Source organism: Candoia aspera, chromosome 3 (genome assembly GCF_035149785.1).
Source record: "Candoia aspera isolate rCanAsp1 chromosome 3, rCanAsp1.hap2, whole genome shotgun sequence".
In the NCBI taxonomy this organism is placed as follows: domain Eukaryota; kingdom Metazoa; phylum Chordata; class Lepidosauria; order Squamata; family Boidae; genus Candoia; species Candoia aspera.
Genome location: NC_086155.1, coordinates 24,108,260 through 24,169,207, shown reverse-complemented (window position 1 = coordinate 24,169,207; position 60,948 = coordinate 24,108,260). Strand labels below are relative to the sequence as shown.

The following is a 60,948-nucleotide window of genomic DNA, read 5'->3' as shown; positions in this document are numbered from 1 at the left end:
TGGCAAAGATTGATTTTCTTTGTTCCAACCCTTAAATATTAGATTTTGAATTATTCCCAAAGCAAAGAATCCATTTTAAAAATGTCTGCCTCCAGTTTCCTCCTGAACTGAACCATATATTGGAAATATAACCTAAATGTGACCCCAAATATGGGAAGGCACTTTGCTACATAAGTACAGTTGTTAAATATCCATAGAGAGTACAGTAATGGCAAACATACTTAAACTGTAATTTAAAAGTCATACCGAAGAAATCAGGGAAAGGATTATAGCAGCTTTTAAAGTTTAGTGACCTTCCCCCTCTCCAAAACCAAAATAAAAACGAAATCCTGGTACCATCACTTTGGAGTCTCTATGATATAAGTTAGATATACTTTGGATCCAATATAGCTAATGCTGGTTGCTTTTCAGCTTGCTTTCTAAGAGACCAACATCTTCAGCTAGTTCTGTGACTTTTGCCTGGCAATCCAACAAGTTATTCTTGAGCACAGTTATTTCTTCAGAGTGTGTAGCTAAAGTTTTGTTCATATGATTCATATAACCCCACATATTTCCTGTACTGTTTTCCAATTCACTTCGGATGTGCTCCAGACTTCCTGTTACTGTGCCCAGTCTGCCACACATATCTTCCATTTGGGCCACACGGTCATCGAATTGGAGCACTTCTTTCTGCAGGTCAAGAGCCAAACTTTTGCAATTGCTCAAGTCGCTGATGATCCTGGATCTCAGCCTTTCAAGGTCTCCCTTTAGGTTCAAGACACGCTTGTTACTGAAGAGAAGCTGGGAATCTTGATCAGTCATCTTCTGTTGAAGCGAATGGACCTCATCTTCTATCTTGCGCTCACGATCATCCAAGGATGAATTGACATGCAGTACTGTGTCAGAGTACTGGGAAACAGAATCCTTCAGCCCAGTTAGAGATTTAGTCATGGTGTTCAAATTGATCTTTAATAATGTGATCTCACCTTGCAAGGACCCAGCTGTTTCCTCCTCAATCCGTCTCTGTATCTCCAGGATAGTAACATTGAGTTTTTGCAGCAGATCTGAATTGCTGTCCATCCTTAGTAGTAAATCCTGGTTCTTGTTTTGACAATCTTCTATCTCTGTACGAAAGATTTCTACATCTTTGGATGCTGAGGTGCAACCCAGCAAGCAAGTGCTCTCCAAGGTAGTTAGTCGGCTCTGTAGTACTTCCATCTTCTCATCTGTTTCCCTTGTTATAGTAGCAAGTTCTCCTTCCAAGAGGGGCATTGCAGCTCCATCTAGTCCCAGTGCAGAACTGACATTATTCACATCTCCAACAATAGTTATGAGCCTCTCCTCCAAGGTTCTCATTTTGTTTTCAAAAAGAGCTTTTGTGCCATCTAGCTCTGATCCCATGAAACTTCTCATGCTGTCCTCTACATTAGAACAACTTCCTATTTCCCTCTCTGTGAAATTCAGCCTAGCCTCAAGGTCCACAAAGCGTCCTTCAAAGAGACCACCCAAAGTGTCAGGGGACAATTCATTATCTACCCTAGAGTGCAAATTCTTCTGAGATTCAGAAATGCTATGCAGGCCCTTTTCCAAGATATCCATCCGTTTGGCGAGGTAGTTCAAGTTGCTACAGCAGTTTTCTACAACCGTCAGTCCTTGGATCTGTGTTTCCAGTTGAGAAATGTCTTTCTTTATCTCCAGTTCTTTGCCATCCAAGATCTGTTGAAGACGGAGATTGGCAGTTTTCTCTTCCTCACACTGCTGTTTTACTTCCTTGATCTGGTAATCACATGTACTCTGAATATTTATCAGTTTTTTCTCAAAGCCATCCAAAAGCTCCACCCTCAGGTTGCTAAGCCTGCTGTCTATGTATTCTTCTAACATATCAATCGAGGTGAGCGGTGAAGGCCGAGCTGATTCCAATAAGTGTTTGATCTGCCCGTCATGGTCTAGGACCATGCCATGAACTTCTTCTAGTAGGTTAGTCTTGGTTTTCAGTGAATCACTCATCTCAGTCACTTTGCTTAGGATCTCACCCACAGGCGGATAAGGGGAGAGCTCAGCTTTTTCTGCAGCATCCACAGTTCCATCAGGAATGATTCCAAATCCCATGGTTGAATCAGGAACACTTGGGCTATTCATCAGGGATCCAATCATTTTACTAGTATCTTCCTGAATGGCAAGCCGCAAGTGATGCCCCAAGCCACTCACCATATTGTATAGGGTGTCATAAGACTGTGAGAGATGTCTGACTTCCTCTTCTAGGTGGTCCAGTCTGTCTCCAAACAAATTAGGCATTTTTCGACCTAGGACCAGGATACAAACAGAAAAAACATCACTACTCTTTTGTAAGTATACTTAGATGGTAATTTTCTGGATTCAGGCCATGCTATCCACCAGGGGACCAAAAGCCATTGCAAATTGTGCCTTCTCAAAGAATTAGGCCTGTGTGTGTAATGGTATGTGGGAATGGCCTTGGGAGACAAGTGGAAGAGCCACAGACTAGACAATGGCCAGACAAGTGGCAGCTGAGTCTGCAGAAGGAACGTGGGCAGGGCAAACATCTCAGAAGGGACCCTCCCCAGTTTCTTGGACTGTAAAGATGAGGGGGAGGAAGTAACTTTATCTACAATAAAGTTAGAGCTAGTACTTCTGGGTGTGCTTTTTCTCTGGACTACCTTGCAAGGCTGACAGTATGAAATGATTTTGATTTGCTTCTACAACACACATCATATCACTGCATAGTCTCAACTGGCATTTGCAATAGCCCAAATAGGCGGCTGTGCATATGCAATGTCCTTCTAACTTTCAGTGGTGCCAAAGGAGGTTAAAACAAACAGAGTAATGCAAAATGCCCACTTCACTTTTAGAAGTAAGAGGGTACTGCTGGTTCACAAACAGCTTTGGGGCTTCCTTTGCTCAAGTCTTTGTCAAAATCAGTCATCCAGTTGCAGATCTGCACAGCATCCTGGGAAGGGAAAGACCAGTCAGCCCACTGGTATCCAGAGCAAAAGCAGCCAAAATGAGGGTCTTTCAGTTGCTCTATAAAGAATGTGTTGCCTGACTCCCAGTAGTCTATTGAGACTATTTAGAGGTGAGTGAATTTCAATTTCTTTCATTTTTCCATTTTAATTTTGATTTAATCCGTATCTTTTTCTGTTTGAGATTTTTTCAAAAAATCACACCAAAGCTTGATGTTACATTGATGTTACATTTGAAGTTACATTCACATTTCTTCTAGTAAACACATTTTGTAGCCCCATATATGCATCCCCCCCCTCCACCCCATTCAGCATTTTTGTATATATTACACTTATTTATCTACTGTAAAACCTTTCTGGACTCAAGAATTGCATTGCTGAATATGGTGAAGTCTGCATTTTGAAGAAGAATTGCATTTCAGTTTGGCTCAAAAGTTGTACTCAGTGTTCCTCAATGGTTCCTCATGAAACTGGAAAGGGGTATCAAGTGGAATATCACAAAAATTAGAACTGGATTCTCCAAACAGATTCAAAGAAATTGGTGAAGATGATTAGGGGACCTAATAAGCCCTATAAAGAAATGTTCCCTCCTGTTCCACTGTTCCCAACATGGAATAATGTATGTAAGTTACAAGAATGCAAATTCTAATATTATAAAAAAAACTCCCTAGTCGTAAAAACCATTCAAGAGGAGCAATTACTCAGAGAGTTTACCTCCCATTAATTGGATGTGTTAGAGGTGGAGATTAGAGTCATTTGTCTGGAATGATTTCATTGGTATTCCTACAGAGGGTTAGACAGAGGTGCCTAAATGATCCCTTCCCATTTTATGATTCTATTCTAAAGCTCAGTTGACACTTCCTGTATAAGAAGTAGTTGCTTGGTCTGAATTTAAGTGGATATTGGGTAGCTTCATTGTGCAGAACTATTAACCTGCCATCAGACAGCCACTATAAGAAGCAGCTGCTGAAAGATTTATGAACATCTGTTCTTAAAAAAAATCAAGATAAAAATATGTCCTGCTTGTTCTAAGAAGTAGGATAGAAACAGTATTGACGCCTTTGAACTTTGGTGTTGGAGAAGACTCCTGAGAATACCATGGACAGCCAAGAAAACAAACTGACGGATTATTGAACAAATCAACCCAAAGTTCTCATTCAAGGCGCAAATGACCAGGCTTAAATTATCCTACTTTGGACACATTATGTGAAGAACCAGCTCTCTGGAAAAGAAGAGATCCTACTTCTAATGCTGGGAAAGGTGGAAGAAAAGAGAAGAAGACAACAACCAGCAGCAAGGTGGAGGGACTCAGTTACAGTGGCAATGAGTGCAGCATTGGGAGACTTGAAAGAACAGGTTAGGGATAGATTGTCATGGAGAAACTCTATGTGGTTACTAGGAGTCGAAAATGACTTGATGGCACATAATCACTCAATGATTCTAAGAAACTAATTCTAGGTTTACATTACTTTTTTGTCTTATTAAAAACAGAGCTATGCAGGCACAATAATTTGTTTAGACTAACAGTAAGTTCCTGCCATTGCTGGACTTGTGTTGTATATTAAAAGACTTCCAAGTCTCTGACCTGATCGGCATGCTGCACTAGTTGTGTATAACTTTAGTAAAACTGGATACACTGCTTTGCACAGCTAGTGCAAAGGGAACAAGGAGCACTGGCAGTGTCATAAAGACCTTTTTTATGATCTTTAGTGTGACAAATTAAGACTTGGACCCTCACCATAATTATTTTTCTTTGGTACTGGAAATGATTCCACGGGGATTTTGGGATGAGGAGCTCTAGGACCTGGAAACATCTTCTGAGTTGGAGGCATCTTGGGGCTGGGATGCTGAGACAGAAGTCCTGGTTGGTTAGTGGGATTATCATGATGACATCCTTCTCCCATGAGGCCCGGGCAGCATTTCCATGCTATTTCAGTTACTGTCTTGTATCCAATCTTGTACCTGGGTCTGAAGAATGTACGATACCTAATTGCCAGGAGTAAAGAAAGATAGAGCAAAATTAAAGGTTGAAAATCTGGATATTAAGCATCATAGAAACCTAAGTGGAAAAGGTGATGGATTATGGAATCACATACAATCGCAGATTGAATTAAGATAATATGGTGTGTTAGACTTCAAAGGCAATGAATTCACATACTCAACATCTGCCCAGTGTTAGGAATAGTTTTAAGGTCCATACTGATGTCTTGGAACACTCAAACTTCTGACAGAAATGATGAGACAACAGGAATATCAGTCCCACCTATAATTGTTAAGTAGAAGGTAGGAAAATCATTATAAACCATTCCTTTCTACTATAACTTCAAAATGTCTTTTAACACTAGAGGGCAGCAACTTCCATACATAGAGAGTGCAACCATTACAATCCTTGTCTGCTTGGGTTGTAATGCAGGATCTCAAATCATTGTGTCATGATTGTTTAACTGTAGCCCATATTATATCAGAATTTACAAAAAAAATCCCAGTATTTAATCTCCAGTTAAATGATCAGATGATTATATAGTTGATAGGAGCTATTTGTGCCATTAAGTCTAGCTCCCTGCTGAGTGCAGAAATCCAAATTAAAGCTCCTCTAACTGGTGGCTATCCAGCCTTTACTTGAACACAGTCAGTGAAGTGGAGCCCACCGTCTTTCTGAATAATTGATTCAGCTTTTGAACTGCTCTTACTCCGGAGTTTTTCCCAAACTTCAAACAGAATGAAGTTATGAAATGAACTTTATGGTGAGGATATCCATGATCCACATTACCTAATGAGTACAATATTTAATCAGATTGCACAGATAAAAGCTTCCAAATTACCTGACATGACTTCAGACAACATCATATTTTCCTGTAGAGACAACTCATGCATTCACCTGCCAGCCCTTGAGTGATAGATCGTTGAGCACTACGACCTCAGGAGCATAGCAAAATCCAAACCTTTTGCTCAGAACTTCTGATGTAGGCAGTGAGACTTTAATAGAAATGCTTACAATTGCTACATTGGTGAGTTATATTAATGTATAAACGTGTCCTTGGAGATGCCCAAATCTTGATATTCATCCATGGATATTGATATATAATGAGATCGATTCTTGCAATCCTCCAAACTGGCTGTAATAATATGTACTGAGACCAACTGTAGAAAGTTCTGGTGTGGTATAGACATGTGAGTTGAACACTAAAGATAAAGTCACAAAGTGTTAGAGTTATGCGATTGTGTCAGCAGATGCCTACAACCATAGTTCTCAATGCACAGCTTGATTATGCCATCCCCCTTGTTGTCACATATACATATTTCATGCTATTAACCTAATATTCTGCATGTCTGCCAGGCTAAAGATAATCCTCAAGCAAATGCTATGGATTAATTTGGATGTAGCCCTGATTTGAGGCACAGCACGTCATTCTGTTTTGTAACTGAAAGTATCCAGTTGCTGTATGAAATATCCAATGGTGTCATGGGTTGGCTCACCCTATTATATCTCATTGTCAATTTTGTCATAAGACTCACTGAGCAGGCATCCTCTAATCGATGGGCTGTGTTGTACTAAATATAACAAGGTTCCTGTACGCATGTACCTCTGCCGAACAACTGTTTTTGGCAATTCTTCTGTTATTTTCTGGCACAGAGGATCCTGGAAAAATCCTCAGCTTCTGGCAGCCTCTGTTTGGGATTCTGCCCTAAGTCTGTGTGCTGTTGAAGAACTTGCCATAAGCTTCTGTTTGCCTTTTATTTTGTCGAACGATATGTGGAAGATCTAAGAATGTAGTTCCTTGGAGGGATTTGCTCCCCAAAGACGTCTCTGGGTTGCTGCGACGAACAACTCTGGTGCACAAAAAATAGCCTGGAAGCGTTGGAGAGGGTAGACAAAGCTGCTGCATTGAACCACTGCCAACAGCTTGGCTGGCACATGAGCCATTGCTTTGGCTTCCCGCAGACAACTGGGCCACTGCCCGACTCTTTCTCTTGGCCAAAGGTCAGAGTTGTAAAAAGAGCAAATCTTTTCACAGACCAAAGGAGGAAAGCAGCTGGCATCAGATCTCTTCTAACAGGCTACACGGCCCTTACGGCTGCTTCCAGTTAGAAGTGAGACTCTTCTTTTCAAGAAAAGAAAAAAACCTCAAAGTGCAAAGAAACCTCCACTTCACATGTTAATACCAGGAAGTATTTATGGCAGCTGGATAAACAGTTACCAGTGGCCCAGCATGTTGAAAAAAAGCTCCATCTATTTCTTAGTTTTCCAAGCCATGTAGAAAGTGTGGCAGGATTGTTTTGGCTCAAAAAAACATTCCCTTTTTCTAGTTTTATTCTTACTCTGAAAGACAGAACATGTAAGACTGCTACTTCCTTATTAAGCCATCAGACCATTAACTGAGAAGACAACATTGCTCAGTCAAAGTATACAGCCAAAATGTCTGCATTCATCCAATGGCAGAATCAGGGGAGTCCTTGGAGGGGCTCAAAAAAAAGTCAAAAGGACAGCTGTGACCTCACGATTAAGGCCACCATCTTGACTTTTTGACCCCCTTTCCCCTGCAGAGGCTGCTGAGCATAGCCATATTTAGGCTAGCCGTCTACCCTACTTTAAAGAGGTTAATCCTTGGTTTGAAGGGATACCCTGACGAAGTTTAGGGTTTATTTTTGATTTCAAGTTAAATTCCATCCAAGTACCAAGTCCAAATGCATTTATTATTGTTATTATTATTGTTGTTGCTATTTTCTTAACAGCTTTTACAGAAAGAAATGAAAAAATTACAAAATGCAAAAAACCCCCCATGAAAAACTATAAAACAAAACACACAAAAGATTAGAAAAGGGGGGAACTATTGATATCTATCACATATTAATCAAATGTTAAACCAATTTCTAAGTCTACCTTAGGAAAAGTAATAATTAATGATTTTCTAACATTACAAACTATCATAAAATCTTTACCACAGAAAATGTATTGTCATTTTTTTGGATTAGTAGGTAAAATGCCTTTTCAAAAAAGGATCAGTCACACATTTCTTGAATCCAATCCTTAATATCAGGAATATTACTACTTTTTCAATTTCATCAAAAGAATCAACCACTATATACTTCATCAAAAGAATAAACCACTATAGGTACAAAATTTTGTCCAATAAAATTAGGTGGTAACTTAACAACAAACTGGTAATGATAATATTAAAAAACCTCAAACATATACCTACTTAAAGGAGTACCCTATGATAGTGTCCATACACCTATAATAATTGTTGCATACAATTGTTTTTTTGTGTGTAGTAGGACTGACACACCAGTTGGATTTACTCATACTTAAAGCTATGATTCTGGGCATAGTTACTTGGAATAAATCCTTTATATCTTACTTCCAAAGAAACTTTTCCAGAGCCAAGCAAACATGCTGAGGAAGTCATTAGTGAGGCTTCTGACAATAGTAAAGTGTGCAAAGTTGGGTCAGACTCTCATCAAGTGATCACAAAATTCAGGTTGAGATCAGAAGCTAGTTATTTCTCTAAGAACAATGCCAGAAAGAAATGCACTCATCATAGTTTGGGACATGCTGTGCCTGAATATGTTAAAGGTAGCATGATGTATAAGGAAGTTGTGATCAAGCCAGAGGTTATCTTGATTATAAGACCCATTAACAGAGCTAGTGAGTCACTTGTTTTAATCTTCTCACTCAAATCAGTAAGATTTAGAACTGTTTTTTCCTTTTGTTCACAAGCCCTTGCTCCTGAAAAAGTGAGGAACTATTTCATCTGAACTTTTATATCACCTCAAGAATCCAGTGGATAGAGGAACAATTTATAAAGATGTCAAATAAATTAATGAACAATTTGTCACTGCTGCAATAAAAAATATTTAAAACTAGTCAATTACCTAACTTTCCAATACTACCTAACAATTGCCTTGTGGAAAACCCTCTTCTACTCCAGGGCTTTGCCCTAGTTGATAGCCAATTCCAGACCGGTGTGACTATACACTGGCTATTCTTGAAAGCAGTCTTTTTTTTTTCCTGGATCCAGTGTGGCTTATTTGAATCTAGAACAAAGCTACTGTTTCATGCAACACTGCAGCAATAGAGAGTTTGTAGGTAGTCAGTTTTTCCATTGGTCAGAATTCTTGGCTCTCCCCACTTTCTGGCTCTTGAACTCAATCACCCTATCCTCTCCCCACTCCACACCTCACCACAGAGCTTCAACTTATTTCATTTCTTCTTTTGTGTGGCATAGGAGCAAGACTGTGACAGCTCAGAGGCCAGGGTAGCGACTAAATGTACAGTATCTCTTGCACTCTCCTCTTAGTCAGCTGGAGCAAACATTCATGGTGCCTCATGATGGTTACTGCATATCCTCAGTAGTTTGAGGTTGGCTGAAGCGATGACAATCACAGGTTGTTTTCAAAGTACTTTGTAGGGAAAAGACTTGGAAGTATAAACAGTAGTATGGAAGAAGTGTTTAAACAGTACTTATACATTCTTTCAAAGAAGCTAGCAGAAGATCAAAATAGAGCTGATATCCATGGCCAGGAAACCAATATATCCTAAAACAGTGTATTAATTGGCAATTTTCAACTAACCAAGCCACAGTACCATAAGTGAAAATCAATCATGGTTCATTTTTGTGGGAATGTTAAATGTCACGTTAAGATACCATATATCAGTAAATTTTCAAATTTCTCCAGCCTATCAAATTCATACATCTGCCTGATTTTTCAGCCCAGTTTTTGTACCACTGAATTTAGCAACAAACTTTGGTGGCACAATTTCCAGCTATCTGGGGGCACTACGGGTGGAAATGAAAAGCCTCTCATCTCTATTTTAAACAAAAGGGCGTACAAAATCACACCTCTGCAAATCAGCCATTCTGCTACCAGATTTCAGCAGCATGATCACAGGATGCTGGGTGACCCCATGTGACTTAAATCGGCCTCATATATAGTCCACATAGTGACTTTATAGGCAAGACACTCTTGATTGTGGATAACAGAATTAGATTAGAAATTTAAGGAATCACCATCTGTATACAAATAGGCAGAATGCAGAAATCCTACTGACCCGATAAAAAAAAAAATTAAACACATATTTTCTCTGGCATAGAAATGTGTTTAGCTTTGCCTGGATTTTGTCCAGACTTTGTTAATCTTCATTCATTATTCCCAGTGTACTTTCTGCATAGCCTTGGCACAATCTCCGTCTTTCCCAGAATTACATTGCAGAACTCCTTGATGCTTTCTAGTATGTTAAACTACAGCTCCCATCAGCCCCATGTGGTCTAACACATCTGGAGAGAGTCAGCTTAGAAAAAGCTGTTCTTCTATAATAATTGAACTTACTATAACTGAAATAATGGCCTACATTTAATCTCTCTTCCCTTTCCAGACCTTTTTTCCTGTTATCCCCTCTTTATAAACTGTAAGCTCTTTCTGGCTAAATCTTCTCTCTGTTTCTGAAAATTTTATATGGACAATATATAGCATGATCATCATGTATCTTTGCATCATTTCTATGCCCAAATCACGAAAAATACAGAAAGCTTATAAAAGCATTTGCTTCCCTGGCACATAATGAAAGTGAAGCTACCTCCAAAAATGTTAGGCTGGCTGCAGATCTTCTTATGCAAGCTGACCAAAGAGAGCTGCTGTTGAACCCACCTCGAATAGCATCACATGAAAGGTCCTGGTGCAAGTATCTATGGAATGGGGCTGACTGCTATTTTCCTTTCACTCATGGTTCTTTGGATCCAGTCCATAACACAAGAAAGATTTATGCTATATTTGGGTCAACTTCCAAGAAATACATGGTCATGCTGAGCAGTTTTTGGAGTCTTGGCTAGTGTGAGCCTTCGTTGGAAGCAAGCAGGCGTTAAATCCATTCCAATTTTTAAATACAAGCGCACTTCTGTCACTTAAAAATATGATGTGGGAATGCAAAAAAGGCATGGGAAACTGATGCTTATATTGCCCTAAAGTAAGCATCACATACACACAAGCAGAAAGTGTTATCTGTTTCTCTCTCTTCAGTGGCTTTCAAGCAGAAGACTCCAGTTATTCACACCAAACCAGTACTAGGATAACACCTTTACTGGGACCACCCAAAAGTTACAAAAGGTGAGCTGTTACAAAAAGAAGGTAAATATAAACACTTCAGGTGGTATAAAATATATTTCATTCAGGGCAGGATGCTGTTGTTAACTATTGTAAGATTGTTATTGTTAAACTATTATATTTGATATTTTCCAAGTCACACAAAATATAGAGAAAGCCTTGTTGTACTGTATATGAAAATTTGCAAGTACCTAGAGCCAAAAAATGACAGTGGGCAGCACAGAGGTATTCAAATCAATAAATCAGGCACCAGTAAATTAGTATAAAATCCACATTTAAGCCCTAAGCAAAAGCAGTGGTTAAATGATTTAAGGTACCATACTTGCTTGATATGATTTAAAATTCTATTCCTGAGGCCACCCAGCCCAAATAACTTTTTTTTTCTTAAGTTTAATTTGCTGGATATTGCTTATGTATTGTTCAAGAAATAATGATACTTTTGTTAAACTAGGAATTTTAAATAGTTGATGTAGTTTACATCAGTGTTTTTCAAATTCGGCAACTTTAAGATGTGTGGACTTAAAGATTTGTTGCCCAGAATTCTCCAGCCAGCATGCTGGCTGGGGAATTCTGGGAGTTGAAGTCCACACATCTTAAAGTTGCTGAGGCTGGGAAACACTGGTTTACATGAAGGTCCTTGCATCATCATCATCATCATCATCATCATCATCATCATCTCCCACATTCATTCTGAGAGCTCAAAGCAGCTCTCATGGGGATCTCCCTCCATTTTACCCCCTGTGGAATCTTTTGGGCTGAGAGAGAGACAGACTGGTCATCCATGGCTAAGGGTGGGCTCAAACCTGTGTCTCCTTGGTCCTCACCCAACATCCAACACCTTAGCCAGCTTAACCACATTGTTCAGAAGACTAATAAGAAAATGAAAGTAGAGGAATCAGGACTTTTGCTATTATCTGTGATAATCAATATACAGGAGTGGCTTTTCTCAAGTTAAAAGATGTTGAGAGATCTCTACATCTTTATCCCTGGCTATACTTACAAGACTTTCCCGGGACACTTGGGTCCCCAGCTGCACTTGTGATATTCTGCTTTCACATAGCTCTCCACACCATCCTGAAGAGTGCACGTGACATTCCTCTGCACCACATATGCACAATAGCTCCTGCATTGGAAGCAAAGTTAGATTTGGTTAAACATCTGACAACCAGATTTGATCTCCCAGCCCCTTCCAAACCTCCAGCCCAGACTTTGCAATTGTCCAGCATTTGCCAGTTGGGCAATCAGCTAAAGGGTTCTCCTTTCAGTTTTTCATTAGCACAGAATAATCAAGTAGCTGAGGCCACCAACCAGGAAGTTTCAGGAAGATACGATCTGATTTGGAGGGACTCAACTATGAAAGTAGAAACTAGGAACTTAAGTGCTGTGTGGGTGACCCAGAAATAATTGAAAGCTCAAACTCTGCATTCCTTAAGTAGAAATATCCTGATACATTGAACGCTTCTTTAGCTGGATGCCATTTTTTTCTATCAATACCTGTATAGGAAAAAGTGCTCAGAGTTAATACTTTGAATTAATAACAAATGAAAAAACTGTTAAGAGAATCATTTCAGTTGGAGCTTATTCAGCAGACAGCCCAACAGATGTCAGTATGTAAAAGCCACCTCTCTTCTAAAGCTGCATCTTAGCAACTGCATCCCCACTATGTATGCCACTTGGTGACCAGGATGTTTATCCCTCCCCTTTCCCCAACAATGTTGCACCTACAGAAGAAAAAGCACCTCTTCTAGAAAGGCATAAATTGATGGCTAAGTTTTAAAATTAATTTATGAACCGTTTTTCTATACCACAAGTCTCCTGGCACTTTGCAGCATGAGACCAATGAATGCAACAATAATAAATAATGAAAAACAGATTAACTAATAATGCCTATAGACATTCACTCCCAGGGGTAACAATTACAATTCAAAGACTCTTGGAACCAATCCTGCTTTTACAACTTTTCTAATTGCCATCACACATACATGCAGGTCACAAAAATTCATTTACTCTAGTTCTATTCAAATTATTCTAATATGAACAATGTGAGCTGGGGTGTGAGATAGGGGTTTATTTGCAAGCACTGCCTCTTCTTTGTACCTTCATGTGCCAAGAAGTTCAGAATAGTTACTCCACTGTGAATAGTTACTCCACTGTGAACATAGCTATTATCCTTGATGTATCTTAGTAGATGGCAGTGTTTGTCTGACATTCTCTGGGTTTAGAGGCTAGGCAGGGTCAGGTCTGGTTAATACTTGGAGGGGAGAACTCTATGGAATACTGGGACTATAGAATAAAGTGAAAAGTTGAAAAACATTCCTGAAAAAGGCAATGGCAAACCATTTCTATACTGTTACCAAGAAACTGCATGGATGTGTTTATGAAGTTACTAGATTCCTTTGAAGTCAAGAGTTGAGATTGAAAGAAAAAACCCATAACTTACATACCTATTATTACCTTTGATGCATTTAAAGTGACTATAAGGGACAGGATGCAAAACCTATTGATTTCCTTTCACTCCAGAAGAAGTGTGTGGGGGTGCCTTCGAGCCAGTTTTTGACTCCTGGGGACTGCCTGGACAAGTCCCTGCAGTTTTCTTGGCAAGGTTTTTCAGAAGTGGTGTGCCATTGCCTCCTTCTTAGGGCTGAGAGAGAATGACTGGCCCAAGGTCACCCAGCTGGCTTAGTGTCTATGGTAGGACTAGAACTTATACTCTCCTGGTTTCTAGCCTGGTGCTTTAACCACTACACAAACTGGCTCTCCCAAAAGAAATAAATACATCCATTTTGTTATCTTTTTTTCTGGTATCACTCTGAATCTGCCCATTTTATCCACCGCATGGCAAACCAAAGGCCATTGAAACTTACATTATCCATACTGTGTGTTACCTTTGAAATACCATCCCAAAATTGCTCTACTGCCCTCCTGACTGGTATACTAACAAATCTTTTCTTTTTTATAAATGGACATGTGCATTCTTCAGAGTTAGACCTTCCTTATATTCTTCAGCTCATATCTAGCATATGCCAGGTATCATCTGCTATGCACACCCTTGTCTCAGCCAAGTTTGTGGTATTTCCCTGTCCATCAAGTGCAGAGGTATAAATTAGAAAGTTACTATTTAATTCCTTTAAAATCCTGGCAAGCGCTAGTTCTGGTTTTTGCCCAAACCAGTTGTTTTCCTTGCATTAAAGGCTGCACGACATATTTGGAAGTTTATGAGTAGGGAGCTTAAATCTGGTGTCTGTCTCTGTGAAAACTGAGACTTTGAGATGATTTCAGTTTCAAATTTCTGATACCTGCTTTTCTTTTCTTTTTATGTTGAGCTCATGGACCAAAAATAGAATAAATGTTTTATATCAGTTTATGGTTAATCAGTCTTTTAAAACATTTCTGATGTTGCAGGAAAACCCAGAAATCTGCTGAATGGTAATATATTTAGTTAACATTGCATAATTTGGACCAGACACATAAGAAGCATATGAAACCTCTCAAATATTATCACTAGTAAGAGTTTCTGGATGATTCCAAACCTACAATTTATTTTTACAGACAATTGAGAAGTTTTATAAAGATAGATATTGGTAAGTTGAGGGAAAAATGGAATAAAAGCAGATTCGCCTGTTTTTAAGATATCAGTGGGTTAGGAGTTCAAAATTTCTCCATGTTGCTCTTAAGATGCACTTCCATAATTCAGCAACAGATTCCATATTGAGTGTATTGGATACCTCAGAGCATGTTTAGTAAGGGCTAGAAATCAACTTCGGTACAATAGTGGAGTAGATGTTGACACATATATTCTGGGGCTGTTCCAAGGTTGTTCCATTCTGGTTTAATATTTATAAACTTATGGTGCTGGCAAAAGAAATAAGATTTAAATATATCAATGTGATGTTGATTTGTATTAAAAAATCTGGGACCTATTATTGCATGAAGTACCCTGGATTTATTGTGCAGGGGCTATACCTAATTAGACTGTTTTACTATGATGAAAAGACCTTCCCATACCTGACACAAAATCCTGGGGTTGATGAAATGTTTATACAGTACTTTCCAGTTATAAAGTTGTGTTCCTCAAGAACGCTTCCTTTGTTGGGGAAAGGCAGACCAATTCTCCTCTGTGTGAGCTATGGTTAATCAGTTGTTTAAAAAACTGAATTATTTTCATGGACATTATTTATTTATTTACCTGCCTATCTACCTGCCTGTTGTATATTTTTATATTATTATTTTGTTTATTTTTGTTTCTGTTACCTTTGAGTTTTCCTTATTCTTCTTTTTCAGCACTGCATGTTAAAAGCACTGATTTTTTTTAACAAACTGCACAGATGAGCAAGTTATTACATTCCTGTAGTTTCCCATCAGTCGCCATCCAGAGTCATATTGCCTCTGACTCTAGAAGTAGCACAGAGCCATCATGGCATGGATAGCCTTAATATCTATGAATTTATTTAACTCCATTCTAAAGCTACTTATTTTGTTGGCTGCACCATATCTTATAGCAGCTGCTTTCAACATTCAACTAGGCATGAAGTTCTTCCATCTCTTTATTATGAATTTCTCATAATGATGGGGTGGGAGTGGGGAGAAATAAAGCTGAAAACACTGCAGGAGAGTTGCTCTGTTCCTCCTGATGGTTTTAGATGTTCCTTTTCTAGCAACTGTTGGTATTCCAGATCTAATTTCAATATCAATTTGTATAAAGTATTGCCTGCTTTCAGTCTAGTTCCTACTGAACGTCAGCATGGCACTCACCTTTTCACAGTTGCCATACTCTTGTGATATTTTAACTGACTGTCCACCACAATCTGAGCTATTTTTTCTAGTGAATTTTTAATTATTTTCTGTTTGCTCCAGTTGGTTTACACTTATACTGAACTGCACTTGCCTTTCCCCCCATGCATCTCTTTTGCTTCTTCTCACCCTGAATGATTTATTCTGTCCCAAAATTTGGACATCTCATTGCTCAACTCTATCTTCTGATCACTTATAAATAAATTGAAAAGTAACTATGCCACTTCCTTGGAGGACTGAGCAAAGGCCCACCCCACATCTGGAAGTATTTATAACTGGAATTGTTCATGAGAAGCCAATAGCAGCCTTGGACTTCTGGCGAGGATATGGCGGATTGAACAGCTGTGCCCACAAGCTCCGCAGGCAGAACTGGCATCGTGGCAGTTTTTTCAGGCTCAGGCTGGTTTCTCCTGAAGCCCAGTAGCATTTTTCTGGATCAAGGAAAGCGCTTGGGATTGACCCATTTGTCCTCTGGATGGTGAATTGCAGCCAGGGGATTGTAAGCAGCATTCACGATCAATGGGTAAGAGTTTGTCGGGAGGCTGGGACATCACCATTTCCAAGCTGCGCTGCAGCCTTAAAGGGACATTAAGTCCAGCCACCACATTTCTACAGCACCCAATTTACTTTTTAAAGTATTTGTACCCTAAGAAAGGCTTTCTACATTAAGGAGAAATGATCTCTCTTGGTGCTCGTTATTTTTGTGATTAATTTTTTAAAAAAAATTCTTTTTAAGCTTTGGATTTTGCTTTCCACCCACTACTAAGGAGGGTTGAGAGTATATTATTGTTTCCCTGTTATTATTTTTGTGTTAATTTTGAAGATTTTAGCATTTTTCCTACACGCTGAATCTGCTGTTCTAACCTTTTACTTTCCTGCTGCTTTCTCTGGGGAACTGACTGTTATCTTACCTTAACTCAGTTTGGAAATTTTCCATTACCTTTCACTTCTGCTGGTTAAGTATCTAGGGGGCACCATAATTTACTGTGTGAGACATGGAGGATCTTAACCAGGCTTTCTCTGACTTCCATCGAGATATTAAAGCAGATATTAAGCAGATTTTTTTCTGATTCCTGACAAGTTACTATGCCAGATATTCAGAGCATTGTCGAAAATATGTGGTCTAAAATGTGCCATCTGGTTCCGGATGTTGTGGATGAAACTGAAGAATTTAACAGCCATGGAAATGTCTCTCTTAAGAGTGAGATTTGGGCTTCTGTTGAAATGTCAGATGAAATTGACAATGCTGAATTAAAGAAGTTTCATGGAGAAATTGAGTTGCAAGACATGAATGAATTTGACTTTCTGAGGGAATGTTATGGAAAAGAAGGGGTTATTATGCATGGGAGGTTTTCTGGAGAGAAGTCTGTGTTGGTGAGGGGAGCAGTTGGGCAGTTTGATTTCTTTAAGAAAATAGCTCTGTGTTTATTATGGGGATAAGTAAATGTTTTGGTCTATTTTGAAGTGGGTTAAGGGACCAAAAATATTCATCTCGATGGTCTTTTGACTTTGGATGATTTTACTTATTGTTAATGATTGGGATTATGCTTATTAAGGTTTTTTTAAAAAAATAATATTAATTCATGTTTCTTGTATTATTAATTATAATGGCAGACAATTTACATGCTTTTTTATTTTTGATTTTTATCATAGTAGACAGGAATGTATAGAATACTAATAGGAAGGGAATAATTAAGTAATTGTTATTTGGGGGGGAAGTTGACTAGGTGATTTATATTTTTTCTTTTTTTTTAATATAAGGGGAGGGAGCAATGGTATTTAGTGATTTTCATAATGTGCTAAGTGGTTGACTTATAGAAATAATGTGATTTTGGTTTAATATAGAGTAAGGGATTGATTATGGAAAATTGCTGTATATCCTTGATGTTTAAAGTTGGAAGACACTTCTTTTTGTAATCTATTTTTTAAAAATTATCTTGTTTTTTCACACTTTTTAAGTTCTTTTTCTTTTTCTTTGTAGTTTTTTGTTTTTCTGTATCTTTTATCTTTTTCTGAAATTTAATAAAATTATTTTTTTTAAAAAATGAGAAACCAATAGCAGCCTTGAGATTACTGTATACCTAGAAGATAATGCAGCCCCTTTCTCCTTTATTTTGTAGCTTCTGGTAATGGTCAAGCAGGGGCACCAAATCATAGAACAAGAAATGCATTACTCTGCTAGCAATTGACTATGGCACACTTGCTCTCTGGGTTCAGTGTGATTACTGGGTCTGTAATAGCCTCCCCCTTCAGCAAAGGATCGTTACTTTGTCGTGGTGCTGGAGTGTGAGCACCTCAATGATGCCATGAGCTAAACCGTGAAGGGCTACCCAAGACAGGAAGGTCATGACAGAGAGGTCAGACTAAATGTGATCCCTGGGGAAGGTAATGGCAACCCACCCCAGTATTCTTGCCATGAAAACTAAATGGATCAGTACAACCAGAGAAATGTCGGTATACCATCGGAAGATGAGACCCCCAGGTTGGAAGATGGTCAAAATGCTACTGGGGAGGAACAGAGGATGAGTTCAACTAGCCCCAGAAGTGATGATGCAGCTAGCTCAAAGCCAAAAGGACGGCTAGCGGCCAACGGTGCTGGTGGTGAACGGCAAATCCAATGTTCTAAGGATCAACACACCATTGGAACCTGGAACATAAGATCTATGAGCCAGGGCAAATTGGATGTGGTTATTGGTGAGATGTCAAGATTAAAGATAGACATTTTGGGCATCAGTGAACTGAAATGGACTGGAATGGGCCACTTCACATCAAATGACCACCAGATCTACTACTGTGGACAAGAGGACCACAGAAGAAATGGAGTAGCCTTCATAATTAATAGTAAAGTGGCTAAAGCAGTGCTTGGATACAATCCAAAAAACGATAGAATGATCTCAATTCAAATTCAGGGCAAGCCATCTAACATCACAGTGATCCAAATATATGCCCCAACCACAGATGCTGAAGAAGCTGAGGTAGAGTAGTTCTATGAGGATCTGCAGCACCTACTGGACAACACACCTAAAAGAGACGTTATTTTCATCACAGGAGACTGGAATGCTAAGGTGGGCAGTCAGTTGACACCTGGAATTACAGGTAAGCATGGCCTGGGAGAACAAAACGAAGCAGGACATAGGCTGATAGAATTTTGCCAAGACAACTCACTCTGCAGAACAAACACTCTCTTCCAACAACCTAAGAGACGGCTTTATACATGGACTTCACCAGATGGACAACACCGAAATCAGACTGACTACATCCTTTGCAGCCAAAGGTGGCGGACATCTATACAGTCGGTAAAAACAAGACCTGGAGCTGACTGTAGTTCCGATTACGAACTTCTTCTTGCACAATTTAGGATCAGACTAAAGAGATTAGGGAAGACCCACAGATCAGCTAGATATGAGCTCACTAATATTCCTAAGGAATATGCAGTGGAGGTGAAGAATAGATTTAAGGGACTGGACTTACTAGATAGGGTCCCAGAAGAACTCTGGACAGAAGTTCGCAACGTTGTTCAGGAGGCGGCAACAAAATACATCCCAAAGAAAGAGAAAACCAAGAAGGCAAAATGGCTGTCTGCTGAGACACTAGAAGTAGCCCAAGAAAGAAGGAAAGCAAAAGGCAACAGTGATAGGGGGAGATATGCCCAATTAAATGCAAAATTCCAGAGGTTAGCCAGAAGAGATAAGGAATTATTTTTAAACAAGCAATGTGCGGAAGTGGAAGAAGACAATAGAATAGGAAGGACAAGAGACCTCTTCTAGAAAATTAGCAACATCGGAGGTAAATTCCAGGCAAAAATGGGTATGATCAAAACGAAAGATGGCAAGGACCTAACAGAAGAAGAAGAGATCAAGAAAAGGTGGCAAGAATATACGGAAGACCTGTATAGGAAGGATAACAATATCGGGGATAGCTTTGACGGTGTGGTCAGTGAGCTAGAGCCAGACATCCTGAAGAGTGAGGTTGAATGGGCCTTAAGAAGCATTGCTAATAACAAGGCAGCAGGAGACGACGGCATCCCAGATGAACTGTTCAAAATCTTGCAAGATGATGGTGTCAAGGTAATGCATGCTATATGCCAGCAAATTTGGAAAACACAAGAATGGCCATCAGATTGGAAAAAATCAGCTTATATCCCCATACCAAAAAAGGGAAACACTAAAGAATGTTCAGACTATCGAACAGTGGCACTCACTTCACATGCCAGTAAGGTAATGCTCAAGATCCTTCAAGGTAGACTTCAGCAATTCATGGAGCGAGAATTGCCAGATGTACAAGCTGGGTTTAGAAAAGGCAGAGGAACTAGGGACCAAATTGCCAATATCCGCTGGATAATGGAAAAGCCAGGGAGTTTCAGAAAAAGATCTATTTCTGTTTTATTGACTATTCTAAAGCCTTTGACTGTGTGGACCATAACAAATTGTGGCAAGTTCTTAGTGGTATGTGGATACCAAGTCATCTTGTCTGCCTCCTGAGAAATCTGTATAACGACCAAGTAGCAACAGTAAGAACAGACCACGGAACAATGGACTGGATTAAGATTGGGAAAGGAGTACGGCAGGGCTGTATATTCTCACCCTACCTATTCAACTTGTATGCAGAACACATCATGCGACATGCTGGGCTTGAGGAATCCAAGGCTGGAGTTTAAATCGCTGGAAGAAACATTAACAATCTCAGATATGCAGATGATACCACTTTGATGGCTGAAAGCGAAGAGGAACTGAGGAGCCTTATGATGAAGGTGAAAGAAGAAAGTGCAAAAGCTGGCTTGCAGCTAAACCTCAAAAAAAAGCAAGATTATGGCAACCAGCTTGATTGATAACTGGCAAATAGAGGGAGAAAATGTAGAAGCAGTGAAAGACTTTGTATTTCTAGGTGCAAAGATTACTGCAGATGCTGACTGCAGTCAGGAAATCAGAAGACGCTTAATCCTTGGGAGAAGAGCAATGACAAATCTCAATAAAATAGTTAAGAGCAGAGACATCACACTGACAACAAAGGTCCGCATGGTTAAAGCAATGGTGTTCCCCATAGTAACATATGGCTGCAAGAGCTGGACCATAAGGAAGGCTGAAAGAAGGAAGATCGATGCTTTGGAACTGTGGTGTTGGAGGAAAATTCTGAGAGTGCCTTGGACTGCAAGAAGATCAAACCAGTCCATCCTCCAGGAAATAAAGCCGGACTGCTCACTTGAGGGAATGATATTAAAGGCAGAACTGAAATACTTTGGCCACATAATGAGAAGACAGGGCACCCTGGAGAAGATGCTGATGCTAGGGAGAGTGGAGGGCAAAAGGAAGAGGGGCCGACCAAGGGCAAGGTGGATGGATGATATTCTAGAGGTGACTGACTCATCCCTGGGGGAGCTGGGGGTGTTGACGACCAACAGGAAGCTCTGGCGTGGGCTGGTCCATGAAGTCACGAAGAGTTGGAAGTGACTAAACGAATAAACAACAATAGCCTCCCCAACCAGAGGAGAGTGAGATTAGGTTACCATTAAGTCTTACGATTGCTTAAAGAATGACTGTCTTTAAGGAAAGCTGTAGTGATGCTTACAGGTGTATAGTACTAGAACTGATGGATCCTGAGCCAGTATTTCAGATCAAGGATCTCTGATTGCAGATATAATACACACAGAATATGGTGAGAAATGCAGTATGGGGTAGGTAAAGGAAGGTAATTCAGCAAAAGCATATTAAGGGTACTGGAGATTGTAAGTGTTCATTACAAACCACAATGATACAGAAGGATGAAATGTACATCTGGGCAACCTACCTGCACTCAGTTGCCCCATATTACAGGAGAAGGAGAAGGAGAAGGAGAAGGAGAAGAAGGAGAAGGAGAAGGAGAAGGAGAAGGAGAAGGATAGACAGATATCTGGCTGAAAAAAGCAAGTTTCTCCATTAGACAACTCAGTGCCAAGGCCAGGCATCCCAGAACACCCCTCCCTGAGTCTGATTACAGCAGCCAAGCCAGGCCTAATTCTGCCTTTCTAGACAAAGCGTAGATGGCTAGGCATACAACAAGGCAATGAATAATGGCTTGCCAGTAATCTGAAGCAAGGAATACCAGGCAGTTCCTGGAGAAAGTGGATGAGGACTCAGCATTCCCAAAATGGTGACTTTTGGCCCAGTTAGTGTGATCATGTCCTGCCAGAATCACTGGTAAGGAGATATCCCTGGATTAGTGGGAGATTAGCTTAAAGATGTTGTGAAAGGTTGATATGATCATTTTGTTTCTTTTATGCAACAAGAAATATAGGAAGGCGCTACAGATGTCAAGTTTGAGGTCAGTTAAATGGCAATGTTAGTGCTATTTTTTATCAAAGCTGCTACTTATCATATCTGAAACTGAGGCTTTGAACTATGAACTTTGAGAGTTTGGCAGAGAATGTCTCTTCCAAAATCCACTGCGGCACTAGTTGGAATTCTGAAATAATGGCTGCATTAATTTGCAAGTGGAATGCCATATGTTTGCAATTTGATAATAATGAAAATCACTTAGTACAAAAAAAATCAAAGTACACTTAAACACACCAAACTTTTTGAACATCTCTCTGACATTACAAAGTGCTGAAAATCTTAAACCTTTGATATGATCCACTAAGGCAGACCTTATATTATCATTGTTGTCGTCGTCAAAAGCTGTATCCCCTGAACTGAAAAAAAAAGAAAACATTGGAATGAAAAGTCAATTATGGGGCTTGAAGGCTTCTTGTTGAGCTCTCTGCATACCAGGCTCAGATCTAACTTCAGAATCACCTAAATTGGCTCCACCTCTGAAAGAGGTAACAGTTTCCTTGAATTAGGCTTAACTCCTGGTGATTTTATAGACACACCCATGGGGTTTTCTTGGAAAGCATATAGAAATGGTATGTCATTTCTGAGAAGTGTTTCGATTTCCTAATGTAAGCTACTGATGGTGTCTCATCTCAGTACGACAGAGTTAATAACTGTGAACCACAGTGATAAAGATAGATCTATAGTATGTATGAAATAAAGGGAATAGGTACACTGGCAACAGTGACACCACTTAAAGACAGGAATGTAAACAAGAGAGAGAGGAAGGGATGCAACAAAAAGCTGCTATGTATCCTCACCTCCAATAGAATAATTTCTGTTCAGAGTTTCTGGGTTTTCCATGCACTTTTCCAGGATACTCTATTCCAGTGTTTCTCAACCTTGGCAACTTTCAGATGTGTGGACTTCCTCTCCCAGAATTCCCCAGCCAGCATGGCTGAAAGTTGCTAAGTCTGAAAGTTTAAAAGTTTGCTAAGGTTGAAAGTTGCTAAGGTTGAGAAACACTGCTCTGTTCTATTCCATTCTTCCATTCCTGTTTTCTACTCGCCCTTTTTTTTGAAACAGGCACCCACTGGATTTTTTGGGTGGGTATCTTGCCCCCTTAGAATTTGTAAAACAGTTTGTGTAAGGGTGTTCTGGTTCTTCCGAGCTTCTTCATACCTTCCTTTTTTTCTCAGAGGTTCTATTCAGTTCTATCAGTCCTCACCACCTGAGTTTGCCATTAGAAAGAGAAAAAGAGCAGAATACTGGGGAATTAGACAGTATTGTGGTGGGGGGGCATCTCTAGGCAGGTGATGAGACAGCCCTGGCAGTCCCCTAACCACTCCTCCTGATCTCCCTGGCTATTCCCCTCTCTTGGACAGCCCTGCAACTCACTAGGTTTGTGGTCCAACAAGGTGGGTGCACACTGGGTCCTGTCAATTAAGCAATGCCATCTCACAGGACCCAGGAAGTGTGCCCTACAGTTCCTGCCCTCTGGAATGATCTCCCCCAGATATTTACATGGCTCCCAACCTGATGGCATCTAGGAAATCATTAAGGACCTGGTTGTTTTCCTAGGCTTTGGGAACAGGGTGACTGTGGAGCCTTGTTTTGTTTGGGTTCTGGTAAATTTATGGTTATTTTGCTCGTCTGGTCAGTTGCGTTCTTTTGTATATTGCAGTGTTTCTCAACCCTGGCAACTTTAAGCTGTGTGGACTTCAACTCCCAGAATTCCCCAGCCAGCCATGCTGGCTGAGGAATTTTGGGAGTTGAAGTCCACACAGGTTAAAGTTGCCAGGGTTGAGAAACACTGGTATATTGTATATTAAAGGGTTTTTCATTGCAAGCCACCCAGAGTCATATAAGAATTATGTGGCTTCAAATTTAACAAACAAATAAATAAATGTGGTATGAGATTAAAAATAATAATTGACTATTCATTTTTGTTTTCGTTTTTTTCTTTATATTGTGTTTTTATCCTGTTTTTACAATGTAGTTGCCCAGAGTTCGTCTGGAGGCAGGCGGCACCTAAATCAATCAATCAATCAATCTGTCAGTCAATCAAATAAATAAATAAACTGTCCTGCTGCCCTTGAACATGGCAAGGTGGAATTGCCAATCCAGATGGGTCCTGGGAAAGGGAGACTGTTTTGCCTTTTGATTCAGGCAACCAAATGTTTTCAGCTGATCCTCCTGGCTGGCAGATTTTGGCTTCCTTGGAATGGACTACAGAATTTTAGGCAAAACAGAGGTTTTATTCTGAAGAGTTCCCTTTGCTGTGTTAGCCTTGAATGAATGGGAAACACTCCAAACTGTAAGATGAGCTCCCATCTGCAGTTGGAGATGTACAGTTGCCTATTCAGTCAATCCACGGAAGAATAAATATTGAATATTTCCCTGAATCAGCATGATGGATTGACCAAGTTAACACAACCTGCTTAATCTGGCAACTGAATTAACCAAATTTCTGGTTTTGCAGAATCCATTGACCTATAAACAAACAAAATGGATTGAGTTTGCACAGTGCACTAAGCCATCAAACAACAACGTAAACTTAAAACTAACCAAGCTTCACTCATTATGCAAATGCAGCCACTCAGCCTTTAACAGACCTGGTGAAGCATGTTCTGCAATGCAGCCAGCTTCCCTTTAGTTCTGCCATGCGGTAGGTCTCTGGGATGCTTAATTTCCACCCTCTGGATGTTGGGAGCCTAAAATTCCCTTCAGATTATCAGTCAGTTATTCTATTCATCCACCCAAACAATCAACCCAAGCACTGAAATCTCTTTCAGTGTTTACACATTCTCCCAGGAGAAAGAACAGCAGATTCTCACACTGCAGACACGGAGCTTGGCCTTTGTTTTTGTGTTGATCCAAGCACTTTCAGCCGAAACAGCAACTACGAAGAGGGGGGAAGGAGAGAGAGAAGAGAGTGAATGGACCTGTGTCTTACGTGTCTGTGTTTAAATAGATCCTCTCCCTTTTTGATGTGAATTTCTTTCTAAATACTTAAGCTGCCAGACTAATTTGAATGGATGTACTAAAGCATGCTGCAGAACTCACCTTGTGCCTATCAAGGAGGAAGAAGATATATGGTAGTGCTCAATATGCAAGAACGATGACTGGCTCTGTGCTTACTTTCATGCATTTTGTGTGTGTTTACTTATCATCAGGCTTTATCATTTGTTTCCAGTAACACAACCATTTATGATAATATCAATTCTGAGGACCAAATAATCTCATAAGAGATCAGCTCTAGTCATGGCAGGTGACTGACAAAACTGCAAATGTTAATCTCAGTTGCATCTATGAAAGACCACATGTTTCATATCTTGTTTTCCATAGTAGCTAACTGGATGCCACCATAAAAGTGGAAAAGCTATAGCTAGCTACCATGGTTCATCTCATTTATTGTCTCTGAGCACAAAGAACCCCCAAATCCAGTGTTTTCTACCTGTATGGAATTCCCAATTATTGTCCTGGTGGTGGAATGAATGGGAGTTCTTGTCCTAATATATCTGAAGGGCAGCAGGTTGGGGAAAGTTGTAATACACCTTTGTGAGTTATTCTGACACATTTCTAAACTCTTCTAGGCTAAGGCCAGAGCTAGACCCTGGACAATGAAGGGAGAGCCAAACAGGAAGACCTTCTATAGGTTGAATGATGAGCTCTTTTAAAGGATGGCTTTTAAAAAATAATATTTTAAAACCCTCATGTAAGAAGTTTGGCTACAAAAAGCATATACAGTGTCATTTTCAGGGATTGAAGAAATAGTTACCCTGTACAACCCCATCAACAGCATTTGGCATGGTCTAACAAAGAAACCTGATTAAACAAAATGTTTAGGCATGTGGTTGCAGGGAGCCTGGTGGCTTTCTTGCCATCTCTGCTTTGTGGCTGCTCTGTGTGTAGGTACAAACCAGGTTGGACTGAAATAGGTTGTCTGGAATGCACTCATGACAATACAGAGTCTCATCTAATGCAGAATAATTATCATTACTTCAGATCCTGAAGAGGAGGCTTGTGGGGAGGGTTCTTCTGCCTTTGATTCCTCCTTGAAAGCTTTCAAACTGTTCTGTTAATTTACTTCAACCATCACTTCTCTCAGCCCAGAAGAGCTTTATTTTTGGACTAAAGCAAATGACTCTTGCTTAAAAAGTCAGAGGTTTTGACTTAAGTTACTTACATCAGGAGCACAGCACACCACAACATGCTGCAGACCCCTCCTGTGGCACCAGCCAAGCTTCTTACCGCACCTGACTTCATCTGGCTTGATTTCATTCAGTTTGAGTCACTCTTACCTATGGCAGCTCACTGGGTGAATTTAGAGCCAGTTGTTCTCTCTCAGTCCAGCCTATCTCAAAGAAGATAAAATGAAGGGAGATTCCCAGGTAAGCTACTTCCAGCTTTTGGAGGGAAGATGGATTATAAATCTAATAAAAAGCAGTGTCAGAACTCTTGTGATGTTCTTAAAATTCCAAATGAACCCACCAGTTCAAACATGTTGCCTGACTTTCACCTCTACCTTAGCACATTTTTGGAAAGGGCCCATAACTCAGCAGGAGGACATAGCCTACAATATTCATCCAATGGATCTCTCAGGAGCATAAGTATGAAACACATATTCCAGATGCTCTTACAAGCATCTGCACAGGATATGTTGTTTTGTCTCTCATTCAAACTTTTTGCTTTCCATTCAGCCCCATACAGTCTGAGCTGTCCTAAGGAAACAGTCCCCTGCAACTCCATCCTCCATAATGAAGAGCAATATCAATCATTTTTGGGTTGTCATGCTGGTGGCAAGGATCATGCATTATACTCAGCACATGGCTTATGGCAGGGGTGCCAAAGTTCTGGCTCAGGTGTTCCAAGAGACTACCTAACATCCTTTCTATGGGTCATCCAACATGGGTAGAGCTGATAATATTTTGTGTGTTTTGCTTTTGAGGCTTTGTTTGACCCCTTAAGATTTCTGAAACCCTCTCCCAAAATAGGCCTCGGTTGTGCCCCCTTTTGGCATATGACTCTTAACATACAGTGTAAAACCTGGCCTTCAAACCAACAGAAGATGCACCTGTGGCTGGCTTCTGGGGGCTGGTGTGTGTGTGTGTTTCAGATACATTTAATACATGGTGAAACCTTTACTCATTAAGAAAGCTCACATTTTGAATCAGCCTGATTTGAACTTTCTAGCCTACTAGACAGGTTGGAATAGAGTCCAATAATGTTCTTTGGCAGTACATTCCATGAATTAATTACGTGTCGTGTGACACTGTTTCTTTTGTCCGTCCTGAATCTTGTGCCACCAGGTGACCCCAAGTTCTCGGTATTATGAAAAGAGGGGGGTGGGATCTGCTCCATCCACTTGTTCCACACCATTCTTTAATTTTCAGTTTTATTCTGTGGCCTCTTAGGAGAACCAAAATTTCCCAGCCATAGTCCCATGGAGTGCCATTTCTGGGTGGAATATGGCTGTTGACCCTAATTCCACTTCAGACGGTTTGTGATTATTCCGCAGGAGCAATTTATTTATTTATTTATTTATCTATCTATCTATGTATCTATTTATTTATTTATTTATTTATTTATTTTCTATCCCACCTTTATTATTTTTTTTATAAATAACTCAAGGCGGCGAACATACCTAATACTCCTTCTTCCTCCTATTTTCCCCACAACAACACTCTTAATTAAAATTAACTGGGTTTGTATGCCAAACAGATAAAGCCTTTAATAGCAGCAGCAGCTCCATGATTCCTAGGCTCTTTAAAGCCAAGCCGTTGAAAAATATCAAGTCTAAAAATTGTGAAATTTGTTAGGTGAATAGACCATAACAACAATGTAACTGTAATAATGCAGAGCAAATAATGCTGCTCAAAAACTTGTGCTGAATCCAGATTTAGGGGTGTTTGGAATCTTTCTTCTTACTGCAATCCTGCACAAACAAAGGACTTTGCTAGGATAGGGATAGGAAACCATAGGATCTAAACCCTAGGAATGGGATCACTGAAAACTGAGCTCATCAGTGAAGATTCACTCACAAAAGTTGTCTTCATCCAATTTTTGGACAATAGTCCCTTGTCTTTCAACCTCCCTGCCCTGCACAATAGCCTACCCCTTTCAAAGATCTCTGTGTAGCACTTCAGAGGGATAGAGGGGATGCTGTGCCTAAATCCGGATCGATCTCATTCATCAGATGGTATAAAATGCAAAGGCAGCAAATGCTCCTGATGTAAGCAACTATTTGCAATTCACAGTTGAATGCACCTGTCAGCAGGCCTTTGAACCTTGCTGAAAATCTCTCCTCCTCCATCCACACTCTTTTTTTTACTCCTACTGAAATCTGAGCAAGCCTTTTGCTGCCCTGGTTGAAAAAAAGAAGACCGAAAATAATGACATGCTTCACATTTGAGAAGAATGATAGGTTTTTGGAACAAATGAAAAGGGCAAGCCTATGGAATACCTCTACTCAGTAATAAGTCCCACTATGAAGGGAATTGACTCCCAGCAAGTAAGTTCATATAGGAATGTAGCCTAAATTCCAAATAAATTGTCAATAGTAATTGAACAGAATAATCATTCATTGAGCCAGTTTGGTCTAGTGGTGAAGGCATCAGGCTAGAAAGCAGGAGACTGAGTTCTAGTCCCGCCTTAGGAAGACTAGCTATCTTGAGCCCAATTATCTTGGGCTCTCTCATCCCTCCTATTTCAGAGGGTTATTTTGGTGGGGAGAAGGAGGAGAAGGGAGTGGTATGCACACTTTCTTGAGCTCTTGCAAGAGAGATGGGATCTAACAAATAATAAAATAGGCATGCTGGAGGCCGCTGGTGCCCACGCTGCTTGACACAGTTTCCTTTTCACTTTGCAATTTCTACAACCCCCTTAGCTTCCGAATGCAGCCAGATGCACACTGTCCTGTCCTTCTAGACGCTTATTTCTGGGATTTCACTCTTTACAATGTTTTATTCCTGCGGGAGCCAGCCGATTTTACGATTATCCCCAAGCTGTATCTCCGGGTGTCCTCTATATATGGCCAGGCAGTCCAGGGTCTAAACTCATCGAGCTATTCCATCCCGCAGCTACCTGTCTGGAAGTCCTATCTGGCCCACTTGCCCGGGAGCAAAAGCAGGTGATCTCCGTCTTTGGCCGAAAGCGCCGCGGTTCCTCCCCCTCCGGGCACGCCCTCGCCTCGCCCGTCTTTCTCCGGCCAGCGAGCGAGGAGGCGCGTTCGGCTCCAGTTTAGAGGGAAACCTTCCCAGCCTCTGATCGGGAAAAAGGGTCCCCGGGTGAAGGAGCGGGCCGCCGCCCCCGCCCCCCCCGGTCGGTCCTTCCTCCCTCGGTGGCGTGCTCATCACCCGACCTGTTCAGTGTTCTGCGGAGAAAATAAACCCTTTCGATGGATTGGGTCTCTATGGGCAGCCCGGAACCTTGCAGGACAGGGGGGGGAAATCTTTCTCGCAGCCCTGCATCTTCTTTCTTTTCTTGCCATAGACCGATCCATAAATAGCGGCCCCCAGTTTACTGAATAAGCTCGGGAGCAACCGAAAATAAAATGAAAGGCACGCTTCTCAAAAAACCAGCCCGTTCTTCCAGCCTATCTCCACCCCTTTCGCGGAGCATTCCAGATTGCTAAAATCCATATGAATTCTGCAGATCCGTTCTTGGAAAGAAGCAAGGAGGAGCAGTGCGGCGGGGAGGGGGCGGGGGGGGGGAGAGAAGAGTAAGTCGCAGAAGAGAGCGTAGAAAGCATCTGCTGTAATCTTTCTACCCAGCTTCCTTTTAACATGGAAATCATTCCCCAAGTCATATACCTCAGTAGTATTACCGGGACCCCGGCGGGAGGGTGGGGGAGGAATCCCCCGGGACAAATGAAATTGTCCCACGAGTGAAACTGATAAACCACCAGAAGCAAACAAGGAGAAATGGGTAAGAACCATCGCTGCATTCGAACGTTTATGGGAAGGTAACCTAAGACACGACTGAGGACGTGGGAAACAAACGAATTAAGAGGTCTTACTTATGCTTCGCCAGGGGCTTCTCCGGAGTGAGCTGCGGACTAGATCCTGAGGTATAGAGGTTGTATCTGTTGCCATAAGAGACAGGCAGAGGGTGGCGGTAATAGGTCCCTTTCGCCTCGGTAAGGCAAACCAGGGTCCCAGCGCAGAGCAAAGAGAGCGACGCGCCAAAGACAACTTCTCTGGAGAATCCCTTCGCGCGATCCATGATCCCCGCGGCCGACTTGTCCCCGCAGATCTGCTGAAGGAGTTCCGTCCGAGGCTACTTCGCTCTCTGCTTTCCAGTCTGGAGGGGCGGAAAGTCTCTCCGGAGAGAAGGTGGGCTGCAAGTTGCTCTTTTCAAAGCTCTTCACGAATGTCCAATGAGGGGGGATTCTCGGGCGGCAGAGAGGCAGACCAAGGCGAGGCTCTCTCCGGCCGGGGCCGAGGGAAGCGCGCTCTCCGCGGTCTCTTGAGCTGCTCGTTCCAGTTCAACGCTCTTTTGTACCTTTCCTTGCCATTCACTTCTCCCCAGGCAGCTACGGTCCCCAGTACGGCAGGGAAGAGGGGCGGATCCCTCTCCTTGGATTAGCATAATGCTCCTTCCATCTCCTTCTCCAGCTGATTGGCCTTTGAAATGCTCGCCCCACCAATCAGAGGACAATCCCCCGCAGCGCTGCATCAGACACTATCTTTCAAAACGAAGAAGGAGAAGGAGAAAGGGAACGAGAGGAAAGAAAAAAGGAAAGAAAGAAGGTGGGTGGGTGAGTGACTGGGAGGGAGGAGAAAGAGGAGAACAAAGCCAGGCATGAAAGAACTAGACAGAGGAAAAGGCCAATGAAGAAGGGGGACGGGGGGGACGACGGGAGTGTGCCAAATTCAAGGTTGCCATCTTCCAGGAATGTTGGCAGGAGGTGATGGATTCTCAGACCTCTCCCCTGTCCTGATTCTCATCTTCATAAAGCTCAGGGAATCCATGTGCATCCAGCAGTTTACAGATGCATGGAATTGTGGTAGCTGCAGTCCAAGAGGATGTACATAATTGCATATTTCACTTTTAGATAATCACCTCACATTTCTGGGGTTTTTTGGCAAGAAAAGAAGCAGCAGCTTCAAGGCAAGGAGACCAAATGAAGTTAATGGTTAGGTTCCTTCATCCACTACAGGATGGATAGGATGTAGCTCATTATACGAACTTGCAGATAGAAGGCCGGGCTCATTCAGATTGTTTGATGGATCTTAAATGGTACATTACCCAAGTAGGAAAGCTTAGTGCTAAATGGATAGCTTTGCATTTGCTTTCTATATGGCAGGTTAAGGTTGTACTCTCTTACTTTTGCCCCCTTTTCTCATTTGTAAAATCACAGACATGACATTTAAGGAATGACAGTAATGCATTAAAGGAGGCTTAGAATGAGAACAAGTAAACTCAAGCACCTCCTGTGGTGTAATGCAGCAGAGGAGGTTTCCAAGTCAGAAAGCAGTAATTTCCAGGCAGGCTAAACCCTGAAAGCTTTTATTTTGAAACACACCTGATGACAACTGTTGATTTAAAAGCAGCAAGATTGTTTGCATGGCATGCTGACCTGGTCTTCCAGTCTTCTCTCCCTTGATCCCTCAAAACAGTTTGGACTTGCCTATAGACCATTGGATGCCCTTAATCCAAGAATGAACTATGTTCCAATAATGAGAATGCAGTTCCTAATCTAAGATCAGACTTTTGATCTACCTAGCCAATACTGGGAGAATCTTTTCAGGATTTCAGAATAATGTCTTGTAACTGTTGCTGTTAGAATTTCCATGTGAAGCATGAACTATGTTCTTGCAAGTAGTATGCCAAGTGTAGACTAGGACAACTTTCAGGCCCGTTTCTCCAACATAAACTGAGTGTTTTATGTGTTAATAATGATCAAGGACTTTTTTAGAAGTGGATTGAACCAGGCCACAGAAGATTGACTCTACACTTTTACATTTTTCTGGCATTTACAGTATAAAGCTTGTAGAAATGGCACATCAATACTGACAACTGAAAATATATTCCGTTAAATATTTACTGATTCTTATTTTTTATGGATGCATGTGCAAAGAATGCAATGGCCAATAAGCACCTGGTCTGAAAATGCCCATAATCTGGAACATCCATAAATTTTAGAAGCAAGTGACAAGTAGTATACAAGATCTCACAATGCAAAAACAAACAAAAACAAGATCATATGAACTGCTCTGAATATTGAAACTGTTACCCAAAATGTGCCTAAACCCACATGTGGTCAAAATATATAGGAAGAATTACTTTTGTCTGCTAGATTTACATAAGACTTTACATGCTTAGAATGTATAATTATGCAAAGCTGTATCTGAAACAGAAAGAAGTGGTTGAAACCATGTTTTGTATGTCTTACCTTTACATAGGTTTATTGTCCATACAAACTAGGGCTTTCTCTCATCTGTAATTAAATGATCATAATCTTAGAAGAACTTGCTGAGTTCTAGCATCCTTTTTTATGACATATAATCAGACATATCTGGAAATTCCTAAGCAGTCATGCTCTACCTGTTTTCCATCCAATGGAATCTGGTGCCCCCATATAAACATACAAATGTATTCCACTTGCAGGATAGTCTTGGAAATTCTGCATGGGTTTGGGAAATTAATTCCACTGAATTGTAAGTCATAATGCCCCAACCCCTAATGTAACTCTTTCAACATGGTATTTTAGACAAATAAATGACTTGTAGCCAAATTCTTTTAGAAATTTCCTACCAATAGTGGTTTATCATGCTGGAAATGACATCTGACTGCATATTTCAAATCATTACTGCTAGGGGATGGGAAATGATACATGTTTGCCTTACAAATGTGTATTTTTGTAACTTTTGTATTCCCCCTCCCCCCCAAATCTCAGGAAAAACAGTGGAAGAAAATGGTTTATACAAACTTGGGCTACTTCTCGATCTGTCCCATTAAAGCTGCCCTTACTGTCAGAAATGCCATGAGATATTAAGCAAGGATCCTGATCTTTTAAGAATCTTTTGCATACCAAATCTGTACTTTATCACTGATGGCCTCTCCCTTAAGAAAAGGAGTTAGACCCCTTTCTTCCTTCCCCAAACCATCTTTTCTTCATCCACAAAGAATAATCTGCCTTTGTCTCCCTATCTTTTTGAAGTTTCTGAATCAGGGACAAGTAACTTGTAGCCCTCCAGATGCTGATGAACAACAACTTTCAGCAGCCTTAGCATTAAGAATGTTGGGAGTGTAGCTCAGCAGTGTCTGGGGAAGAGACACAGATTCCTTATCCCCATTCTAGCTTCTAGTGTCCTATATACATTCCCACAGGCTTCTGGCTGTCCTAATCTCAAGATGATTTAGAAATGCAGGTCCCTTCATTGTCACGGCCATCAAGCCACTGCTTCTATTCCTTCCTGCTTCATTATAGATATATACCCCTATCACCATGCCAGGAGGACAGCAGTGGGACTAACTCATTCTGCTTGATTATCTAATGATGGCTCCAGCAATCCATGCTCCCATGGGAAAGAATAGCCATCCTCACGACCAGTTTTCTACCTATTTAATTATCATAGCTTCCCTCAAAGAATTCTGGAAGTTGTGTTTGATGAGAATATAAAGAAATGTGCATTCAAGAACTCTAGGCCACTTCTCAGAAAAACCACTGAATGTTTAAGAATAATATTCATTAGTTTATGTATATGCTGAAGATTTCAAAGACTGCACTCCTAACACATCTGGAAGACAGCAGATTGGAGAAAGCTGAGATAGAGCTTCAGCACATGAAACTGAAACACTAACATTATATTTCAGTTTCATGCACTGAAAATGTATCTTAGCCTTTTCCAACACAATGCCCTCTAAATACGTTGGGATTAGAGTCCTAGAATTTCCCTCCACTTGGAGGACAGCAGATTGGTGAAAGCTGCTGTATTAATTGTTAAAAATCTAGTATTGGTATTGTTTCAGCAGGTGGCAGCACCAGCCAGCCTTGTCTGGGCTCAGAAGCTAAGCAGGATCAGGCTTGCTTAGTGCTTGGGTGGGCAAATGCCAAGAAATAGCAGGGCTGTAGGCTAGACTGGGAAGTCAAAAAACACCTCAGAAGATGGTAATGGCAAGCCACTCCTATATTGCTGCCAAGAGAATTACAAGGAAGCATTTATAATAGTGTTTCATGCTGGGTGGGGAATTCTGGGAGTTGAAGTCTCTCAATCTCAGCAATGTTCAAAAGTGTGGACTTCAACTCCAGAATTCCCCAGCCAGCATGAAACAACATTATAAAGTCACTGATCTATAAAGTCACCAGGAAATGAGCTCAACCTGAAAGAGACTTTTTAATGGTGATACTAACTTTTATCTCATCCTTTCCCAAAATATGCATAAATGTGCATGCTGCTCACAGCTTCTGTACCAAGTTGCATTAACAAATCTCCCTCTCTAGCTTTGCTGACATCTCATTTTGAGGCGCAAAGTAAGGTTGCCATAAGTGGTAAGGCACTCTAGTTCTAAAGATGTGAATCTGGGTCTAAAATGCAAAATGTAAGTAAGATTTCCCATGGGAACTGACTTTTGAAACCTGTCAAAACCCAGTATGATATCCAATTAAAATCAATAGACAATATTAAAAGAAAAGTAATTCTAGGCATCACAATATATAAAAATCATAGCACAAATCAGCTTTCTGTCTCTCTCTCCTTGCCATATTTGTTAAATATTCTGTGAATAGCCCTGTGAAATCAGCCCAGGACGAGTTTTAGCCCTCTCTTGATTGATTGATTATGTGCCATCAAGTCATTTTCGACTCCTATGTGTGTGTGTGCCTTCAAGTCAATGCTGACTCCTGGTGACTGTTTGGACAAGTCCCTGCCGTTTTCTTGGCAAGGTTTTTCGGAAGTGGTTTGCCATGGCCTCTTTCCTAGGGTTGACAGACAGTGACTGGCCCAAGGTCACCCAGCTGCCTTTGTGCCTAAGGCAGGACTCATGGTCTCCCAGTTTCTAGCCTGATGCCTTAATCACTACACCACACTGGATCTCTTTTCAACTCCTGGAGACCATATAGATAGATCTTCTCCATGACAATCTATCCCTATCCTGTTCCTTCAAGTCTCCCAACAATACACTCATTACCACTGTAACTGAGTCCATCCACCTTGCTGCTGGACATCCTTTTCTTCTCTTTCCTTCCACCTTTCCCAGCATTTGAGAAGCCCCTAATATAGCCATTCAGTCATAGCTCATTAGAGGGCATCCATTCTTCATTATGGGACAAATTTTACTTTTGCAATTCAGTATCTGGAAAATAGATGCAGTCAAAAACCTTTCTATACACAGATTTTCCTCCATTAGATTTTAAAGTTTGCTATTTACTGTCTCCTTCCTTGTGGATTTTACAGTCACAGCAATAACAAATGTTTCACACAACTGAGTAGGAACACACACCAGGGAATCCAAACTGGAAATCATTGGAATCCCTTGGTACTTAAGTCCCAGTCTAGAATAGCGATAAGCAGAGGAGAGGAGATAGAACTTGTAAAATGTTCCAGGATATATTCACTTCAGTTCTCCAAATATAGGCTGGAGAAGAGCCAACAGTTAAACTGATTTTGTCCTTTCATATGAACAAATGAACAAGATAGGAGACTGTGAGTTCTAGTCCTGCCTTAGGCATGAAAGCCAGCTGGGTGACCTTGGGCCAGTCGCTCTTTCTCAGCCCAACTCACCTCACAGGGTTGTTGTTGTGGGAAAAATAGGAGGAGGAAGGAGTATTAGGTATGTTCCCGGCCTTGAGTTTTTTATAAAAATAATAAATGTGGGATAGAAAAAATAAACAAACAAACAAACAAATAAATAAATATGAATAGGCATGATCTCACACATTTTTACTATGGAATGCTTAAAAAAAAAGTCAATTGTGAGAATTTACCTTAAACTGCATCTGTGACTATCTATCTACCCATCCTTCCTAGGATGGGATACTCAGAAATTAATGGGGACCGTCATCTTTTTATAGTAGTGCCTGTCTAGTCCCCAGAGACAAAATTTGAAAATGGCATGTTAATGATTTTTTAAGATGCAGGATTAAGTAAACAATAAATTAGGATGACACTCACACTCTTTGAAAAGTTGTCCTTACTCTAATCTAGTTGCTAAAAGCAGAAAAAATAATTTTTAAATGCTACAGAAAAATGTTGAGTCACTCTTTGCTTAAACAATGTTCTTATTGTCCTTCCTGTTTTTAGTTAAAGTTTAATACTGATTATAGTTGTTTGGAAGACTGTCAGGTTTATTCCAACAAACTCCAGAGATTTTCACCACTTCTTTAAGAACTGATTATCACTCTCAGTAAATATTTAATAGCCCTATGAATTATAGCTATTACAGTGCACGGCTGGTTCGGGATTTATTTAATATTTTGCTCTAGGACAAATCACAGACAGATCACCACCACCACCTTTGTCCAGCAGAGGTCACTCCACATCTCCAGAAAGGTGAGCATTTTTGAAAAGCAGGGGCAAAAATCTCCTGTGCCAAGAAAGGTGAAACTTTCAGCTTCAGCCAGGTACAACATGGAACCTCAACACTGCTCTTCAGAATGAAGCATAGAAGATATTTATAAACGCTTCTCATTTCGAAAAATTATAATGGAAAAACCCCCAAATCATCTGAAAAGGCCTGAACGTTGCCTCCAGGTTTCCTTTCTTGTAGAGAGGTGCCTAGTGGACTTACCTGTAATTGTGCCTAATAATAACCCTCTGTTCCAAGGTCTCCCTTGTATATATTATTTAGGTACAAAGGAATGGTTTTCCATCTCTCTCTCTCTCTCCCTCGATTTTTTTGTTTGATGGGAGAGAGGTTCAGCCTTGTAGATCCTGTTTAATTTGTTTAATTTAGGTTCATGTATGGTTTTGTTTCCTAATGCTTATTTGTCCATTTTTGATTTACAGATAGTTTACTGGCCACTGAATTAATGTTTATTCTCTTTACTTTTCCTCTTCTGATTGTTGGCTTATTAAATTTTTTCTTGAGCCTTTTTTGTGCTATTCAGTGGTAAGGCAGTATATATATATACACATACATTTTTTAAACAACTAAACTACTTACTAACCAATCAAATACAACCTTTCAGAGGAAACGTATGTGTGGCACACCATAAAATATGATCATTTTAATTGCAAGCTAATTCCTACTGCATGGAAGTTTTTGATGTATGAATTCTGTATTATGCGAAGAAGCCAGCAGTGGCAAGGAGACAAGACGAAGGCCATGGGGAGGAAAAGTTATATTTTTCCTTCCTAGCTCTCTACAAGCAAGACTGTTATTGATAGAAGTATTGAGAGAAGAAAAGGAAAAAAAACACTTTTTTGAGCAGCACAGAAAACCATCACCATTTAAGAATATAAATTATGCACATTGCTGAGGCTTTGCTTTGGATTAAGGCACACATTGAAAATAAGCTGAAACAGATCAAGTGACTGGCTGTCCATCACGCAGAGCTGCGGAATTTTGCCAGACTGATGAATTGAACCACTACAGTATTTTGTTCAGAGCACTATTTTAGCCTTTGTGTTCACCAATCTTTATCCCTGGTATATAGCAACCACAGAATAGCTCCTCTGGTTTATTGGAATTTTATAAAGTGATTGTTGCATTTTAATCTGACACCCATTTCCCACAAGTTTTGGTGTTTTGTTTCTGTTGATTTAGGGGAGAGCATCCCCATTTGTTTTATTACTGTATGCAAACCTAGTGTTTTTCTGGATTCAGTCTTTGGAAAGAGGTTTCTTGTGGTTCACATTAGAGCAATAAGACATCTAAGTCTTACACAGTCTAAAATCATTGAATTTATACCTCCAAAAAAGAAGTGGTGGGCAGCTTTATCTAACCAACGTTTCTGCTCCAGTTTGAGACTATCAGCCGAGCCTTCAGCCTTGAGCTTCCCTGCTTGCTAATATTTCCTGATCTTAAAAAGCCACTCAGGAGACATTTCCTCATAATGGAAGAATTTCCCTATTCTTTGGTGAGATGCAAGCCCACTGATCACATGTTACCTGAATGATTGTTGCCTTGTGATATATGTGGCTCAATTCTGAATTTTTTTATTCCAAGGAAATAATTTTGAGAGACAAGGGAAGTCAGTTGTATTTTTTGGTGACTTTCTGTGTTTGCAGCAAGTGGGTAAACAAGGAGGTGGGCTGATAAAATAGGCAAAAAGGATTGGATTAGCACTTCCAGTTGTCTTCTGCTTTAGGACCTACTCTCTTTCTGTTTCTGGAATGTGGAGTCCTTGGTGCTCTCTGGGCTTGGTTGTTTGCTTGCAGATGTTTCATTACCCAACTAGGCAACATCATCAGTGCCAGTGAGTGTGGGGTTTGCTGCCTGTTTATAGATAGCAGCTTGCCCTGCCAGAGTTGGTGGGGGTGAGGTTTTCTCCTTGGTAGGTCCTTGATTAGGGTATCGTTTTCTGCTTGATTGTTTGTCTGGTGTTAATCCTGCTTATCTGGGTGTAGGCTGCTGGAGAGGATGTGTTCTGGTCCTTTTGTTTCCTTCTTAGATTTTTTTTATTGTCTCTTTTGAATGGTGTGTAAATATGGTTTATCTCTATATGTCTATTGATGGCTGACCAATAGACACATGGATGTTTTTGGAATCTCAGGTTGTAAGACAGCAAGGTAGGTGCAATTTGAAAGCTGACTGGAATGCAACAAATCAGCAAAGCAAGTGGAATGAAGCATAAACTCAGCAAAGAGACTCATAAATGTGTGGCAAGCTTCATTTGAAGCATGGGAAGCCAAGGTGGTTGCAGTCTCCTGCAGAAAGATGGTTAACCAAACCAAGGTGAGAATTTACTGTCATGTTCTTCTCCTTTAAAAGAAATGATCAAAGCATTTTTCTATTATACTGAGTTGAGAACGTCTGAAAAAGAATGCAGAAATTTTCAGCACTGATGTACTTGAACAATGCAGATTTCCATGTGCCATGATCAAATCTGGGACACCTTCCATTTCATAGATTTGGAATTAGAATGCAAAAACTGCATTGGCTAGAAGTAATGTAGATTAAGTTTAAGCCAGGCTTCCCTTCCTTTTGACTCTTCAGTAACATTTGAAACTAAAAGGCATACTTAGCATTGTCTATAGAGAATCCAGTTATCTATTTATTTATTTATTTATTTATTTAGAAAGATTTCAGTTTATTTAACTTGTTAAATAGAGTATGATTTTTCATCTAGCAGTACCAGAGAGTGGACTGTTTTGTTTAACTACTTGGGCCCTTCAAAGGGGAATTGGGAGTGAGGGGAAAGATGTAAATCTGTACTGCTCAAAAGTCTTGAGCTGTGACCAAGAGGGAAAATCATAGAGGGAAAACCTTCTGCTTACCTGCCAGGAATATAAGTGAAACAATAGCCAAAAATGACAATATATACTTGTTCATTTGTCTAACAGTGCTTTTATCTATGATAAATGATGTGCCCTCAAGTCAGTATCCACTCTTAGCAGCCAAGTAGGTAGACCTTTTCTGGTACAAATAGAAAGAGGACTGCTGTGAAGCACATTCAGTATTGATGCAAGCCCGGAGACATAGTTGGCATGGGCTAACAATACATGTGATAGAATGTAATCCTAAATTGGGGGTGGGAGATTGGAGGCTGTATTCCCCAGAGCTTCCTGGACTTGGAAGTTTCACCTAGGGAATGTGCAGTGGGGAAAAAAGTACACAATTAAGAACTTTCGTTCAGGCATCCAATGATGATATTAGCAAATTGTGATCCAGTTGCAGAGGGTTTATGCACTTTGCATGCTAACATCAAGATTGCCTATCAAGCTACCATATGTGTTTGTGTGTGCCTGTGTGTATACACTCACATACACACACGTATACACACAAACATACATATCTGAGCCACATGAACAACTAAAAATCAGTTTTCAAGCTTCATTAAGTAAATCAGTGTTAACTTGATATGATATACTGTATGATATGATAGAGAGCATAGTTCAGTAGCACAATAGATACATTTTATGCAGAAGGAAGAAAATTCATTTTCTAGCATCTTGAGTTGGGCCAGGTAGCAAACGAAGTAGAGTCAGGATCAGCCCTACCAGTGGGAAGAATGAGGCAACTACAAGAAAAGAACTGAAGAGGCAGCCCCTAGCTGTTCTCCTGAGGCCTTGCTCCCATGATTTCACTATTTATTCAAGCTGTTGAAATAACCCAGCAAATCATCTTTAAATGCTTATCTTCATCCATTTGCATATGTTTTCTTACATTATGCATTTTAGGTGTTTTCTCTCAAAATAGGCAGTTTTCAACAACTTCTGATAATCTTCTGAGAACTGAGACTAAACTTTTCAAACCTCCTTGACTGTTAGTTAGAGGGATAATAATGAGCTCTAGTAAAAGCTTCCAATATTCCAATAATTCCCCACCACCACCACCACCACCAGGTTCTTGAGATGTAGTAGAGTAACAGCCTGATCCAAAAGAGACATGGCCGTTAAAACCCACAAGTGCTATGTAACTTCATATAATTGTGATCAGGCTATGGAATAGCTCTAAACTATAGTTGGTGAAGGTTAGCTAAGTGCAGGGATTTGACAAGGAGCTATTGCTTTCTCTGAAATGAGACCCAACCACTTAGAGACTAAAATTAACAAGTGGCTGACACCAAACAGTGACCTCCTCTCTTTTACCTTCTTAATTTGCACTTGTGTAGAGTTATCGGCTGAATAATTGCCTTTTTTCTTAAGTCAACAAATCAGCAAATTCTGACCTGGATTCCCATCTGGGTAAGAGATTTCCTTGCATATCTGTGCTGAAAGTGAAGAGTTTGGGAACAACTAAGTTGTTGTCTTGCACCAGCTGTGGAACAAGAAAAAGATTCTGTTCTGGTTCCTAAATCCTCCTCCTCCCTCAGTCCCCCAACAGGGTTCCTTATTTGTCAGTGAAGGAACTTTATATTTAATGTTTCTATCCGAAGCTGAAGCATCCCCAGAAATTCCAACTTCCCACATGAATAAGGATCAAGTTCTGGATTTCACTGAACAATTATGAAAATAATGATGGCATATGTAACAGCAAGCAAAGTTTAATTCAACCAATATTTTGTGTGTCACCCATTTCTTAGAAGTGGGGAAAATTATTTGTTGTGATTTTCTGTGGGTTTTGTACATAATCAATCATAACAGAATATGTACAGTATGTATGAAAATCCTCTCCTTCTAAAATTCTGCTCATTCCAGGGGGAAATTTCCACTAGTACCGTATTTCAGAAGGATAAGGGCACATATTTGATGACAATATCTTCCTATGCATATTATAGAACATCATAGTATAACAAAGAATGATTTTGTATTTATGCTCAAGCATTTAATTTTGCTCTTAATATCTTTGGATTCCTACTTCTTCTAAACTAGGTCTCATTAATTTTGATACAAGGACGACTACATTCAAACTGAAATTAACAATGTTATATAAACTTCCCTCACTGGAATTAATGAGATTTGTTTTCTCCAGAATTGCAACGGCTAAAATTTCAAGAGAGATGTTAGTTTTACCTCCTTGGAAGAACCTCTAGGAACTACACTGAAGTCCCCTCCTTTGAGGTTCTATATTCCCATGAACAGTGACATTTGGTAAATAAAAACCATACTTAGTTTTTATGAGCTACTCTTTGGACAGATAGAGCTTAATAAATTCATAGAGAGTACATGTATCGTATTAAAAAACCATCGCATGTGAATAAAGCTGCTGCTAATGCCCAGCTTTGCAACTGGGTGTTGGGTGACATGCAGAGCATGTGTTTATTCTCTGTAGAACCTCTATGGATACAAGTATGGTTACAGGTAGTGGGAGAGAAAAACTTCTTCCAAGCCTTCTGCTCCTCTGGTTTGAAAACATGGAAGACGCATCCTCAAGTTCCAGACAAAAGAAGAAGGATTAAAGCAGAGGCTGAGTGAAATGTTTGTGACCAATTCCTGAATGTCCTGTCTTGCTTCTCAAGAATGTACACAAGCACAGTCATCCACAAAGTTTGCTTGAGCAGCTGGGGGCAGAATGCCTGCCTCTCCCAAGAAGAACATTCATCTTGTGTCATTTGCAGTGGCATGTGAGCTGGTCCAGGAATCATAGCAACTGTATAGCTCCTCAGAGAAGTCACTCATCCCACAACTTCGTGGGAAAACTATGCCTGCTTGAAGTGGTCTCACATCCTTATCTCTGGCTTGGCAAACTCTCACTCTATTATCATTTGTCAAGATTAGCTGTGTGTCCTAGCAGGGATTGAGCATTTCCAAACTAATATTAAAATCCACTTGCAGCTCTCATGGTGGTTTTAAAAAAAATGCCGGGGTAACAGCAGGCAGAAACTGAGTTGATGAAGTGGATGCAAAAGATCACACCAAAGGAGGAGGAGGAATACAATACAAAGTCCCAGATACTGATTCAGAAGTGAGATCATAAGGCATCATTGGCACAAGTGGAACAGAATGTTAAACTAGAGAAGAATAATACATATGGAATGCAAAGATTATTTGACAAGCAATCACACTTGTTAGTTTGTGACACACTATGGTACATTTTACTATGGTACATTCAGACTTTTTGTTAGCTATCTTGAGGACATAAATAAAAATGAATAAAACAAACCAGGCAAGGGCACAACACATGTATCAGGGATTATATCAATACTCCTGTCCTTTGCCTTTTCCCCTTTTTTCTGTTGTCCTGGTTGGACAACCATGGTGCACCAGTTTGGGCTGCCATGTTCTCGTTTTTCCAGGTTTTTCAGAATTAAAACACTTAAAGAAACAAAATAAATAGTTACATAAAGGACCTTAAAAAGCTATAAAGAGATGTAGTGAATGCAGAATAAAATATCAGTAAATGAACAAAATGTATAGAACTAGTTTTGTTATATCATATTAAGAAATGACTAGAAATCTCTAGTCATTTCTTAACATAATGTAATGTTAATTTTGATATTACCACTGTTCATAGTGATTAAAAAAGAAAAGAAATAGAAAAGAAAGAAAAAACAAAGAAAATGTTTTTAAAAAGAAAAAGAAAAAAGAAAAATTAATAAAAAATAAGACAGAGAAAAATTAATAAAAACAGTATTAGGAAATTATATGGTTTTGAATTCCATTGTACTTGACTGATTATTGCATCAATATATTTATAAACATTAAAATAGTTTGTAATTACTTTCTTTATATCAATCATTTCCCCCTTAAAAACCATACTCTGAATGTATAAGTGTACCTTGATATGTGACATGAAATATAGGGGAACCATTCTTGCTTACATTTAGTCAAACTTCTGTTCTAAATATATACTATTAATTCTGCTATTGCAGAATATTCTCCAACTTGGGTTCCTCAGTTGGATATTGTCAGCGAAGTGTATCTTTTCCAATGTTGAGTCAAGGGCTGCCATGTTCTCTTATGACTCATGTCTAGTACAAAGATAGCATTGCATGAGACTGCCATAGCAATATAATAGGTTAACCGGCAGTCACTGGAATAATAGACAAGAAATTAAGAGCTGCTTCTCATATCACATTTTTTTAAAATTTACATCTGAAAAAGCTGCCATATGCTTTCACTGCCCCTCTTATCTCATGCCTATTGTGGTTCCTTGGGAATGCTTTATAATTGTGCGTGCATGTGTAACTTGTTGGATTTGCTATTTATCCTTTCCAGAGTCTCAGGAAGTTGGTGGAACATGGATGTATCTTGTCTCCCAAGCACATCCAGAGAATTACATTTTGGCTGCAACTGTGCCCACCAAAGTCTCAGCATCATGGAGACAACGCTTCATGGAGATTTACTGTGAAAGTATTAAGACATCACTAGGTTCACAAATTACCATTTCATAACTAGAAACTGCTGAGGTTAATTTTGAATTATTGATTACACATCCAATGTTAATTAGGTTTCCTCCCTAAATATATCTTTAACCAGAAGGACTTCCTCTCATGAATAACATAACAAAGAAGGAGGGGGGAAAAGAACTAATCTTTACACAGTGATCTGGATGCTGATAAAAACATAGCACCAGAAAGAATACAATTAGATTTTTAGATTAGAGGAATTGTTAAGAGGACAGGAAAAAAGCAGAAGTTTTTCATTTTCAGTAGAAATATGGATAGTATGAAGTATATTGGAATGCTTCTGACTGAAGTCTCAAATTTCATCCCCAAAGCCAGGTTATTACCATTGCTGTGTGTATTTGAGGGGAGACAAAAAGTCAACATGTTAGTGACAGAGAAGTGTTGTAGCACCAACATGAAGAATATAAACCCCCAGTTCTTCAGGTGCAGTGAAGAAGTGACCGTATGCTGATTCCACCCTTGCACATTTTAGAAGAAGACTGTCAAAGAAGGCAAGACTGTGTGGGATGAACAATGTTTATAAAACTTCCATAAAGCATTCTTGAAGAGGACAAACCACAAAATATACAATTTTTGGATGTCATGGAAACATGTGTACCTGCACAACTTCTACAGCCTGCAAGCTTCTTTTTATTTGAATGGTGCCAGAAATTCTGCATTGCCTTCAAGCAAATTACCCAAGTGCCAACTCTCTGTGCCAAAAGTGAGACCAAGTGCCAGGAAACATCTTTAGTTGTGTCTTGTTTAAGATTTTGCTTGGAGCAAGTTCTGGTTTCATTGCATGTCTTATTTCTATTTCTTGGACTAACATTAAGGGAAGGGCTATTGCTCAGAGGCATAGAGCATGTGTCAGTCGCAAGAAGCTCAAAGTTAAATCCCCAGCACCTCCAGTTATGGCTGGGAGAGGCTGTCGGAAATCTTGCAGAGCTGACAGCAGCCAATGTGAACAATACCAATGGTGGCATAAGACTGCTCTTTCTCTAGAGTACATGTGAACTGATTTTCAGTTAAGATTTTAACTTATTTATTTATTTATTTGATTTCTATAGCCGCCCATCTCAACAAGTGACTCTTGTTACTTACATGCATAGTCCCCGTTTTGCTTCCCTCTGTCACTTTTGAAGTGGAACTTCAGTTTGAGAGGAAAATTGTACTACAACTTTAAAAGAACAACCATAAAATATGGTTCCCTGGCCCTTGCAGTTACCTGGACCAAGCAGGTAAAACACCAACCTTCCCTAGGCCCCTTCCAAATATAAAGGATGCATAAATCTTAAGGCTGTTTTTGCATGTTCCCACAATATTGTGGGGTTTCTAGCCAGTTTGAAAAGTTAACTGCAAGTTAACTGATCCTGTTCCTGCTTCAGTGGAAATGCTGCAGTGCTATTTTAAAGCAGTTCATTTGGGGCTACAGGGTGAGACAACTTGGCGAGGGAGCCTTGATTTCTTTCTCATCCCTGTGAACAGAGGAGGGGTTTTGACATTTCCCTCATTGTGATGGCCTGCTTTTCCTTTTTTTTTACTTCTGTTCCCCCTCTATGACATGGTAATGTGGGGAGGTGAACAGTCATCATAACAGGGCAATGTCTCCATTGGTTGGCTGGAGGAAGTTCTAGATGGCACAAAGAGAAGGTGGGACAACTGTTGGGCTCTTTACAGTTGCATGAAAATGGTTGTTAGCATGAGGAGGGCAAAGCTGGGTAACCACATGAAGGAATCATGCGTGACTTTCTCTTTCAGTGCAGAAATATGAATTTAGGGAGGAGATTGGGACCCGTGATAACTTCCCAACCATGGCACCCTTTCATCGCATGCACACAGTGAAAGAGACGTTTCACACCACCCCTCAAGAGTCAAGCACAGCTTATTTTTATTTCCAGGCCTTGATGCTTAAAAAGGGCTTAGCCATGTGCAGTAATTTTTGAAATGACAAAGCCCATGCTTTATCATATATGGAGTGTATTCGAATTATTCTTTGTAATATTATGTTGTGTCCAAATTGTTTAATAGTTGAGGACTTATCTGTTATACTGCCAGAATTACAAGCCTAGGAGGGTCATTGCACCATTTCAGGAATGCACATATGATACCATTTGCCAAGGTTTTACATTTTATTAAGATTTGTAATGAAAATATATTGAAATAGGCCAAATGTCCAGTACCCACTGAACTGAGTTTTTCCAGAGACACAGAAGAATCTGTGTTTCTTCAGAGCAATTTTACAACTCTGATATTAAGTGAACTTTATCTTTTGCAAAGTAAGATTTACTCTTCAAACACTTTATTTTGGTTTATTCAACTTTGTGTGATGATTCTTATGTTGTAAACTTTGATTTTATCGTGTTGATTATTTCATTGAATCTAAATGCAATAATTTAGATTCAATGAAATTCATGTGTTTTCAGTTCCCTATTTCACTGCCAGAAATCAAACTTTGTTTTCAGGGGTATTATTTTTCTCTAATTGAGTTCATCTAGTAGATATTTTAAAAAACACTTTTACAAAAATATGTGTAGAGAATGGGGATTCCAGATCTCGGCTGCAGAAATTAGACCACCAAGTGCCAGCAAAGAGATGTACTGTAACTAAATCTAACTTTTTGCTGCCACTTAGTGACTGTCTGATGGCCATAGCTGATGATAGTCTTTCAAATGGGAGATCATTGACTCTCCAAAGAACATCTATAGTATGGGAGTGAACTGGATATGTTTGAGTTAAATGTGTCAAGCAGGTCAGCTCTTTATTCACTGGGTATTAACCCACTTTCTAAAGCTGCCACTTTGTCTGGTGATCCCCCAATTTACAGGGGTCCTTATGTAAATCAGCTGGTCTGTTTGAGACCAGCCAAAGAGCAGGACGACCAGCAGCAAGGTGGATGGACTCTGTTATGGTGGTGATAGGTGCACTGTTGGAAGACCTTAAGGACTAGTTTAGGGATAGATCATCATGGAGAAAATCTATCTATGTGGTCTCTATGAATCAGCAATGACTTGATGGTACATAATCATGATAATCATGATAATCATGTCAAGATGTGAATGATTTTCAAGTTGGTAGTGACAGGTGCATTTGTGTGAGCACATGTGCATGACTCTTTGGTACCCCTTCTTCCTATTCTTATAAAACAGAGTTCCAGATCTTTCAGAAAACCAAACTGGAGATTTATGGATATGGGCTGTAAAAAGGCTGTCTACAATTACCTGGTTAGAGCAAATAGCAGTTGTCCACAAGCCAGTTGCAATGTGGGACATCGTTGCTGTTTGGTTAGCTTTTATATACAAACCCATTTTCTTTTCTTTGCCTTCAGCCAATTTTTTCCTGTAAGATATTAGAACCAAGAGGTGGCTGCCTTCCAGCAGGAAAATATGATGTCATATGTTACAGAAAGAATTCACTTCTTTCCATACCACTTAAACAGATGAACCTCCTCTCAGCACCTTGTTGTTCATACACACCTCTCCACTCCTCCTATGTCAGAACTTCTATTTACAGATTGTATCAGTACAGCAAGAAATGAAATTTCAATAGTGAAACCAAAATAATCATTTTTCAAGGTGGGGGGGGGAATTCTGGATGGGGGAAATCCTATTGCCTACTTTTTCTTCCCCTCTTCCAAGTTTCTCTAAAATCTAAGTAATTTTGGTGTGGTGATGATAGGCATGCTTTGCAAGCTGCACTGGTTGCCAATTTGCTTCTGGGTGCACTTCAGGGTGCTGGTTGTTACTTACTTACTTACTTACTTACTTACTTACTTACTTACTTACTCATTCATTCATTCATTCATTCATTCATTCATTCATTCATTCATTCCCTGCCCATCTCCTCCACTTATAAAGCCCTTCATGGCATAGGGCCTGGTGACTTGAGGAGCTGCCTGTCTCCCATAGTTTCTGCCTGGCTGATTCATCTGGTGATTCATCTGGCAGGGTTGGCACACTCTGTGTTCCTTTGATTAAACAATATCATATAACAGGACCCTGGAAGCACGCTTTCTCTGTAACACTGGAGTCTGGAGCACTGTAGATACTGGAATGAGGTTCAATAGATCCAAATAGCTCCCGATCCCACTGGTGTTTTGAATGGGCTTGAAAATCTGGCTCTTGTCCCAGGGCCTTAGTGAGGGTGAGTGAAGCCCTCTTAGACTGTGTGGATCTGTTTCTTTTTTCCGTTCCCGTCTAGTCCCTCCCTCCCTCCCTGTCTAGTCCCTCCCTCTTTCTTTCTTTCTTTCTTTCTTTCTTTCTTTCTTTCTTTCTTTCTTTCTTTCTTTCTTTCTTTCTTTCTTTCTTTCTTTCTGGCTGCCCAGAGTTGTTACAAATTGACCAGATGTAATAACTAATTTACTAAATACATTTTCTTGGAATATGGGAAATTATATAAAGTTACACCAATATCCTGTATAAGTTAGATTGGTTTTCCACATTGGATTTACCAGGCAGATAGAAAAAGTAAAGTGCCTGTAATCTGTGATCATTGTCTAAATTATCCTGTCTGAAAGCAAGTTTCATGTCATGAAGTACTATTTGCCTGTGTCTGGAGTTTAGGACCAAGATTGCAGTTAAAGCCAGACAGCCATGTTAAAGTGCTGTTCTCTAGTCTATAAATTGGTACAAAAGTATGTTGGCATAAACTGCACTGTCCTCATTGTTGATCCCTATCTTGCTTCACTAACAAGGCTTGCAAATGGTGCTGTCCTTATTGTTTTAATGTGAGACAAGTTAAGGAATGAAATTGGGGAATTCCTCTGGCTTCATTTGTCCTCTCACCTAGTGTCATCTGCCAGCAGGAAAAAGAACCACAACTCACTCTTCTTCACATATGTGGGGTGTGGATGAGCAAATGTAGATGGGCATTTAGGATGGCTGGTTTATTTACTTGTCAATGCCTACAAGGTCAGCAGTGTGGAACACCTGCACCCATGCCTGTTAACTGGGCTATTTTTGTATGTACATGGGTTCAGTGCTCTTCTGAAAGAGTGCTAAAGCCATGTCCAACAATAGTCTGACAGGCAACTCACAGGCCTGCAGGAGTGGTGTGGGTGAAGCATGGAGCACTTGATAATAGGAAGCTCCGTCTTCAACTAGTGCTGCAAGGGACAAAGCAGTATTGACAAAATGCTGCAAAGGAATATTAAGTGGCCATGGTTAGCAAGATCCAGAAGTAGCCTGTAGAGTAAGCGTGGCCATATGAAACAGTGAGTCAACAGAAGTAATGGAAAACCTGTAGAGTACGTACTGGTGAACAAAACAGCAGCGTCAAAATCTTGCTGCCTTTCCTGATTTAAAAAGTGGTAGCTCTGTTTTTTAAACACTAATCTAGTGCTTTGTCTAAGAATTGCTAAACTCTTGTTTTTTGTTTAAAACAGGTCTAGTGCTCTTTCAGAAAAGCACTAAACCTTCATAAACATAGCTCACACTAGAAAGCATCAGCCAGGCTTTATATAGGGCTCTGGATTCTCCTGCAGACTAAGGCAAAATGGCCATGAAGGACAGTTGCCCACCTACTGGAGAGGAAGGGGATGTCTGCAACAGCCTACAGCAGTCAGTAGGTGCTGGATGTATTTCAGCCACTGACCAGTGTCATCAACCGCATTTTCAGTGAAGCAACCTAGATTGTATCCTATATTGGGAGAAGAGAGAAAATACTACTTTAAAACTGAAACCACTCAAGGTAGCTGTAAGTGACTTCCTCTATAGGCTGGTGATGAGACGAAGGCAATGTCACAAGGACATGGCATAGAAAGACTGTTACATGGGTGTATTTGTGCCTTGATTAGGAGCAAGTGAGGATGAGCCCACAGTATTTGAATAAGCATGCCTGATAGCAAGTTGTATCTCTGTTTTATTTTTGATTTAGGAATGCAACTAATTGTTGAGAGCAACTATATCTGTAATAAATGTTTGGTATTATAGACATAAATATTGGTAAAGAGAGGAGTATTGCTCTGCAAACAGAAAGGACAAGGGTATTTTTAGTGGGAGGATTAATTAGAAACAGACCAAGCAGAAGAGATGAGCAGTAATTCTAGAAAGCTTATGTGGAAGAAATACATTTTGTAACTGTAATGAAGAAAAAGCCTCCTCAGGAATTAAAGTTTGACTTTATTTCATTTTGTCCTTCAAAATATTCTCCATGCAATTCAGCCCTGCCCTGTGTTGCTGTGGAACTAACATCTTTCCCAGTGTGTCCCCAGGAGATAACTGATAAATGAACTGATCCTCCTGTGAAGGCAGTTCTTCCCAAGGGTAGCACATCTGCTCTTGGCCTTTTTCTCTGTGGTTTTTTTTTTAAATTCCATTTTGTTTCTGTCAAGAAATAGATCATCTCTATAGTGAAACATACACACCATTGGGTAAAAACATAAGAATAACTTTGGTTCAGCTTTGAAGAAGCTCCCAATTCTCAAAGAGTTTCCTGATCTAAGGAATATGTCAGATATAGAATTTGCCTCACACTGGCCATAAATATCACTGCAATAGCATAAATGACGGTAACAGAGGAAACAGTTTGGATGGAAAGAGCACTGCGCTCAATGATATCAACATTCTTAGATAGCTTGTTTTAGAACAAACATTGGCTTCAGTTGTATATTTAACATGTATCTACAAAGTTTATAGGGCCATTGGTTGATTGCATATTCAGTGTTCAAGAAACTTAGAAAATTAATCACTATTACTGTTGATGCAACAGATACAACAATCAAACTTAGAATTTTTAATGTAGATACTGAAGTGGTAGATACTTTCTGCCCTTTAGGACTGACTAACAGTAAAGGAACCAGCAGTCAAGAAATACACCACAGACTAGCATTTGGTAGCAAAGCAATGAAGACCTTGGAAAAGATATTCAAGTGTCATGGCATAGGTAAAGGTAAAGGTAAAGGTTTCCCTTGATGTAAAGTCCAGTCGTGTCTGACTCTAGGGGGCGGTGCTCATCTCCGTTTCTAAGCCGTTAGAGCCGCGTTGTCCGTAGACCCGTCCGTGGTCATGTGGCCGGCATGACGACACGGAATGCCGTTACCTTCCTGCCGAAGCGGTACCTATTGATCTACTCACATTTGCATGTTTTCGAACTGCTAGGTGAGCAGGAGCTGGGACTAGCAACGGGAGCTCACCCCGTCGCGCGGATTCAAACCGCCGACCTTCCGATCGGCAAGCTCAGCAGCGCAGCGGTTTAACCCGCAGCGCCACCGCGTCCCTGTCATGGCATACTGTATCTATATTTATGAAGATCAGAATTGTGCAGCAAAGATTTTCCCCATGATACTCTATGGAAGTAAAAGTTGGACTTTGAAGAAGCAGGATAAAAAGAGTATTGACACTTTTGAATTTTGGTGTTACAGAAGACTGAGAAAATCATGGATGTACAAGAAAAGAAATGGATCATAGAATAAATCAATCCAGAGTTCTCACTTGAGCCACAAATGATCAGGCTCAAATTATCATATTTTGGACACATTATGGGAAGACCTAGCTCTGCTGGGAAAGATAGAAGGGAAGAGAAGAAGAGGATGACCAGAAGCAAGGTGGATGGACTTGATTACAGTGGTGATGGGTGCCCTGTTGGGAGACTAAAAGGCCAAGCTGGAGATCAGCCTGGAGAAGGTCTATTTATGTGGTTGGTCAATATTGATTTAATAGCACATAATCAATCAGTTAATCAATTAATTAATTGTTGATGCAATTATATGTCCTTGTTTGTATAACGAAATAGAGGAGTTGGGCTGACCCATGCTATTGTAGTCCTTTTCAACAATATTGACTGATTTATCTCTCATTGCCAATAGATGGCTATAACAGATTATATTCTTACATCTTCTAAACCAAAATTACACATTCCAAATAGAGCCTCAGAGAACCAAGACTGAAATGAAAAACTTTCTGATTATTTCAGAGGACAACCAATTAGGACTTAATCCAATGGGTAGACAATTGTCTATGTGTCTGAATGTTGTTGTTGTTGTTTATTCGTTTAGTTGCTTCTGACTCTTCATGACTTCATGGACAAGCCCACGCCAGAGCTTCCTGTCGGTCGTCAACACCCCCAGCTCCCCCAGGGATGAGTCCGTCACCTCTAGAATATCATCCATCCATCTTGCCCTTGGTCGGCCCTTCCTTTTGCCCTCCACTCTCCCTAGCATCACCATCTTCTCCAGGGTGTATGTGTCTGAATACCAGGACTAAAATCGCACTTTAGGCATCCATATTTACATTCAGTAAGATGAGGACAATTGAGTTCTGTATCAAAGATTTTCAGTCAGAACACCAGTACACTGGGAGCTGAATGCAAAATGAGGAATGTAGCTTGATCTAAAGAAGGCCATCAGAAGGAAATACTGAGCAGAACAATATATTATAAGGGCATCTGTGCTATTCGCTGACCTACATAAAGCTTTCCTCAGTCCAGGTGTGGTTAAGGGACAAAGTCAAGGGTTCTGCTCACACTTCTTATAGTTAAACCAGACATGCAGATTGTCCCTGAGGGCCACTGCTGACTGTCAGATGACTGGCAGAGATACATACGGCTGGATTCATTGCAGATGCCCAGGCCAATGACTCCAGATTTGGACAAGCACTGCTAGCCCTTATCAAGTCACCATCACAGCAAAGTTAAGCTCTCTCCCAGTTGCCTGCTCCTCCCACCACCACCATCACCACTGTAATCCCTCCTTGCTCTTAACAAGGCAGAGGGGAGGCCCTGATTGGCGGGCAGTGGCAGGATCTGCAAGCCCAGTTCAGGATAATAGCCCAGGCCCAAGTCTGCTCCACAAGGAATTCCACAAAGACTTCCACATCGCTGTAGGGTTCTCAGGGTCTCTTCTGCAGAGACAATAGATTCACTGCTACTAGCCATTCTCCATGCAATTGCCATCCACCATACCCACAGTTCCAATATCAGTAGCAACCCAAATTGCCACTGCATAGCCATCAGCACAGATTATGTGACCAGAGTAAAATGAAAAAAACAGTTCTGTTTTGTAGTAGAGTTTAATAAATTAATAAATTTATGTTTAATAACATGCCATGATTCTCTGCTTTCTTCACTTCTGACTCACTAGAGACTTTCACAGCAATGTATGAAAAGGCCTTAATGTTGCCACCCTCAAGCTAATGAACTAGTTGTTGTGCACCACTTGTGACATTTTGAGTGTGAGACTCCTGTGCTAGATTGACCGGTGGATAGAAATTTGCAATTACTTGATTGTTTGCCAATCTGTTTAACAAAAGGCAGGTGGCTAGAATTTTTTTTCTTGTTCTGACATGAATTTTTGTATCTTGCAAAGAATTTGTAAGCCTTCACAATATTTACCAGGGATCTGCCCAGGCCAATTGAAAGGCTCATTGTTATGGGGTTCCTCTCAAAACAGTGACTCTTAACTAGACATGGAAGGCACGGCTATTCTGTCCTAGGGGAAAATTCCCCTCAATCTAGTCAGCAAAGGTATGTAGGCATCTCTTAATTTAATTATGAGCAGTTATGCAAACAAAAGTGATCAACGTCTTTGTTCCTGGCAGTTTCCTCACTTTCTCTCAGCTGGGCCACATTTATCCAGAAAAAAACAATGCAAACAAAACTGAACTTTGAGCCAAGATTTCTGGATAATGTTAAGCAAAATGCAAAAGACTAAAATGCATATGCCCAAAAATACATCTGAACACCCTTGAATTGCAATCATTTAGCTCACAGGAAGATCTATATAATTCAAAATGTATATAGTATACTGTTTTTGTGAGTTCTGTAAATATAAGCTAAGGACCATGCCTTTTGCATGTTTTCCAGCTATAGAGATTGCTTAGGCATGTGCTATTTACTGTATATGTTGGCTGGATTCAAAACTGCAGGGTATTTCACTGAGATTGGGAGCAAGAACCACACACAGGATCTCTATCTTCTTTCATGCATTCACTGGAGTTAGGGAAATATTTAATAATTTCAAGGTATTATGAGAAGTTCTGGACTGTGAAAAAAAAGCATCAGTGGCAACAATTGCTTCGTATTTCTGGCAAGTTCGTACAATTCTCTCTTTTTCAGGGACATCACAAATGCTTTTAGGCTTTGAAAACTGAACTGAAAACTGAATGAGAAAAGAGGGGGGTTAGAAGAAAGAAAAACAGCATGAACACATGTGGCAGGCAGGAGAAATTGCTGCTTTAAAGACGTGTTTGTCTCTGGCTTGTTTAGTTATCCTCTAGGTAATTTTGCAGCTGATGAAGCCAAGGGTGCACAGTATCTTCCCTGTTTCAGCAGCTCTTGCTCCAGTCCTAGCTGGTAATCTGGACAGACAGCTGAGAAAGTTCATTTATAGAAAGTTGAGAGTAAGTGTGGCAAAAGAGGGACATCTGCAATTAAAACACTGCTTCAAAATGTCAGATCAGGCTATCGCTTAAAATAAAAGGTCTCTGGCCTTTTGCCTTCAAGAAAAAGATCTTTATTTGGAACTACCCAAGATGCTAGTTCTCTGAGCTGAAGGGGTGGTCTGTTTTTTTTTAGGGAGGGTGTTTGTTTTTATAGGTTTCCCAATTCTGGGCTATTTAGTCTGAATACTTTTACTTAATGAAATACAGAATGTGCATTAGGCAAGCAGGGAATGCTACAAGGTGGTGAGTTGGTTTCACCCAGTATACTGATCTTGATAGCCTGTGCCACCCAGCTGGGTGACTTTGGGCCAATCCTTCTCTCTCAGCCCGAGGAAGAAGAAGGCAAGGGCAAACCACTCCCCAAAAATGTTGCCAAGTAAACTGCAGGGACTTGTCCAGGCAGCAGTTCCTAGGAGTCAAGATAGACACTTGTGTGTGTGTGTGTGTGTGAACTGGGCATATAATAAGTCAGTTCAGTGACTAAAATTGCTACTACTGCACAAGTGTAGGAAGACAACGTCAACATGCCCCGATGTGCTCTACTTATAATGAAATGGTCATAGTCCAACACTGCAATAGTTAAGTCAACTGCAATCAATAGGATTCCAGCACCTTATTTCTGTGCTGGATTGCCCTGAATAATTGAATCAGTTCTAAGAAGTGAGTCCAATCTCACTGGGAATACTGAGATGAATAATGGGCACTACCATTGAGAAGGACAAACTGGAATGCATCTGGATAGGATGTTTGGAGACCTATTTTTATGAAGAAAAGGTGAATATATTTGCTGTGTTTAAGCGGGAGAAAAGATAATGAAGAGACTATCTGGCTAGGATAGCTGTCTTCAAATATTCACAAAATAGTCATATATATGATGAAACAAATGGATTCCTCCAAAAGATAAACTAGACTAGCAGAAAAGTGGGGACAGGAAAACATTATGAAGATTGTTGTAATGATATGGACTGTTTAGTAGTGAAACAGACTGCCTCAGAAAGTGGTGAACTCGTTTGAAAGCAGAAAGGCCATTACAAGGAACAGTGTAACTGGAGATTTCCTGCACGGGGAGACTGGATCATTGAGATCACCTTTGAGTTGACTAGTGCAATCTCTTTCAAGCAAACAGAGTTACAGTATAGAAATATTGAACAGAAGGTGATGATTCACTCCAAAAGTAAGTATGGGATTAGATTGCATTTTTCTTTATTAAAAGACATCTACTAGGATCTCTTCAGTATACAGGTAAACAAAATATTTCGCTGCAAAATTCATATTAATTACTCATCCATCATTACTAATCATGATACAAATTAATGCTATTTACATTTTGGAAATGGTTTGGAAAAAGTGTTTTGGACCTGATAGGGAGGCGAGCACAGCACCTCTTTGGTCTCTAATTAGAGCAGTCCAGTATTTTTTAGCTTCCTCACAAGTCTCTTCAGACTGCTTTAAAGAATCACTCGTTACACTTAACAGGACTCTTAATGGAGCTGCATCTTTTCTTTTTTTTTCAGACTTTTGCAGAAGCTTGAAAAAAGTTAGTCTCATACTTGCACAAGGTCCACTTCTAAATCAGTTCTGAAACATGCACAGCCCTACAGGATAGGCTGTGCAGTGTAAACTGCTTGTGCAAACTCACACAGATTTTATTGAATAGGAAGGCTGTAAAAAGTGTTCACATCATGTTTTGTGTAGCATTCCTAGCACTGGAGAATGCAGTGTCATAAGTAACATGTCATGTATTTATAAGATATGAAATAATGTATTTTTCCTGTTGAAAAACAGGTGAGGAACTGCATTGGCTGGACACAATTATTATGTGAGGAAAAGGTGCTATAAAGAGTCTCAGAAAGTCTTGCCAAATGCCCAGCAATGCTACTTCTGTTCTCTGTTTGCCAAAAATCATTGGTTCTTTTGGCTGCACAGGAAATTTTAACAGCAACATTAGGAAAAGCTGTTTCTAAAATATGCCCAGAAATTAGAAGGACAGCCCACCACGGCTATGTGCCAGAAAAAATACATGCTGGAAAGTTCTGTGTTCAATGGTTTTTCTGAGCTTTTCTGAGTCACATAAGCCATAATTTCTGTTTTTATAGCATTCTTGCAGAGATAAATTCATATATTTGAAGTTGCAATGACTGACAGATAATTCTGTTTGCTATCTTGCCCTGCTTCTAAATTGTCTTCAGGCATAAACTCTCTTCAGGAGTTATTTTGCATGTTCAATTCAACGTGTGGAATAGCAAGCAACCTTTCCCCTTTCCTTTTTGTGATATAAGTGAAGAGTCAATGAAATTGTCTGGAGCAGGGAGCCTAGCTCTATCCTGTATGTAATCACCTCTATATGAACCTTGATTGCAGAGGATTCAGACTCACAGTTCACGTGCACAAGAAGGCTCACCACTGCAGACAACTGACAACTTCCAATAAACTGCTACAGAGCCAGAAATCCTGGGACTCAGCTCCTAAAACTGTGTAATCATACAAGTGTGGAGTGGAGCTGGTTCCAAACTGTATAGAGTCATTATTTAAAACCCTCCTAACTGTGTAAAAGGTATAAATAATGCTCTGCTCTGACTATAAAATAAAACCTGTCGGGGATGTACAGTTAGGAACACACTTGCTTCTCGCTGAATAGCTAAGATCACTAGGGAAAGAAGGAATGTAGCTTCTATCTCAAATGTGTTCTTTCCAATAAGAATAATGAAAGATGTAACATTTAGGGTTGAGGAGCTGTTTTGGAAGCAGCTTTGCTGCTTTAGTCCTACCATACCTTTCTTCTCCAGGGTCAAATCCAGAAATAAAGGGTTCTGCATGCTTGACATTGGCATTGGTGTACATCGTTTGACATCATTAAAAAAAGCTCCACCCTCAATCTTCACAGCTGTTTTGCATTAATAATAAAACCCAGATTTCTTTAATAATATGACAATGACTGCAATAATGCATAAACATTCATATAACACTTTTTAAATACAGTAAAAAAGAGATAAATATATATTGAGAGCCAGTTTGGTGTAGTGGTTAAGGCACCTGGCTGTAAATCAGGAGACCGTGAGTTCTAGTCCTGCCTTAGGCACAAAGCCTGTTGGGTGACCTTGGGAAGCCTTAGGAAGAAGGCAACGGCAAACCACTTCTGAAATCTTGCCAACAAAACTGCAGGTGCTTGTCCAGGCAGTCACCAGGAGTCCATGCTGACTTGAAGACAGACAGACACACACACACACACATACACAAAATGACCATGAGGAGTATAGGGGAAAGATAATATTGGCAGCTGAGCGAAAGTTGATTGAGATATATGCTTTGAGTTCTCCTCTACATAATATCTGTCTTAATCATTAAAATTGGCTGCCATTCACTCCCATAGAGGAAAAATACCTGTCTTCACCCATAGTAAAATTTTGGCACCGTTCCGATAAAGAAAAGACATTTGCATTCACACTTAGTGAAAACTTGCCATTATTTATATGGAGAAAATACCTCAATCCCCACTTGCCATTCACTCCTATAGGGAAAATACTTTTGTCTTCACCTTTCATGATTGTTTTATCATTCATTCTCTTAGGAAAACAAGGCGTTTGACTTGTTTTCATCCTTAATAAAATGCTTGCTATTCAGTCCTATGGGAGAAAGCAAATAATTTCAAGTCAGTGCTTCATGGTTCAAATTCTTGGCCCTCTTTGATCAGGATACCCCACTGCATCCTTCAAAATTCCTTGAAATTTACAATTCCTTTGTTCATGCATCAATCTGGATATTTTGAAAGCAGTATATAAAGATTAATGACACTTCTGTTAAAAAATATACACAGCAAGACAATCATATCTGTTCTGGAATGCATGTTAATGCCAGAGCAAAATTGCACACACATACCATCACAAGAACAATCGTGTTAAGACAAATAAAGCAGGAAAAGGTGCTTAAAAGGGATTCATGTACAATTAGAGGCAGATAATCCCAAATCCGGTGAGAAATCGTCGGTCAAAACAATTTTTCATTGTCATGTAAGAAACAAAAACAGGAAAAAAAATCCCCTTCACTCTTGGCAATGGGAATATTGCAGTTAAAGTCTGTAATACCTTTGGAACACATAAGCATACATTATTCATGGGGAATATATCGTCTTGTATCCTCTGGATTGTTGAAGTTGCTCAGAATATAACCAGATGTCTGAATCTACTGGTTAATTAAACGCATACATGGTACAGAGGGAAGCTTCAACAACTGATGTCCCACAAGCTCAATCTGTTCACTTTCCCTTAAGGACCCTACCAGAATTTTCTCCTCCAAGTATTGTAAAATATTTCTTCATCACTTTTGCTCATCTGGAAAAGGAAAGGTGGCTTGAAATCTAAAGTTAAAATATATCAGTGCTTCATTGTTAAATACTTCCTGTGCATTTTGTACTCTGTACACAGCGAGTGAAGCTGGATCTTAGAAAAGAGGGCGGCATTATGAAAATACAGAAGTCGGCCAGTCTGACTTGGTTGAGCTCTTTTCTCTTATTTCTTGCTTCCTCCCCCTGCCCCCCTTTATCAGCTGCACAACAGGAGACTTTCAAGAGACAAATCCTGTTTCATTTTCCATCCCCATGACAGGGAAAGCATCGTGTTTTGGACTTCTGCCTGTCTCACAGATTTGAAATGTTTAAGGGATGTTGGTTTCCTGCTCAACACAGAATACTGGCCAGACTCCAAGCGGAGACACAGTCCAATAGCCCAAAGGGTCTGAACTGAAACGAAGGAAAGATCAGGCAAGTTAACTGGTTATCTTCACCTCCTCCTATTATCAGCTTTCAGATCAGGAAGTTGTCTTTCTTCTCCATCTCCTCTTTTCCAGATTTGCTTCAAAACACAGCCCAGCAAACAGACTCTCCAAGTTCAAGATGTTTTCAATACAGTAATAATAAAAAAAAAAAACCAATACATTTCTGGCAACCTTGATTCTCATCTGCTACAGCTTCTGGGACAAATGCTTTTTATATCACTGTTCTGGCTCCTTGCTGTTTCATTCTGCTTATCCCAGCTCTCTGTCTTATATGAGATTCTCAGCCACAAGAGCCTCTGCCAATAAAAATATGAGAACTCAAGAAGCATTTTGATAAAAACCCACAAGATGGCAGCTATTCACAGTTGTATGCTCCAGGCAACATCTCCTGTAGTTGTTGTTGTTGTTGTTGCCACCACTGCCACTATTACTGTATTGCTACTACTACATTCCTATGCTATCTAACTATCCCAGATCAGTTTACAACAATATGATGAACAACAGCGAACACTTTCAGATAATTCACCCTTCTTCAGTAATTGGGAGCAAACAAATCAGAGGAACAAAACGGTTGAGCAATAAGCTGCATCTTAATTAAGCTATTTACCTTTCTTCACAGAGATTCCTTTTAGCTACTGAGTTTGCAGGCACTAATATATGTTCTATAAATGAAATCTTTTTTTTAAAAAAAAAGCCATATAACAATGACCACCATCATCTTGTACCACAGTACATCTTCAACATTCATATATCCAAAATAAATTCCTTGTGTGAAGTACTTCCTACAGTTTGCCCTGAATCTACTGTCAGTCAAATTTCCCCAAGATCTTGGTTTACCATGAATGTGATGTGTGCAATTTATTTGCTATCTCACACTTGTTCTTCTCATTAGGACAGGCAGCCTTGTTCAGTGTATCATCCAGAAGAGGGCTCTGATCTGTTGCTCCCAAACAAGCCACATTTTCAAAACAGAACAAAGGTTGGTTGGCAATAATTAATGGAGTTATATACTATCTGCAGAACATTTTGTACCAATTTTCCCTCACTGTAGCTTCATATAATCATCCGGGAGCAGAAGAAAAGTCAGGAATGCTATAGCGCAGAAGACTTTAGACTTGGAAAAGAAGATTAAAAAAAACCAAAAAGGGATACTTTTTTGGTAGTCAATGATAAGAGGAAGAAAAAAGAAGGAGCAAGGCCTTGCTTAGGGAAGATGGTGAGAAAACTGTAATGTGGACAGGTTAGAGCAACTTGGTTTTTACTCTGCTTTGGTTTTTACCCAAAGGAAAACTGTGTTCAGACAGAACAACTGACAGAAGAAGAGAGCACCTAGTTACCATGAACAAGTTTAACCCACCAGGACCAGATTAATTGCATCTAATAGTCTTGAAGAATTTTGTAGATGTCATCTTGGAGCTGCTGTCTGTGATCTTCGAGAACTTGTGGATGACAGGTGTAGTGTCAGAGACTGGAAAAGGAGAAAAGTTGTTTCTGCCTTCAAAAGGAAAACTAAGAGAAGCAAGGTAATTACAGCCTGATCAGCTTGACACTGAAACTAGCTGAAATTCTGGAACAGAATATTAAGTATTTAGCTGGTAAGTAGGAGCCAGTTTGGTGTAGTGGTTAAGACATCAGGCTAGAAACCAGGAGACTGTGAGTTCTAGTCCCCTTCAGGCACTAACCCAGCTGGGTGACCTTAGGCCAGTCCCTCTCCCTCAGGTCTAGGAAGGAGGCAATGGTAAACCACTTCTGAAATCTTGCCAAGAAAACTGCAGGGACTTGTCCAG

At 40.1% G+C, this 60,948-nt stretch overlaps 1 protein-coding gene across 1 annotated transcript; it reads right to left on the bottom strand.

The window, feature by feature from the left end:
- Positions 1 to 201: 201 nt before the first annotated feature.
- EMILIN3 (elastin microfibril interfacer 3) lies at positions 202 to 30,361 on the bottom strand. Its single transcript, XM_063300054.1, has 4 exons — positions 30,156 to 30,361; positions 12,058 to 12,180; positions 4,696 to 4,943; positions 202 to 2,282 (listed from the first exon to the last, which is right to left on the bottom strand). The coding sequence occupies exons 1-4, from the start codon at positions 30,359 to 30,361 to the stop codon at positions 391 to 393; spliced, it is 2,469 nt and encodes an 822-aa protein (XP_063156124.1). The 3' UTR covers positions 202 to 390.
- Between the last annotated feature and the right edge of the window lie 30,587 nt (positions 30,362 to 60,948).

Bases quoted from the DNA above. Each gene is read 5' to 3' on its own strand.
- EMILIN3 (XM_063300054.1), bottom strand. From the start codon at position 30,361: ATGGATCGCGCGAAGGGATTCTCCAGAGAAGTTGTCTTTGGCGCGTCG. The intron at 12,181-30,155 runs GTAAGACCTCTT...CTTCCAATGCAG, and splicing joins AAGCCCCTGGCGAAGCATAA to GAGCTATTGTGCATATGTGG. The intron at 4,944-12,057 runs GTAAGTATAGCC...CCTGGCAATTAG, and splicing joins AAGTGTCCCGGGAAAGTCTT to GTATCGTACATTCTTCAGAC.